Source organism: Salmo trutta, chromosome 1 (genome assembly GCF_901001165.1).
Source record: "Salmo trutta chromosome 1, fSalTru1.1, whole genome shotgun sequence".
Taxonomy (NCBI): Eukaryota; Metazoa; Chordata; class Actinopteri; order Salmoniformes; family Salmonidae; genus Salmo; species Salmo trutta.
In genome coordinates this window covers 40,145,430-40,217,518 of record NC_042957.1, presented here as the reverse complement: position 1 = coordinate 40,217,518, position 72,089 = coordinate 40,145,430, and the positions used below count along the sequence as shown (strand labels likewise).

General features: G+C 40.9%; 1 protein-coding gene and 1 non-coding gene across 2 annotated transcripts; both read right to left on the bottom strand.

Moving 5' to 3' along the window:
- Positions 1–32,718: 32,718 nt before the first annotated feature.
- Positions 32,719–70,750, bottom strand: LOC115195799 (nuclear receptor-binding protein-like). The gene is made up of 17 exons (XM_029756058.1): positions 70,401–70,750; positions 69,604–69,851; positions 69,344–69,465; positions 54,257–54,346; positions 53,440–53,480; positions 53,205–53,299; positions 51,889–51,963; positions 51,725–51,783; positions 51,471–51,569; positions 43,940–44,072; positions 43,625–43,715; positions 43,350–43,400; positions 38,503–38,638; positions 33,925–33,978; positions 33,536–33,599; positions 33,189–33,244; positions 32,719–32,961 (listed from the first exon to the last, which is right to left on the bottom strand). Exons 3-17 carry the CDS (start codon positions 69,419–69,421, stop codon positions 32,866–32,868), a joined length of 1,218 nt encoding a protein of 405 aa, XP_029611918.1. The 5' UTR covers positions 69,422–69,465; positions 69,604–69,851; positions 70,401–70,750; the 3' UTR covers positions 32,719–32,865.
- trnat-cgu (transfer RNA threonine (anticodon CGU)) lies at positions 68,812–68,906 on the bottom strand. Its single transcript has 2 exons — positions 68,868–68,906; positions 68,812–68,847 (listed from the first exon to the last, which is right to left on the bottom strand). It is a non-coding gene; the product is annotated as a tRNA-Thr (tRNA).
- Positions 70,751–72,089: the final 1,339 nt, after the last annotated feature.

The window sequence follows — 72,089 nt, the reverse complement described above, 5'->3', positions numbered from 1 at the left end:
GTGTACAATGTATAGAGGAAGAACCACACCATTTAAATAACACATTAATGACTCAATTTAGTTTTCCTTGAAATCATTGTAACTTCTTTTAAAAAATTCAAACAAGTTCACCTTGTACAATATTGACCTCTCTGGGCCAATGAACAACATTGCACCTCTTTATTAAAAAAAAGGCACAATCTGGGATATTTACTGCTGTCCAATGGTATTTTCAATGAATACCTGTTTTCTTGGAGAATGTAACTTTTAAAATGTGTCATGAGCTTAGTATCACATCATACCCCAAAGGTTGTATTATGATATCATTTGAGTCTTGGTAAACAAACATTGTATTGCCTCCAAATATGTTAAACTATCAGGTTGATCTTATGGACTGTCAGTTGCGAAGGGTTACATTCCTCCATCCCCTTCCCTCAGCTTGATATCAAAGCAAGTCGTTTTATCAACTCATAGCTCAGTGTCCTTGTAAAGTGGCTGCATTTGTGTCTTTTCATAACCTTACAAACGAATAATGTCCTTGATATAGTTTTTTTCCTTCTCATGAATGAAGTTGTAAAAACAAAGTGTACTTTTAGTTTGACGCTTGAGTCAACATGTATGTATTTGCCAAGTCAGTATGATGCACAGTGCTGTTCACCAAGAGAATCCCTCAACCCAATCACACAAGAATCAAACTAAAACGTTTCTAGTCTAATTTGAGAACAGAACAAGATGTTTGCCAATGGTAAGTGTTATGTAGAGAGGATAGACATGGCATGTATACAGCCTTGCTTACAGCTATATTGATGAAAGTGAAATGATCATGATTTAATTCATAAAGTTGACAGGTGAGTGTATCTCATGGTGTCTCATGTAAGGCGATCAGTTGTTGCACTTGCAAGAGGCAGGACATAACTTGGCAACTTGAGGGTGTTTGAAGCTGTACTTCTCTGCCCACATTGGGCAGTAGTGCTTATTCGTAAGCGCCGGAAGTGGCAGACGAGACTAGAGACACTTAGGACAGTGTACACTGCTGTTATTGGTTTAATTTACTAGTTCAATTTTAATGAACAGGCAAAAACTGCACACTGTCTTTATGTACAGTAAATCAAATTTCAATAGCACATGCAAAACATTTAACTGTGTAGATGAGGTAGAAACTTATCAATTCCCAGTTCACATGCACTTTTCCAGCTGCCTTAGAGAAACCCCTTAAGAAAATCACACTAGATCCTTCAGTTCAACAATTAGACCAATTTCTAAACCTCCTTTTGTAGGCACAATTCTTAAATTGTTTAAACAATGACTTCCTTTGTAATTTCCCCCCAAAAATGCTATTTTTACTATCTGGTCTTTGGGCCCACCACAGCCGAGACTGCACTAGTCAAGGTGGTAAACGACCATAGAATGAACAAAAAATAAAATAATTAAAATGCATACTTCGACACAGTAGATCACGTTATCCTCCTGAACAGACTCCAGAATTGGGTTGGCCTGTCAGGCTCAGTACTGAACTGGGTTAGGACAAATAGATAATATTTTGTTGCTCTAGGTGATATTGTGTCTGAAATTACTGCGCTCATGTGGTGTGCCTCAAAGTTAACACGTTACCCCTTGGTATTATCATTTGGAAACGTGTACATTTTCATTTCTATGCCGATGACATTTAAATAGCTTTATGTCGCTATAGCACTAGACAAAGTCAGCCCAATTAACACTTGAAGGTACACTTAGTACACTTAGAAAAAAAAGAAGTGATGCTAAGTAGAACCATACAGGAAACCCTTTTTGGTGTTAGGTGGAACCCTCTGCAAAGGGTTCTAATTAGAACCCCCTAGGGTTTTTCATAGAAACCCCTGTAAATGGTTCTACCTAGAACCCTTCTCTCTTTAAAGAGTTCTTCCCAAAATCCTCTATGAATGATTCTACCAAGAACTCTTATCTTTGAAGGGTTCTGGCCACAACCTTCTATGAACGGTTCTACAAAAGAACCCCTTAATCTTTGAAGGGTTTTTCCTAGAAGCCTTTAAAATTAACCTCTGACAATACATTACATGTCAAAATTATTTTATTTCTGAGGGCCTAGTTAAACCCTAACACAGTGGTGTTAGGAAACTCCTGGTTTACAGGCCACATCAGGCCTGCACATGTAAATCTGGTATTGGAACTGACTTGAAATATTTTCTGTATATACAGTACCAGTCAAAAGTTTGGACACACCTACTCATTTGCGGGTTTCTTTAATTTTACTATTGCAGCAGAGGTAACTCTGGGTCTTCCTTTCCTGTGGCGGTCCTCATGAGAGCCAGTTTCATCATAGTGCTTGATGTTTTTTGTGACTGCACTTGAAGAAACTTTCAAAGTTCTTGAAATGTTCCGGATTGACTGACCTTCATGTCTTAAAGTAATGATGGACTGTCGTTTCTCTTTGCTTATTTGAGCTGTTCTTGCCATAATATGGACTTGGTCTTTTACCAAATAGGGCTATCTTCTGTATACACCCCTACCTTGTCACAACACAACTGATTGGCTCAAACGCATTAAGACAAAAAGCAATTCCACAAATTAACTTATAACAAGGCACACCTGTAAAATGAAATGCATTGCACCTCATGAAGCTGGTTGAGAATGCCAGGAGTGTGCAAAGCTGTCATGAAGGCAAAGGGTGGTTATTTGAAGAATCTCAAATATATTTTGATTTGTTTAACACTTTGTTACTACATGATTCATGTGTTCTTTCATAGTTTTGATTTCTTCACTATTATACCATGTAGAAAATAGAATAAAAAAAGATCTATCTTGAATGAGTAGGTGTCCAAACTTTTGACTGGTACTGTATATACCAGGGGAACCACAAGCCAATTTTTTTCTGGAAAGAATGGTCAGGGGGACATTACTTAATTACAAACAATTTGTAGGCTGGTGTTTACAGTCTTATGTCCAAAATAATATAACCCGCTGGTTGACAGTTGGGGAACCCTGACCTAAATCTAAACTGGAACAATCTCAGTAACAGAGTCCAACTGCTAACTGATTGGATTTTTATATATGTGTTATCTTTGTGTAGCATACTTTTAAAATTCAGCCAATCAATGTACATGCAAAAACAGATATTAAAACAAACAATTCTGAAAATGAACCTGCAATAGAGCATGCTGTGAAAAATGATGAAGGGCATGGTTTAGAGTTACTCTACACAGTAAAAATTACACAATCAACTCTGGTTATTAACACCAACACAGGGGTTCTTTTACACCACTGAATGTTAAGTTAATTTAACTCCTGAATCAACACTAGACATTTAATGCTGAAAAATCAACTGTAGGTAAAACAGGACAATTTGCTGTGTACAATACATTGCTGGTTCCCATTCCCTTGTATTCTCCTACACGCAGCTCAAGGACAGAAATCATGGCAAAGAGATGAACTATGTCAGTACTGTATATGTAAAATGATTAAGGGAATACCAGATGCATACATTGTATATGGGAATATTTGTGCATTCGGAAAGTATTCAGACCCCTTCCCTTTTTGCACATTATGTTAAAGCCGTAGTTATTTTTAAATCAAATCTACACAATGCCCCATAATGACAAAGTAAAACCAAGTTGGCATTTTGCAAATGTATTACAAAACCCCCCCTGAAATATCACATATACATAAGTATTCAGACCCTTTATGCAGTACTTTGTTGAAGCACCTTTGGAAGCGATTACAGCCGCGAGTCTTCTTGGACATGACACTACAAGCTGGGCACACCTGTATTTGGGGAGTTTTCCCCATTCTTCTCTCAAGCGCTGTCAGGTTGGATGGGGAGTGTCACTGAGATGTTCAATCGGGTTGAAGTCCGGGCTCTGGTTGGGCCACTCAAGGACATTCAGAGACTTGTTCCGAAGCCACTCCTTCATTGTGCTTAGGGTCATTGTTCTGCTGGAAAGTGAACTGTCATCCCAGTCTGAGGTCCTGAGCGCTCTGAAGCAGGTTATCAAGGATCTCTGTACTTTGCTCCATTCATCTTTCCAACGATCCTGACTAGTCTCCCAGTCCCTGCCACTAAAAAACACAGCATGAGGCTGCCACCACCATGCTTCACCGTAGGGATGGTGCCAGGTTTCCTCCAGACGTGACGCTTGGCATTTCATCAGACCAGAGAATCTCATGGTCAGAGTCTTTAAGAGCCTTTTGGCAAACTCCAAGCGGGCTGCCATGTGCCTTTTACTGAGTGGCTTACGTCTGGCCACTACCATAAAAGCCTGATTTGTGGAGTGCTGCAGAGATGGTTGTCCTTCTGGAAGGTTCTCCCATCTCCACATAGGAACTCTTGAGCTCTGTCAGAGTGACCATCGGGTTCTTGGTTACCTCCCTGACCAAAGCCCTTCTCCCCCGATTGCTCAGTTTGGCCGGGTGGCCAGCTCTAGGAAGAGTCTTGGTGGTTCCAAAACTTCTTCCATTTAAGAATGATGGAGGCTACTGTTCTTGGGGAACTTCAATGCTACAGAATTTGTTTTTGGTACCCTTCCCCAGATCTGTGCATCCACACGGTCCTGTCTGTTGACCGCATGGCTTGGTTTTTGCTCTGACATGCACTGTCTACTGGTGGCCCTCATGTAGACAGGTATGCGCCTTTCCAAATCAAGTCTAATTAGTTGAATTGACCACAGGTGGACTCCAGTCAAGTTGTAAAAACATCAAGGATGATCAATGGAAACAGGATACAACTGAGCTCAATTTCGAGTCTCATAGCAAAGGGTCTGAATACATTTACTAAAATGTCAAAACCGGGTATAATGTGTAGATTGATAAGAAAAAAATGGTATTCATTTTAGATACAGGCTGTAATGTAACAAAATGTGGAAAAAAACCAAGGGGTCTGAATACTTTCCGAATGCACCGTAGGTATATGCTGAGACAGCCAATGGAACACGACACCTTGTCATGTCCTGACGAATTGAGACTGTTCCGAGGGCAAAAGGGGTGCAACTCAATATAAGGAAGGTGTTCCTAATATTTTGTACACAAAGTTAGAGGACATTTTGGCAACTTTGAAAAAAAGATGACTTCATAGAGTTGCACCTGTTATCATAAAGATAGAGGGTCTCATCATGGATATAACCCGTTTCAGCATTGACATTGCTTTAAAATGGTGGAAGCCCTCAATGGCGGTCAAGTGGGTGGGGATTCCTAGGAGTTGAGCAGTCAGCCAATAAGAAAATTGACTACTTTAAAATGGAGATAGCCTTAATGGCACTGCCCATGCTGTCAGATGCTATAAATGGCACCAATACAAAGATGAGTCCTCCATCGATCTCTACGGCCTGTTGTTCACACGTGCATCTTTCCTCGCATTTGCTAGAATGGTCCCACCTGACTACCATCTTTGAGGACATGTATTTCTATTGTTACACCAGTCACTTGAACATCTTGTCAATATAGACAATCTCTGCCCTTGTCTTCCAAAAAGGGTTCAGATGAAATTGGTTCTTGGTAGAACAATCACTCCGCAAATAAACCTTTTTTACAAGAGTGAATCACTGACAACTATTCAGATGGCAGAAATTTTCCTACAGCTAAACAAAGATAAGAAGTTCTGGTTCTTGGTGCCAAGGCCCATAGAAAGAAGCTGGAGGTAAATGTCCAGCCTTTGGCATTAGATGCAACCAATCAGGTTAAAAACCATAGGTGTGATTTTAGACAACTCAATTGAAGCCCACATCTGAAATGTTACTAAATCAGCTTTATATCATCACCTAAGAAATATTGCCAAAGTGTGTCTGTTTCTCTGCCAAGCAAACAGAGACTAATGCATGCTTTGATTACTAGCAGGCTTGATTATTGCAAGGCTCTGTCTGTTCTCCCCCCCCAAAATAATAGCCAACTCCAATTAATGAAGACCAGAAGGAATGCATACATAACCCCTTTTTTAAAGTCCCTGCATTGGTTGCCTGTTAGATTTATTGCTTTTAAAATCACTACTTGGCCTTGCACCCATGTGTGATATGCTTTTAAGATATGTGCCTGGTCGGTCCCTCAGATCCTCATGCACTGGCATTTTAGTTGTTCCTAAAGGTCAGAACCACAACATTTGGTGAGGCTGCCTTCAGCCACTATGGTCCTTGCCTTTGGATCTCAGACTCCTGAGGGTGTCAGAAAAAGAAGAAAAAAAAGTGAGACAACTTTTATTTAGGGTGTGTTTTAGTCATTCCATCTGTTTTATCTATTTATCCATACATCTTATTTATTGGATGCATTAGTTTCTCAGGTCCACTGTTATTTTGTTTTACTATTTTATTGCTCTTTGAAATGCATCACATTGATTGGAATGGAATGAGTGACATAGATACTGTACATTGAGAACAGCTCAAGGTTAATAATCAGTTACTTTTCAATCAGAATGTAGATTTTTCTTTGTTGCACTTGCAGGTGACAAGACACCTGGCAGCAACTTGACTGTTGCAGCAGAACTTCTTTGCAAGGCAAGTTGGAGTACTGTAAATATTGATTAAGATGCTTAATACTGCCATTATTACTGGGGACATTGGATTTATTCATTTAACGTACTAGTTGAATTTTAATGAACAATCTAATTCCTTTTTGTCTTTACATATAGTATCAATTTCCAAAGCATACACAAAAATAAATGAATGAGTGGCATAAATATTTTATATCAGTTAGCATACATTTTGTGCAAGGGCTGTTGTGATAGTCATTGGGACAGTCAGCACAGCTCCTTCCTCTCTTGTAGGGCTTTTCCCTTATGTAGTTCCCACTTAAAACACACAAATATCAATGCACAGAGATGGATTACATTTGCATACATTCATATTGTTTGTATTTGAGCCAGTGCATTCGAGATATATATATATATATAACCACACCTGTTGGCATTCTCACATATATATATATATATATAGCTCGGGTTTGTAATTGTTTTGTTGGTCAAAGTTAGTAAGAGAGAAAGTATCTGAAAAAGAGTCACTAATGCAGTGATGAGGAACATTAGCATTAAGTGAATAGTCCAAAGAGGACTTACAGGGGACACTGACAGACATAGGACTTCTACTTGTTGGGGCACAGACAATTTTATGTTGCCCACTACCTGTGAGAGGAGAAGACATGCAGAGTAGCAGTGACTACATTATCTTGAAGTGTTTCTAACATTTACACCATTTGATTGACTGAATATTAAGCTCACTTAATTTATCAATTGTACAAAAGGTCCAACTTAAATTTGACTTCTGCTTTGTCCCAACCCCTCCGAAAGACACACCGTAGAGGTTGGGCAGGTGGCTGCCAAATTGGGCGCCGGTGGAAGAGTTGTGGGTGGTTAAGTGCCTTGCTCAAGGGCACAACGGCATCTAGGATTTGATACCAGCAACCCTCTGATTGCCAGCTTACTTCCCACCGTTTTTCTCACGTCAGACTTGGGATTCGAACGGGCAACCCTCCGGTTGCTGGCCCGCCTCTAACTGCCGCCCCACACTGACCAACTACTTTTCCATTAATGGATTCATATTTATAATCCTTGATCCTGTCGTACCAGGCTTGGATTGCGTTAGTCCAGGACCTCTCGTTGGTGGACATGTACATGTTCTCTTTACATCGAGGCTGTGAACACAAACTCAGTACGATTTCCTTCTACTTTGTGAAGGTTTTACATATTCAGTATTCATCAATACGTGTATGAGTTGAAGGGAACGTACAGCTGATCTTTTAAAGCTAGAATCCTTAGTTGCTATACTGAACAAAAACATAACATGCAATGATTTCACCGAGTTAGTTCATGTAAGGAAATCAGTCAAATGAAATGAATTCATTAGGCCCTAATCTATGGATTTCACAACTGCGAATACAGATATGCATCTGTTGGTCATTGTTACTTTTAACCCTGCTGCGGTGTTCCGGTCGAATTGGACCGATTCACAAGTTCTCTGAAAAATGTAGTTCATTTAATCTGATTGTTTAAGGTTCCATGACTTTGTCCACACAGGGCATCTGAACACAAAAGACATTGATGATTTATTACATTTTGGGTGTTTTATTTATTTATTTTCAAAAATGACCGGTCATTAGAAGTGAATGGGTGAGACTACAATTAGTGTATAAAATTTAGTTCAGGCACATGCCCATTGATCAGATGGACATACTTCCTCTCCCAGACCCCCACATGCACATGTGTTTGAGCACACACACACGCACACACACACACACACACACACACACACACACACACACACACACACACACACACACACACACACACACACACACACACACACACACACACACACACACACACACACACCTCACTCCTCTTCTTGGCTTCCATGGCAACCCCCACAGGAACCCTTTCCCCCAATAGAATATTGGGAACCACACCTGTTGGCATTCTCACAAACAATCGCAACATTGTTTCAACAATATATAGAACTTTTCTTGCAGCTCTGGTATATAAAACTTTGAGGCCTTGCTCACAATTCATTCTGTGGCAGCACAATGACCAACGATATACTGTATGTGAGGCTCTTGATCATATGTTTTATCATGACACTGGTGAGGAGAGAAAGTCCCTGTTAAACTTTGACACAAAGTAGTCTTTGATAAATAGCACAAGATGTTTCATCTGAGTATTTGTTATAGTCAAAATAATCCATACATTATGCTTTTTTTAAGTCAAAAACGAGTTGTATGAGCTCAGGTCAATGAGGCCTATAGGCCATAGATAGCAAATAGAAGTTCAAAGCTTGTAATGTTCACAATAACTTAAGTTGATAAAAAGATCTAACACAACATTAGGTGATAATACATATATTATGGATTTATAAATCAGCTATAATGGGGCGGTCATTTTGGACCTCGAACACAGAATTAATTAACATGAAACGAAAACAACAGGAGGGTTAAATAAAATGTAATTAAAAAAGTAGGGGCATTGATCAGAAAACCAGTCAGTATCTGGTGTGACCACCATTTTCTTCATGACACATCTCCTTTGTATAGAGTTGATCAGGCTGTTGACTAACCTTTGGAATGTTTTTCCACTCCTCTTCAATGGCTGTGCAAAGTTGCTAGATATTGGCGGGAACTAGAACACGCTGTCGTACATGTCGATTCAGAGCATCCCAAACGTGCTCAATGTGTGACGTGTCTGGTGAGTATGCAGGCCATGAAAGAACTGGGACATTTTCAGCTTCCAGGAATTGTGTACAGATCCTTGTGACATGGGACTGTGCATTATCATGCTGAAACATGAAGTGATGGCGGCGGATGAGTGGCACGACAATGGGCCTCAGGAGCTCATCACGGGATCTGTGCATTGAAATTGCCATTGATAAAATGAAGTTGTGTTTGTTGTCTGTAGCTTATGGCTGCCCATATCATAGCCCCACCGCCACCATGGAGCACTGTTCACAAAGTTGACGTCAGCAAACTGCTTGCCCACACGAAGTCATACACACTGTCTGCCATCTTCCCGGTACAGTTGGAACCAGGATTCATCTGTGAAGAGCACTTCCATAGCTCTGTGTAGGAATGAGAGAGTCATTTACATTTCTGTAGCACCATCCCTTAGAATTTTAGCAAAACAGGGCCGGGGAGTCGGTTTTGTTATTGCTTCAATTAAGGATTCTAGCTTAAAGCATATTTACTAAGTTACCTAGGTGCTTCCCCTTTCAAAAATAAACAGACTGGTTTAAGCTACTTACCTGACATTGACTGAAACATGGTACCTCACCTAGATTTGAGTTAAAGAGAGGAATTAGGCAAGGTTGTGCTATCTCTCCGTATCTGTTTTTATTAATCACCCAACTTCTTACAATTAAAAAAAAATAATAGTGCTGTACAAGGTATTTCCATAGCTGGTAAAGAAATATTATAAGCCAGCTGGCTCACGATACTACACTTTTTCTGAAAGACGCTAACCAAATTCCCATATTGATCAATGTGATACGATCCTTTTCCAAAGCATCTGGTCTATATCTTAACATTAATAAATGTGAACTCATGGCTGTCAAAGATTGTGTGACATCCTCATATTATGGTATTCCAGTGAAAGAAGAACTTACATATTTATGCATAACCATTACTAAGGATCAGAAGTCTAGAGGCTTACTACATTTTAACCCTCTTATAAAAAAACAGAAGAAGCTAAATCAAATAAAATAGACACAATTAAAGTGATAAATGGTAAGGTAATACAGAATGTTCTTCATAATCAAATACATAATACAGGTTGACTTGTTGGCTACATTCACAGTACACTTTGAAAAAATAACATCGAACAGATGTGTTTTGAATATAGTGTCTGGACTGAAACACCTCATCCATTGTATAGTGTGGTAAATAGGTTTACACACATTTACCACATTTCTAATTCTGAACATATATTGTACAGCTCTTTCTACACCAGCATAGATTCTGGTCATTGACTACAATTACTCTTATCTTATACTCTTATTATGCAGTATACGTTTGCAGTGCAAAGTCAGGTGCAGTGAGTGCACTGTTGTTTATCTGGAATAGAGTACTGAACTAAGCCAAGCATCATTCATAACATAAATATTGTAGCTACATAACATACAAATACACTGAGTGTACACAACATTAGGAACACCTAACTAATATTGAGTTGCACACCCTTTTGCCCTCAGAACAGCCTAGATTTGTTGGGGTATGGACTCTACAAGGTGTTGAAAGCGTTCAACAGGGATGCTGGCCCATGTTACTCCAATTCTTCCCACAGTTTTGTGAAGTTGGTTGGATGTCCTTTGGGTGGTGGACCATTCTTGATACACACAGGAAACTGTTGAGTTTCCTGTGTGTATCAAAACACAGTGTGAAAAACACAGCAGCATTGCAGTTCTTGTCACAAACTGGTGCGCCTGGCACTTACTACCATACCCCATTCAAAGGACCTTAAATATTTTGTCTTGCCCATTCACACTCTGAATGGCACATACACAATCCATGTCTCAATTATATCAAGGCTAAAAAACCTTCTTTAACCTGTCTCCTCCCCCTCAACTACACTGATTGAAGTGGATTCAACAAGTGACATCAATAAGGGATCATAACTTTCACCTGGACAGTCTATGTCATGAGAACAGCAGGTGCCCTTAATGTTTTGTACACTCAGTGTACATGCATATATTACACACAGGTCCTGGTGCAGCCCAACCTCCAGTTCCAGCCTCAGCCCAATCTCCAACTCCAGCTCCAGCATCAGCCCAATCTCCAGCTCTAGCCTCAGCCCAACCTCCAGCTCTAGCATCAATCTAACCTCCAGCCTCAGCCCAACTTCCAGCTCCAGCCCAACTTCCAGCTCCAGCCTAACCTCCAGCTCCAGCCTCAGCCCAACCTCCAGCTCCAACCTCAGTTCCAGCTCCAACCCTAGCTCCTCCCCTAACCCTAGCTTCTCTCCTAACCAAACCTCCAGCCCCAGTTCTAAGCCCAGCACCAGCTCAACCTCCAGTTAAAGGCCCAGGCCCAACACCAACTACAGGCCCCACTCCCGCTCCAGTTACTGGCCCATATCCATGCCCAGCTCCTGCTCCCTGCCCAGCTCCACGCCCTGCTCCAGTGCTTCCCCCAGCTCCAGTGCCATTCCCAGTTCACACTCCATACCCAGCTCCACTTCCATGCCCAGTTCCCGCTCCAAGCCCATCCCCAGCTCCAGAGAGCAATAGTCACAATGGTTATCTGTTCAAAGGGAATGTACTGATTGTCTAAAGTAATGGGTCCAGTCACTGCCTTTACTGTACATCTCAATGACCAAGACATTACCATTCTGCATTGAAACATTGTAGAGAGCATTGCATCTTACTTATTGTTAACTTGATGCCACGGCCTACCTCCAAAATGGCAGATAGTTGGTCCATGCCATAGTGGGATTTTTTTTTTACTCCAATCCACATGGCATGCCCTCTACTTCAATAATCACCTTCTTGGCAGCCATAGCCATTTATGAAACTTTGCCCTGTCCACCTGCTTCATCTAAACAGAAAGAAGGCTTTAGTAAAGGACGATCTAGAGAACACATTATTCCAAGCTTCTACCAGTGATCCAGAAATCTGCTTATTTAAATATCAACAATGTAAACCAACAACGCACCACTACCACGTACAGTACCAGTCAAACGTTTTGACACACCTACTCATTCAAGGGTTTTTCTTTATTTTTACTATTTTCTACATTGTAGAATAATTGTGAAGACATCAAAACTATGAAATAACACATATGGAATCATGTAGTAACCAAAAAAGTGTCATGCACATCAAAATGTATTTTCTATTTGAGATTCTTCAAAGTAGCCACCTTTTGCCTTTATGTCAGCTTTGCACACTCCTGGCATTCTCTCAACCAGCTTCACCTGGAATGCTTTTACAACACTCACTTTTTGGCTGCTTTTCCTTCACTCCGCGGTCCAACTCATTCCAAACCCTCTCAATTGGGTTAAGGTCAGGTGATTGTGGAGGCTAGGTCATCTGATGTAGCACTCTCCTTCTTGCTCAAATAGCCCTTACACAGCCTGGAGGTGTGTTGGGTCCTTGTCCTGTTGAAAATCAAATGATCGTCCTACTAAGCCCAAACCAGATGGGATGGCATATCGCAGCAGAATGCTGTGGTAGCAATGCTTATTAAGTGTGCCTTGAATTCTAAATAAATCATGACAGTGTCACCAGCAAAGCACCCCCACACCTCCATGCTTCACGGTTGGAACCACGCACGCGGAGGTCATCCATTCACCTACTCTGTGTCTCACAAAGACATGGTGATTGGAAACTAAAATCTCAAATTTGGACTCATCGGACCAAAGGACAGATTTCCACCAGTCTAAAGTCCATTGTTCCTGTTTCTTGGCCCAAGCAAGTCTCTTCTTCTTCTTGGTGTCCTTTAGTAGTGGTTTCTTTGCAGCAATTCGACTATGAAGGCCTGATTTCACGCAGCCTCCTCTAAACAGTTGTTGAGATGTGTCTGTTACTTGAACTCTGTGAAAAATGTATTTGGGCTGCAATCTGATGAAACTCTAATGAACTTATCCTCTGCAGCAGAGCTAACTCTGGGTCTTCCTTTCCTGTGGCGGTCCTCATGAGAGCCAGTTTCATCATAGTGCTTGATGGTTGTTGCGACTGCATTTTAAGAAATGTTCAAAGTTCTTGAAATGTTCCAGATTGACTGACCTTCATATCTTAAAGTAATGATGGACTGTCGTTTTTCTTTGCTTATTTGAGCTGTTTTTGGCATAATATGGACTTGGTCTTTTACCAAATAGGGCTATATTCTGTATACCAACCCTACCCTGTCACAACACAACTGATTGGCTCAAACACATTAAGAAGGAAAGATATTTCACAAATGAACTTAACAAGGCACACCTGTTAATTGAAACGCATTCCAGGTGACTACCTCATGAAGCCGGTTGAGAGAATGCCAAGCGAGTGCAACTCTGTCATCAAGGCAGAGTGGCTACTTTGAAGAAACTGAAATATAAATATTTTTTGATTTGTTTAACACTTTTTTGGTTGCTACATGATTCTATGTGTGTTATTTCATAGTTTTGATGTCTTCACAATTATTCTACAATGTAGAAAATAGTAAAACTAAAGAAAAACCCTTGAATGAGTAGGTGTGTCCAAAGTTTTGACTGGTACTGTATAAATGTAGATTTTCTTTGGTACATGTGTGTCAATTTACTTTCACCGAATGTTTTGTACACTGAAATTCTGAATTCTGGTGTGTGGAATAGAGAGTACTGTGTGTTTGGGCGGTTCTGCCTGTCACTGACTGCCTGTTGAAAGCAAGTCACGCAAGGGGGACTCGAAGATGGAGACTGCAAAGTCCAGCTGTGGCTCCTGTCCGTACAGCAGGCTATAGGGTGAGTACTCTGGAGGTCTGGACGCTGCTGTTGTGTGCAAAGATAATTACCTTCAGATTGTCCTCCCACCATTCCTGGTACTTGTCAAGGGACTTGCCCATGGCAGTCCTGTTGGTCCGATCATCCAAACCTGGAGTCACCATACATCTACACATTATATATAACTCACTGTACTATCAGTGTCAAAAATAAAATAAAAATGACTGGAGGCCTATGCGAAACAATGCTACAACCATTACATTACTAACCACTAACATGTAAGCTAACATTGACTGAAATCAACTAGCCCAGCGCTAACTAACACTTAGCCAAGCTAAATTTGGTTAGCATCAAGCTAGCAAACTGTTAAATGCTATTTTTGTACAAATATTAACACTAACACATTATATCGTGACATCACATATTAACATATATTACCTAAAGTAAACTGAGCCTTTGTTCATTTAAAATAAAACAAAATTGGATCTAAAACATTGTTGAAAAGAAGTACAGAAAGTTTGGACGCCTCTAAATCCCTTCTCTTACATGTAAACCATTAGCAACCTAGCCAAAGTCCATTACTTACAATGGGGAAAATACCAACCAGTTTTTCACTCGGTTAAAACTCCCTTCAAACATCACCAAACTCTGAGAGTCATATTGCACTTTTGCACATTACATACCTGAATGAATAGTGTAAAATTATGAGATGTTAGTTTTTAGTAGAAGTCATTCTCCAAGATTGAAGAAGAAACCTCCAAGATCTCACAGCTTCCCCCTAGCGGCAGTAATCATATATTTGTGAGTGAGCCCACTCCCTTGGCTGAGAAGCAACCCCACACATGAATGGTCTCAGGATGCTTTACAGTTGGCATGACACAGGACTGATGGTAGCGCTCACCTTGTCTTCTCCGGAAAAGCTTTTTTCCAGATGCCCCAAGTTCCCTGGGGCGGCAGGGTAGCCTAGTGGTTAGAGCGTTGGGCTAGTAACCGCAAGGTTGCAAGTTCAAATCCCTGAGCTGACAAGGTACAAATCTGTCGTTCTGCCCCTGAACAAGGCAGTTCACCCACTGTTCCTAGGCTGTCATTGAAAATAAGAATTTGTTCTTAACTGACTTGCCTAGTTAAATAAAGGTAAAATTGGAAAGGGGATTCATCAGAGAAAATTACTTGACCGCAGTCCAATCTCTGTACCTTTTGCAGAATATCAGTCTGTCCCTTATGTTTTTCCTGGAGAGAAGTGGCTTCTTTGCTGCCCTTCTTGACTCCAAAAGTCTTTGCCTCACTGTGCGTGCAGATGCACTCACACCTGCCTGCTGCCATTCCTGAGCAAGCTCAGTACTGATGGTGACCCGATCCCGCAGCTTAATCAACTTTAGGATTAAGCTGGACTTTCTTGGGCGCCCTGAAGACTTCTCACAACAATTGAAACGCTCTCCTTGAAGTTCTTGATGATCCGATAAATGGTTGATTTAGGTGCAATCTTACTGGCAGCAATATCCTTGCCCGTGAAGCCCTTTTTGTGCAAAGCAATGATGACGGCACATGTTTCCTTGCAGGTAACCATGATTGACAGAGGAAGAACAATGATTCCAAGCACCACCCTCCTTTTGAAGTTTCCAGTCTGTTATTCGAACTCAATCAGCATAACAGAGTGATCTACAGCATTGTCCTCGTCAACACTCACACCTGTGTTAACGAGAGAATCCTTGACATGATGTCAGCTGGTCCTTTTGTGGCAGGGCTGAAATGCAGTGGAAATGTTTTTGGGGCATTCAGTTCATTTGCATGGCAAAGAGGGACTTTGCAATTAATTGCAATTCATCTGATCACTCTTCATAACATTCTGGGAGTATATGCAAATTGCCATCATGCAAACTAAGTCGCTCTGGATAACAGCGTCTGCTAAATGACGTAAATGTAAATGTAAATCTCAAAACTTTTGGCCACGACTGTACATTGCATGCGAGGTCAATGGAAACTCTACATTTTCACTTTGTCACACCAGCTTGCAAATGTGTGCTAAAAGTTGGAATGTTTCATAGAATTTCTGATTATCTTAACACGCAGACGTCACGCAGACGTTAGTAAAGCGTTGTTATGACGACATGTTAGTTACACGCAGGCGTCACGCAGAGGTTAGTGAGGCGTTGGTATCATGCCATGTCAAATCAAATCAAAAATCGAATCAAACTTTATTTGTCACATGCGCTGAATACAAGTGTAGACCTTACCAAGAAATGCTTACTTACAAGCCCTTAACAAAAAGTTCAAGAAGAGTTAAGAAAATATTTACCATATAAACCAAAGTAAAAAATAATTAAAAGTAACATAATAAGGTTACAGGTTAGTTGAGGAAATGTGTACATGTAGGTAGGGGGGAAGTGACTATGCATAGATAATGCAGTAGGGGTAAATAGTCTGGTGGCCATTTGATATTAATTGTTCAGCAGTTTTATGGCTTGGGGGTAGAAGCTGTTAAGGAGGCTTTTGGTCCGGGACTTGGAGCTCCGGTACCGCTTGCCGTGCGATAGCAGAGAAAACAGTCTATGACTTGGGTGACTGGATTCTGACAATTTTTTGGGCTTTCCTCTGACCGCCTATTATATAAGTCTTGGATGGCAGGAAGCTTGGCCCCAGTGATGTACTGGGCCTTATGCACTATCCTCTGTAGCGCCTTATAGGTCAGATGCAGAGCAGTTGCCATACCTCTGCGGTGATGCAACCAGTCAGGATGCTCTGATGTCAGTCAGACATTCAATGGTAGGCGACAGCCACACGGTGGTACGTTGCCTATGCTTAGTTGTGGCATATATCACCCTCTATACCCCATAATTCTCCCCTCAGAGCTATAGCGGGTAGCCACAGCAAGGCCTACGCTCCTGTGCGTGCTGTCTCCATCGCGCTCTGAAGACGTAGAAATACAGTAGCATCTGCGGTGGAGTTTCATTCATACACATAGACTCAAAATATGAGGTTGTTGTTGTCAAATAAGGCCATCCATATTAGTTTTTTCCTACATTGATTGCCTCTTATTGCGGGTTATGAGGTTACAAGGAATAGAAGCCATACAGTGAAGAAACGTTATGTGGACGCTAGCAGTCTACGGAAAATGAAAAATATAAAAATGACGGAGAATATTTCTGAAAGGTATAGTGAGGTGACAGTTCGACCAGATGCCGTTGCTTTTGTTGTTGCTGTGTATAGTCTAATGCACATCTTCGTCATTCTCAAATGTGTCTATTTTTATCACAATAATAAGAATACTCTTGAACGCTGTTAGGATATGGAAAATTGCATTGTGGTTGCTAAATATAGGCCTATAAACATTATAGCGGAGTCAATTTGAAAGAGAAGCCCAGGCTAGCGTTACTTAATGTGGATAGTTCTTAAGAATCTTACAATAGACTAGGCTACCATAAACGAGCTAATCGATTATTTTATCACCTAGGCCTACCATTGGATCCATTTTTGCACCTTGTGCGAACAATAACCTACATGATTTGGGCTATTTTCTCAGAATTGAAACCATTAAATTAATGAAAATCGAAATTGTGTAGGCAATTATTGTTATTTTTTATATGCTCTCACTTTAATAGACAAGCCTAACGTCATCTGTGCAACCTAGCCTATACGTACAATATTGGATTAGCCTAGACTAGCTAAATTAGGTAGCTATAGCCATTTGAAGCACTTATAGACCGCATGTCTCTAAACCAATAGAGAATTCGATGTCCACATTGTGTGATGAGACAAAGCGCTCAGGAATGTTAGAGAATTTTGCATTATTTATAGTAAATAATTACTATGCCTATTAATAGTGTAACAATTAATGGACGTTTAGCTTTTAGTACTCAGTATCGCGGATGAAACGTTGTCATGGTTACCAACCAAAAAGGGGTCGATGTAATATTAGTTTATGGATGTGGAGAGCGCACGAACAAATCAGTTGTTGAAAACAAGACATCAGTGTAGCCGACAACGAGAGAATGGAGCAGCCATTATGTTATCCATTTTGAAGTGTCTATTCTTTTTCCCAAGACGATAGAACTAGGCTATGTTTTTAAATGTAAAATAATGTCTCTCGATTTAGTTATTACAATATTTGCCTATTTCAGAGGAATCACAATATGATTGAGTGATCATTGCATAAGCCTGTTTAATATATTAAAGCAAGACTTCATTGTTGTGCACATCTTTCACATAACTTATTTGTCTCACAATTGTGTGGTTTTCTGTTAGCAAGAGAAACTTTGACAGTTTGCAACTATTCCTGCCAAGTGCATTTTAATAACGGGCTTAGGCCTATTATACAGTATCATGAGAAATAAGTTAAATTTAGCTCTTCCCAGTAAATCAAGATTTTTTTTTCTCTCACTTTCATTCAATCACAGATCACCAGCATGACATTTTGACCATTATTTCGATACAATTATAACACACACATTTGAATTATCCTCCTCTAATGCATGTTTTGCAGCGCTTACACCTTTCTGAAGTTTATGATTGTGTGGACTCTGGTGCTCCTAGCAGATTTTATACTGGAGTTTTGATTGGAGTACCTGTGGCCCTGTTGGCTATTCTTCAGGAGCATCTGCACCACTTTCCACTGCCATGGGCTGGTGAGGACTTTATCAGTCCGTCTGTGTCCAAATGTCACCCTATTCCCAATAATATAATGCACTATGTTTGACCAGAACCCTACTGTCGACCATAGGGCTCTGGTCATATGCAGTGCACTATACTATATGGAATAAGGTGCCATTTGGGACACAGACCTACTCTTTAATGGTCTTCTAGACAAGAGTCAATAACAATAAGGTACTGAGATCAAGATATTGTTGAAAATAGTGATAGGCCTTGCAACCTGTTATAAGTGTTATAAACCTGTTATATACCACAGATAATTGTTTTCTTGTTCGAAAATCAATCAATGAAACCAGACAGAATAAAATGTAGCTTTCCAATATAGCACCAACGTAATTCACTGTCTCTCTGTTGCAGATGATTTGTGTGCTGATTGTGTGTGCGGCGTTCACCCTGGACATGTTTTGTTTCATTTTTGTTCCCCTCCACTGGTTGTTCTTCTCAGCCAGCACCTATGTATTAATCAATTGCATTTGGCACACAGGTAGGTGTGTCAATCCTGTTTCACAGTAAAATTGTATTGCCTAGTTGTGGAATTCCTTAGATAAGGAGAATGTGGCATGTTATTTAATTGTTGTCTAGCAAGTCACATTTTCTGTAACGGATTGAAACAAACCATTCCGGTAATGGTGGTGAAACGTTCCGTTACGTACATTTTCGAAATTTTGAAATCTGCCATATATAAATTATGAAAATTGACCTAATTGAAGGTTTTAACCAGTTACAGAGGAATGTAAGCATATTATGCTGTTAGCTTGTGAAAGCACTGTTTTGGTGGTAGCTACAGTATAATCATATGCTTTGTATTTTCTCTTGGTAATACAATATTTTTTGGGAATAATAAATAATTTCTTCTAAGGCATCAGTATGTCGAAGGTGTCCATGTGGGTGCTGCTGGTGTACACAGAGGTTTCGCTCAGGCTCAAAGACCTGAAGAACTCCCACGCCAACCTGTCTCATCTCTTCGCCGCGCACTGGTAGGTCGATTGAACACAAACACTTCTCACCGAATAGTCTCCCTCGAGCAGAATCTTCCAAACACACCCGGTTTATACACTGTAGATCCCTTCTAAATGCCTGCTCACGATGCAAGGATCTTCACACCACTTGAATTGAGTGGGTTTAAGAGAGTGTCTCGTGTTGAATTGAATCACAAATCGTAAATCTCGTTGTGTACTTTGGTCGTGCCAGTGTTTGTCATGACACACTACTCACAAAGCATTTTGAAATAAATGTAGGTCGTTATTTATAACAATAATCGTTTAAATGGGAAACTGCCAAAGAGATGCTGTATTACACATTTGTTTGATTGATTGGAGACTAGGGAATCATGCACTTGCATTGTGAATATTTAGCCCACATCTCTCACACTTGATTCTCTCTCTCCGCTCACCCCCTCTCTCTCTCTCTCTCCCTTCCTATATCTCTCTCCTCCTCTCCCCCTTTCTATATCTCCCTCCTCCTCTCCCCCTTCCTATATCTCTCTCCTCCTCTCCCCCTATCTCCCTTCCTATATCTCTCTCTTCCTCTGCCCCTCCCCTCTCTCTCGCTCACCCCCTCAGCATTGGCTACCCTGTTGTCTATCTGGGGTTCGATGCCACCTGCTACTTCACCAGCATCTTCAAGCTGCGCACGCAGAAATCCGTGCAGAGCGAGAACGACTTCCAGATGCACCTCCTGCAATTGTCCCTACATTCGGGCCTGCAGCTTTACCCCAAGAGCATCACAGACGGCAACTGCAGTAAGTACAGGGAAGGTTGTGCCTACTACTTATTCACTTCCGCACTGTTTTACACTAACTGTTATGAGATGATTCCCGATCGATAGTAGTACTTTGTTGGGTTGATTGAATGGGTAAGGCAGTTGGTTTTAGGTGAGACCCTTTAGATATAGGTAAATGGAGAACCTCAGGGCCCGAATTCACAAACCCTACTGGCGCTTTTGCAACTATGGGGCAAAACAGACAGGGTTGGCTTAGATTGTTGACAACATGTAAACTATATTTTGTCTGCAAATGTTTTTTGAAAACATAAATACATTTGCACAATGAGCACTTGTTGTCACTCAAATACATTGCTACTGTTGTTGGTTTGCTAGCTAGTGAATTTGAGCCATATTAGCAATCACATGAAATCAGTCAAAACGCCTCACAACAGGACATGGTATCAAGAACAAAATAAAACTATCTTAAACGATCCACCTATTATTCCCCACATTCCCCACTTGTCATTGTTGCTAGCTATCTGACTGTTCAGAATCACAAACTAGCACTGCTTTCGGCCACATCAATGCGTGCACATAATTTTCGTGATGTCAGTCAACCCATCTGTACTCTATAGCAAGATATTGTCTTTGAAATATAGCCCTTTTTCCCCCTGCAGACTCAAAGTGGAGGCCCACACCTGAGTCTAGCCAGTACCAGTGTCAGAAAGGTGCTGTGGCGTCTGATGAGAGACTCACCGTGGACTGCCTCCAGATCCACAGCGGGGAGGAGCAGGGAGGTGTGGAGGAGACAATGCTGGGACACTCAAACCAGCAGCCGCCTCTGTCTTCCAAATCCAGAGACCCCCCCCCACTGACAAGGGGGCAGGAGGAGGGTCGATGGAGTCCTCAGCTTCCCCTGAAAATCTGCCTCAGGAGGAGCAAGGCGGGAAAGTCCCCCGGGCCACCATAGGTTCCTCCTCCTCCCTCAAAGTATGCAGGACTTCCCCCAGCACCGCCAACATCCTTTCGCCTCCTCCTCCCACTGGCAGAGCTGACAGGAAGCAGAAGAACGGCTCCAAAACAGTCTGCCTCAATCGGGACGCCACAGACTAGGGCCCCGCCACGCCCAATCCGAATCCTCACGCTGACCAGATCACTAAGTAGAGACACTCCAACACCGTTCACTTTGGTTTCATTGGCTTTGGAGCCATACAGAGAGTATGAGTGTATTACTTAATCAGCTCTCTTTCTCTCTTCTCGCTATCTCTTTCCCCCTCTCTCCCACTCTCTCTTCTACCTCTCTAAACTACCCCCTTCTCTCTCCCCCTCTCTCTGTCCCCCAGGCTGGAGCAGGAGATGAAAATGCCGAATGGCGAGCTGCAGGCCAGCAGACAGAGTGAGCAGGAATCTGGGGTACACGCAATTCCGTCAGGGGTACGCCAAAAAAACACGTGATTGTCACGTCCTGACCAGTATAAGGGGTTATTGGTTATTGTAGTTTGGTCAGGACGTGGCAGGGGGTATTTGTTTTATATGGTTCGGGGTGTGTGTGTATGTAGAGGGGTGTTGGATTTATGTGTTCCGGGGTTTTTGGTTTATGTTCTTGTTTTGTATTCTAGGGTTTCTATGTTGTGTATTTCTGTGTTGGCCTGGTGTGGCTCTCAATCAGGAACAGCTGTACATCGTTGTTGCTGATTGAGAGTCATACTTAGGTCGCCTGTTTTCACCTGTTAGTTTGTGGGAGATTGTGCTGTGTATAGCTTTGTGCCTTACCTGCCTGTTATTCGTCGTTGTGTTTTGTATACGTGTTTGTTTTGGGTTTTTCCTTCTTTGTCCGTAATAAAGAAGATGAGTGTACATATTCCCGCTGCGTTTTGGTCCTCTCCTTACGACACCCGTGACAGTGATTCACTTTTTTTTAAAGAACAAAAAAATAACTATATATATATATATATATATTATATAGTTCTTCACATTTTCAAACAGTCCATTTATATTTTCCACCGGGGTTATACATTTGGGTGATGTTTTTTTCTCGCCTGAGTAGCCTCGCTTCACTGCCAAAAATAAAATTAAACCATCTGGTGTTCAGCGAAATAACAACACAACATCAAATACAGATAGCCTAGTCAAATAATTAACATCCAATCACATTAACCATTACTCTCTCGTGGGAATTCCACTAACGGCCCCATATGTAGCTGCTGCTCATTCCGTTTGCTTAAAAATTGATAAATGGTTCAAAAAGTAAGCCCCGCATCCATAGAGACACATACCAGCTCTACTGGTAGTACTGCTACTACCAGCAGACCTGCACCTGTTGATGACACAAGTTGTTCTGCTTCCACTAGCACATCTAATGCTAGCATCAGTAATTCTACATTTGTTGTTAGCCCAGCTAGCATCGACACTGACAGTTGTGAATCTGATGCAGCCGAAGAGCTACTGCCACCTTACCCGGGAAAGCACCAAACAACAGACAGGTACGTTGGACCATCGAAGAGGCGCTAATATGATGAGAACCTCATTGATTTGGGGTTCACTTATATTGGGAGTAGTGCCTTTCCTCAGCCAGTGTGTTATATGAGCAAAACTACTATCTCACAACTCGGTGAAACCTTCACTCTTGCGCAGACATTTAGAAACAAAACATGCCAATTTGAAAAATAAGCCACAATAGTTTTTTGAGTGAGAATTAAGACGACTTTCGAGTAGTAAGACATGTATAAAAGCAACAGATACCATTAATAAGAAGGGGCTGGAAGCGTCTTATATGGTGAGCTACTGAGTGGCTAGGACAAGCAAGCCCCATACTATTGTGGAGGACTTAATTCTTTCTGCTACTGCGTATATGGCTGGGGGAAAAGGCCCAAAAAACGATACAGACAATGCCTTCATCAAACAACACTGTTTCACGACACATCAGTGACATGGCAGGAGATGTTTTGAAACACTTATTGCTTCGCATACAAGCCAGTGAATTCTATGCGTTACAGCTGGATGAGTCAACAGACGTGGTGGGCCTTGCACAGCTCCTGGTATCTGTCCGTTACATTCATGGGGGGTAAATTAAGGAAGACGTCCTCTTCTGCAAACCATTGGAAACCAGGACAACAGGAGAGGATATTTTTAAAGTACTGGACAGTTTTGTGACATCAAATGGACTTTGGTGGTCAAGATGTGTTGGAATCTCTACTGATGGTGCAAAAGCCATGACAGGGAGACATAGTGGAATGGTAATGCGCCACTTGGGTACACTGCAGCATCCACCGAGAGGCTCTTGCTGCTAAAGGAATGCCTGACAGCTTGAAAGACGTTTTGGACACTACAGTGCAAATTGTTAACTTTGTTAAAGCAAGGCCCCTGAACTCTTGTGTATTTTCTGCACTACGCAATGATATGGGCAGCGACCATGTAACGCTTTTACAACATACAGAAGTGCGCTGGTTATCAAGGGGCAAAGTATTGACACGTTTTTCTTATTGAGAGACGAGCTTAAAGTTTTCTTTACTGACCATCATTTTCACTTGTCTGACCGCTTGCATGATGAGAAGATTCTCACACGACTGGCCTATTTGGGTGATGTTTTTTCCTCGCCTGAATGATCTGAATCTAGGATTACACGGACTCTCTGCAACTATATTCAATGTGCAGGACAAAATTGAGGCTATGATTAAGAAGTTGGAGCTCTTCTCTGCATTGACAAGGACAACACACAGGTCTTTCCATCATTGTATGAATTTTTGTGTGCAAATTAATTCCAGTTTACGGACAATATCAAATATGATATAGTGAAGCACCTGAGTGAGTTGGATGCGCAATTACACAGGTACTTTCCCGAAACGGATGACACAAACAACTGGATTCATTATCCCTTTCATGCCCTGCCTCCAGTCCACTTACCGATATCTGAACAAGAGAGCCTCATCAAAATTGCAACAAGCGGTTCTGTAAAAATGTTATTTAATCAGAAGCCACTGCAATATTTCTGGATTGGGCTGCGCTCAGAGTATCCTGCCTTGGCAAATTGCGCTGTTTAGACACTTTGCAACCACGTACCTATGTGAGAGTGGATTCTCGGCCCTCACTAGCATGAAACGAAATACAGGCACAGACTGTGTGTGAAAAATGATTTAAGACAGACTCTCTCCAATACAACCCAACATTGCAGAGTTATGTTCATCCTTTCAAGCATACCCTTCTCATTAACCTGTGGTGAGTTATTCACAATTTTCGATGAACAAAAAGTTTTATATGTAAGATGGCTAAATAAAGAGCAAAATGATTGCTTATTATTATATTATTATGTGTGCTCTGGTCCTATAGGAGCTCTTTGTCACTTCCCACAAGCCGGGTTGTGACAAACTCATACTCCTTCTTATGTTTAATGATGGCAACAAAAAAAAACATTTGAGAGTGCAGTGACCCTGATGCTAGAGGGGGTTCGCAGCCGGAGGTTGAATGTTTGAAGGGGTACGGGACTATAAAAAGTTTGGGAACTACTGGTCTAGAACATTTTGGTTGGATTCTGTTTCAGGATCTTGTGCCAGGCAGAAAGACAAGCAGACTAGAGCTGTGCTGGAGAAGAAGACCAAAGTAGAGACAGAGGCCAGGCTCTTTATAGAGATAAAGCTGGCTGAACTCCAGGCTCACAAACTAGAGGAGGCGGCCATCTTAGCATGTAGTAGTTTATCAAACAGGTATGGCACTCACTTTCTCACCTTCAGCCATTTTGTATTAAAATGTATGACTTGTATGTTACATAACAACATTTACCCTCAGAGTCTATTGAGGCTGCATCTGAAATGGCACCCTATTCCCTATGTAGTTCACTACTCTTGCTCGGGGCTCATAGGACTCGGTCAAAAGTATTTCACAATATATACATCTAAATATGAGTATATACTCCAGATCATGCCTAATTTCAGCAACACTTGTTTTCTTTATTTGCTGTACTATTAACTTGCTTTTCATTGCAGCCAGTAGCAACAGTCATTTAAGTAAAAAAAATAAAAAATAATTGGTGAACAAAAATATTTGGTTCAAGCCAACAAAAATAGAGATGCCCCCTTGCTGTTGATGATGTGTCATGTTTCTTACTGTGTGGACTACCCCTCCCAACCCCCCCAAATAAGTGGCACCTCTCTGACCACCTGCTCAAAACAAGCCTGTACTATTCTCTGTATCTCCCAACACACTAGACAGGAACACTCTGAAACCCTAATGTTAAGGAAAAAAGCAAAATATCTAGAGACAGAGTACAAACAACTGCAGCTGGAGAGTCAAGGGAAAGAAGGGTGTGAAATAGCTCTAGAGAATCAAGTGGAGGTAAAAAAAGAAATACTAAAGAATAAGAAATACCACATGAGTGGGTTCCATTCAAATGTACATGTCGAGTTTGTAAGTTTTCACTTCTTGTACTTGGGTACGGTGCTCTTTGTTGAAGTGATACTCCGTTGTCTTGTTTTGGATATGTCATTTTGTAGACGTGTGGTTTGTTGCGTGTGACAATGTGTGCAATTTATTGTGTTTGTGGATTTAAATAGCAGGAAATTGTTTGGTCCAGTGATTCGAGGACTTTTGGCTCATTCGTTTGTTTTGTGTGTTGGCCTGAACTCAACGTACTGTAATGTGGGTACTTTGTCATTGCATTCATCGATATTGTATTCATTTTACATATATTTTATACTCCATGAAGCATGTATAGACATTGCAGAGGCAGAAGCCAAGTCTTTCATAAAACATTGTTTTGTGGTGCATTGGTTCCCTAACTGGGGAAATGGTGTTTCTAATCAGGGCGTTACAATTCTTCAGCACACAAAAAGCAGTATAACTATAAAACAACAAAAAAAATGCTTGTTTGGGGAGTGCCAGTAGGGCACACGTTTTAAAATAGAAAAAAAAACAATTTATTGGAAAACTCCAGGTAGAACCACTCTGTTTCACTCAGTTCCAAACCATTTTTCTCCTGTTTAGTGCCTACTGAACATGTCACCCTCCCGAGGAGAGGGGGTGACCTTGATAATTTATTGTTAAAACGAGAGGCTGCCTGGATCTTTAATTTAAAGACACTTGCTCCCTTCGGTCTCAACATAGACTTTGATCTGAAGCCATTCTTGTGATTATTGTGATTTTGCCATTGTAATTGTTTGTTAGATACTTTTTAGACTACAAATGCTATGATCATATGTTATCCATTTGTTTGTCTTTTTGTATGTTCCTTGTATACCATTTTTTTAATATTTCAGTTAACCAATGATATTAGGCCATACTTGGCCATGATTACAAACACCTGTGTGTCTCTTGACACTATATAAATGACTCATCTCTCAGTGTTTGTGATGATACCCTGATGAAGACAGCTTAGCTGTCGAAACGTTGGTTATTAAAATTTTTGCATCTGAGCTCTTAGAGTGTGCGGCTTTCCTTTATTTTCTAGTGTTCTGCTCCGCTAGCCAGCACCTCGCCTTTATATATATCTGGAGTACAACCTGAGTGCCAAGACGTGGATCAAACTGGACCTGTTCTCAGCCCTGGGAGGCACCCGCAGGCAGCTGGAGATAGCTCAAGGTCCCCTTTCCCCTCCCCACACTCACCGTTTACTGGGACAGTGACAATTTGTTGTTGTTTTGGCTCTGTACTCCCGCACTTTGGATGATATGATACAATGACGATGAGGATAAAGTGCAGACTGTCAGCTTTAATTTGATGGTATTTCTATCATGTTGGGTGAACTGTTTAGAAATTACAGCACTTTTTGTACATAGTCCCCCAATTTCAGGGGACCAAAAATTATTGGGACAAATTCACTTGGATTTTTTGTTTTTTTAACCTTTATTTAACTAGGTAAGTCAGTTAAGAACAAATTCTTATTTACTATGATGGCCTAGGAACAGTGGGTTAACTGTCTTGTTCAGGGGTAGAATAACATATTTTTACCTTGTCAGCTCGGGGATTTGATGAAGCAACCTTTCGGTTACTGGCCCAATGCTCTAACCACTAGGCTACCTGCTGCCCCATATGTGTATTAGAGTGGTCAAAAGTTTAGTATTTGGTCCCATATTCCTAGTACACAAGGATTACATCAAGCTTGTGATTCTACAAACTTGTTGGGTGCATTTGCTGTTTGTGTTGTGTTTATTTACCATTAATTTCTATTGGGCACAAAATAATCTGAAACAACCTAAACAAACAACAAACGCATCCAACAAGTTTATAGCGTCACAAGCTTGATGTAATCATTGTGTGCTAGGAACATGGGACCAACTACTAAACTTTTGACTACTTTAATACACATAAGTGAATTTGTCCCAATACTTTTGGTCCACTAAGATGGGGTGACTATGTGCAAAGTGCTGTCACTGTCCCAATACTTTTGGAGCTCACTGTAGCTCTATAGAAATGTGTTATAGCTCTAGCATTGTGTTAAAGGTCTATATAGCATTGATTTAGCCGTTTGCCAACTTGAGATCTGTCCGTGTAAGTTGAACTTTCGCGTAAATCGTGTATTAATATCAATGGGAGATTTGCGTGAATGTTCCAGTTATGTGCCCGGTTCTTATGTGAGGATTCGGCACTGTGTGCAGTAGGGAGAGTTCTGGCACAATAATTCAGTGACTACATAAATAATTTGGGTTCTTTTTTATATCTATGACTCATCTGTTGCTTATCGTACCCCGGCATCTATCTCTGTCCCGCAGGAAAAGAAATGAAGCAGAAAAAGGAGATCAGCGAGATGAAACAAGATTGCCGAGGTCATGGCCGTCAGTCCCGGCATGTCCTACATGATGCTGCGGCCCACTACTTCACCAAGTTCCTCATCTCGGAGCGCTACGTGCTCAACCGACGGGCGCCGATGTACCAGTGTCTTAAGAAATGAGTCTTTATCACAGTCTGTCGAAAAACATACAGTAGACCATATTTGGCCTTCTCTTGAGCAGTGCTCGGTCTGTGCGGACACTTGTAAAATACGTTTGTGTCCAAGAGGGACGGAGTTCAGCCAAGAGGCTTCCTGGATGTGGCGATGTCAGTGCTCAAAGACATTCTCAGTCTCAAGGCTTTGTATACAGTAGTTCTCAAAAAACATGAACTGTCTGACAATTACCCTCTCATTTAGCCTCCATAAATCATTGCCGAGATGAGAAACAAAATGCCTTTGGATGCTTTGCAGGTGCTAAATTCACAAGGCAAATATTCCTTATTCTTTCCTCTTGGAAGTATTTGAGTTCAGAGGACTTGTGAGGTTTCTGATGCCGCCGTTGATGTAACATTGAGCTTCCTTTGCTACAGTAAATATGACATTTCATAGGTGCTTGACTGTTAGGACACTTTTGACCATGTAACGTGACTTGGGTCGAGCATGATTATGTTGGAAGAGACTGGGCTGTTTGAGCTCACTTTTCCTTATGTCGTTGTTTTCGGTTTCTCCCCTATTCATTTGCCTTATGTTGACAGGCAATATATCAAAGACTATGAAATAATTTCAAATACTTTATCTGGGCTTGATTGAGCTTGCCTGGCACAATGGAACCAATATACTAGTCACAAGAGTTCAAACCCATACCATCTAGCATTTCAGACAGACTAAAGGAAACGCTGAAGAATTTCAAAAATGTCAAATATTGGTTGAAACCCCAACCATTTACCAGTCATGTTGAGTAATCTATAAGAGGTATTTTTCTGTGTTTTTCAGAGTGAAAATGTATATTGTCTATTAAATGACTGTAGCTTGTAAGTTGGGCAGCTTGTGCATAACATGGAATTTTGTGGACCAAAAATTGTGGGGCGGATGTGCAAAAACACCCACAAATTGAATTGCGTTCAAAATAGGTGAAACACTATTTGTGAGACGGTAATGTGTTTACATTTAAGTGCTATGTATATTTTACAACACAATGTAAAGAAATGAAAACACATTACCGTCTCACAAAATGATGAACACTAATGAAGTAGATGTTACCGTTTTTTGGTCTCTTTTTGTTCGATTTAGTGTTTACATGGTGTTTTCTATCAAAACAATATTTTTTAGGCTTGATGTACTTTTTACATGAAAGTTGACTGCTTTATTTTGGGAAGTCAAAGTACAGTACTATTTATTTGGGCACAATGTCATTTGTGACTAAAGATTGTGCTGTACATTACATAAATACTAGTTTTACAATTCTGATGAAACGGCTAATAAAAAAAATGTTACCACTGAACTTGCTTTTACTTAAGTTGTTCTCATGAATGAATTGAGCTTTGCAGAAAAACCTGAATGAAGGCCTATTGAGACTGAAACAGTTATAAGATGCATTCCATCATGATCACCAGTTTAGTTTCATGTAATTTAATAGGAAAGTTGTGAGAGCAGTGTTGGGGTCAATTCCATTTAAATTCAGGATGTACTCCTACAATTTCAATACCGAATTTTATGAGAACAATTTGGAATTTCAGTTTACTTCCTGAACTGACTGGATTTATTTGGAATTGACCCTAAGCCTGTTCGCAAGTCATACACTACAGAAATACACAGAATCTAAGTCTACAGAAACCAAACGGGAAACAAAAAAGCAGAAATATTGAAGTGCTGGGTGTCGTATTTATTTCAGGAAGGGGAATTAAAAAAACAAGAAAGGTTTTGCAGAAGTGGATACAGCATTATGTCCAGCATGACATACACTATATAAGATGGATACCAACCCACGTATCAGAGAACCTTACTCCTGTAAAGGAATACAGATAGACTGATTCCTACAACCCACCACTTACTGGAACAGTCTACGACCGCTTACCAGAACCACACCCCTCCCCTAACACACACAAATCGGTCCGTTGCTGGTCTAAACCATACAGAAGCTGTGGTAGCTACAGTATTTAAAAGTTTAGTTAAAACAACAACAAAAAGTACAGTAGTGTAAACTAGCAGCAAGTTGGCTTTCTGGACAGATACTAGAAAAAGTGGTCGCGTTCGGTGTATTCTAAGCCTGTTCTGTGGCACCTATGATTTCAAGCAGAATGTGTGCTTTCAGCAGAGCAGAGGATCAATGAGACTAAGTCCCGTAAATCCAACGCTGATATATGTTATGACAATAAGATAACATACTAGCCTTCCGCCACCTGTCGTTTTAGTTTCTGTATGATGGGTTATGTGATAGGAATGCACTATCGTCAATTAGCGAGTGATATAATTTTCAACTTTTGCAGCCAGTTTAGTTTAAGGTATACAGAGTGCATGCATGTTTTCACTTCACGTTATGAGTCAATAAAATGTGTTAAGGAATGTAGAGAGACTATAGGCTTAACAAACAAAAACCTCAGTCTTAAAGTGTAAAACAGAGGACCTTACACAGAAACGGTTTCACTGTACGTGAAATGGCAACAAAACATGATTGGTCAAAATGTACCGCTACTTCCCAACATTTGCTAAATAAAACATTACAGTAAGAAACAGATCACAATCAAGTGACAAAGTTCATTTTCTTAGAATGATTGAAAGTGATAAAGCAACTAAAATTGCACATTTTTTACCCCACGAAGACTAGCTGTTAAAACCTGTTTGGGATAGGGGGCAGTATTTTCACAGCCGGATAAAAAACGTACCCGATTTAATCTGGTTACTACTCCTGCCCAGAAACTAGAATATGCATATAATTAGTAGATTTGGATAGAAAACACTCTAGTTTCTAAAACTGTTTGAATGGTGTCTGTGAGTATAACAGAACTCAAATGGCAGGCCAAAACCTGAGAAGATTCCATACAGGAAGTGCCCTATCTGACAATTTGTTGTCCTTCTGTAGCATCTCTATCGAAAATACAGCATCTGTGCTGTAACGTGACATTTTCTAAGGCTTCCATTGGCTCTCAGAAGGCGCCAGAAAGTGTAATGGGGTGTCTGCTGTCTCTGGGCGAAGAACAGCAGGAGAATTTGTTAGTGGTCAGCCTGGGAACAATGAGACTGAGAGGCGCGGTCACGAGAAATCTCAATTTTTTTCTTTCAGCCTTTGAATGAATACAACGTCGCCCGGTTGGAATATTATCGCTATTTTACGAGAAAAATTGCATAAACATTTATTTTAAACAGCGTTTGACATGCTTCGAAGTACGGTAATGGAATATTTAGAATTTTTTTGTCACGAAATACACCCTTCGGATAGTGACCTGAACGCACAAACAAAACGGAGCTATTTGAATATAACTATGGATTATTTGGAACCAAAAAAACATTTGTTGTTGAAGTAGAAGTCCTGGGAGTGCATTCTGATGAAGAACAGCAAAGGTAATCCAATTTTTCTAATAGTAATTCTGAGTTTAGTGAGCACCAAACTTGGTGGGTGTCAAATTAGCTAGCCTGTGACGGCCGAGCTATCTACTCAGAATATTGCAAAATGTGCTTTTGCCGAAAAGCTATTTTAAAATCTGACACCGCGATTGCATAAAGGAGTTCTGTATCTATAATTGTTTAAAAAATTATGTTTTTTGTGAATGTTTATCGTGAGTAATTCAGTAAATTCACCGGAAGTTTGCAGTGGGTATGCTAGTTCTGAACATCACATGCTAATGTAAAAAGCTGGTTTTTGATATAAATATGAACTTGATTGAACAAAACATGCATGTATTGTATAACATAATGTCCTAGGAGTGTCATCTGATGAAGATCATTAAAGGTTAGTGCTGCATTTAGCTGTGGTTTTGGTTTTTGTGACATATATGCTTGCTTTGAAAATGGCTGTGTGATTATTTTTGGCAGGGTACTCTCCTGACATAATCTAATGTTTTGCTTTCGCTGTAAAGCCTATTTGAAATCGGACAATGTGGTTAGATTAACGAGAGTCTTGTCTTTAAAATGGTGTAAAATAGTCATATGTTTGAGAAATTGAAGTTATAGCATTTTTGAGGTATTTGTATTTCGCGCCACGCTCCACCATTGGATATTGGTGAGGCGTTCCGCTAGCGGAACGTCTGTCCCTAATTAAGAGTAAAGCAACAGCTCATGAGCATTCTAATAAACGAAATATTCCCTAAAAAGAACCAAACAGTTTCGTGCTGAAAGTGAAATATACACTCATGATAGACCGTACCAATAAATAAAACTTATTATAGTCACAACATTCGGAGCGCAAACGTCTCTCCCTCTCACCATCTGAGCTCAAGTGGATTGGGTAAAGGTGTCTTAACTACAGCCACAGTTACATATTCTGATGATACAAAAGAAAGCCTAGGGGGGAAAAAAACGCTTGTCACTGCATCTTTTGACGCATCAAAGAGTGATGTCCGGAGGAAGACGCCACATTCGCCCTACATACAGCACCATGTACAGTATATGTACACCAGAGTAAGCCAGAAGACATTTTTGATGGCATACCGACTGACTTTGCGTTAACTTTCAAAATACAGCTTGTAATACACTGACTTAAGTGACAACCAAGTCGTTTTTTCTTCTTTTAAAACAGAGAAGCAGATGTCTACACATAAGCAAAATTGAACAGAAGTACAAAAAGACAAAACCACCTAGTGGCAGCTATGTCCACCATAAGGTGTGAAGAGAGGCTGTGGGAAGATTTTTTTTTTGGGGGGGGGGGAGCAGGCAAAGGCTTCCCCTATCTGTCCCTGCAAAACTTTCCCATAACACTATGGGGTGAGCGACAGTGAAGTCCTGTCGGAGAGGATGAGGGAGGGGAGGGGAGAGGGAGGGTGAGGCTCCTCTGTTATGAAGAGACGGTGACTGGATTCAGGAAGCCATTCCAGTTGTAGATCTTGGAGAAGGCCTCCTCCAGAACCGAAGCGAGTCGTGGCTGGTCACCCTGGACGAGAAAAAATAATTCAGGAGCCCATTTGAAAGGCAAAGCAATTAGCAAATCGTCAGAATGCCTCATGTACTGCTATCCACTACATAGCACATCCCAACTAGTCATTGTGCATGTGAACTGGTCAAACTTATGGTAGCTTTGCCCTCTTCAGCCTGCTGGTGCTGGAGTGTTTTGAGCCTGGGGCTGCAGGTGTGCTATGAGGTCGTGACCCCTTGTCTTACCTCGCTGATGAATCCCAGCTGAACAAGCTCCACAGCCAGCTCCTGCACATTCTCATCTGTACACAAAACACACAGGTCAGTCAAAAAGCATTCAGAAAGTAGAACATCCCTGTGACCTGGCTGGTCTAGTGGTAATGCCACAGCCTCCGGCACACACATCTAGTGTCGGCAAAAGTTTGAATCCAGCTTACTTTCTACACAACCTCCATCTTTCCCCACTGTCATTCTCCTTCTACCCATTCAATAAAATAAAAAAATACAACAGCCCTCTCTACATTTATATAAACACAGCATGCAAAATATAGCTCTGTATACCACCAAATCAACTTTAGTGTGTGGATACTTACTTGCTAATAAATCACAACTTAAGTGCCTATTCAACTTGTCCTCAAATTTCAGCAATAGTGTAAGCTGGAAAAAGAAACGAAAGAGAAAAATCAGAATTTTTAAAACAGGTTTGGGATGTTTGTCAGAAAATAGCGCTCTTAACCAAACAAAGACAGGCCTCATGTCTTACCCCTGGTCGGATTCACAAAGCATCTCAAGAGGAGGGCTGATCTAGAATCAGTTTAGCCTTATAATGAATAAGATTACCCTTCTACTCTGAGACGCTTTGTGAATAAGGGCCATTGAGAGCAGTGTCACGTTTTCCAAACAATCAGTGTAAAACAATCCGATTTTATGGTGGGCTATAAGGTCCTTGCCCAGACAGCAACAAATTTAACATGAGACTTACGTGATGTTTGGCCCCCTCGTCAACAGGCTCAATGTTGCACTGCATCTGTAGGACCTGAGCAGAAATGAGAGATTTATTGTCCAAAGCTAGCAAACTCAAAACAGTAGACAACATACACGGAGTACACAAAACATTTCCATGCTCTTTCCATGGCATAGACTGACCAGGAGAATCCAGGGGTCACTATCCCTTTACGCCTTGAGACAACTGAGACATGGATTGTGTAATGTGTGCCATTCAGAGGTTGAATGGGCAAGGAAATATTTAAGGGCCTTTTAACACAGTATTGTAGCAGCTGTTTGTGTCAAGGACTGCAACGCCGATGGGTTTTTCACACTCAACAATTTCCTGTGTGTATCAAAAATGGTCCACCACCCAAAGGATACCCAGCATTAGGAGTCAACATGGGCCAGCATCCCTGTGGAACGCTTTCGACACCTTGTAGAGACCATGCCCCGACGACGAATTGAGGCTGTTTTGAGGACCAAAAAGGTGGTGGTGGGGGTGCAACTCAATATTAGAACCATGTTCTTAATGTTTGGTATACTCAGTATTTGGACACAAATATTTATTTAGCTCTTTATCACCTCACCCATTGATCCATTTATTTAAAATGTACCAAGTTTTATTTACTGTACCTCTTACAATAAAAAATAGAATATTGTAAATCTCTCTCTCTCATTAAATACCCATGTAATGACTATGGATTTCAGCCTGTATTGACTGCTATGTGGGTACCAATAATACTTTAACTCATCTAGGGCTTGACATTAATCCTTGTCCGCTTGTCCAGCGCATGTAAAAATAAATAAATAAAATAAACACACTATTTAGGACAAGTAGAATATAGATAAAACCATTTCAAACAATTACTCCGATCAAAGTTGTATCAAAGCATCAGTGTCTCCTACATGCGATGTGTTGTGCACAATCGCTGCACAGCGCATCGGAGTACAAATGTGTATTGTATTGACAGGCACTGCTTTGGTCAGTGAAAGAAATATGTTATTATGTAGTCTATATAATTGTTTAAAAAACAGATTAATTCCCAAAGCTGTTATTGAGCTATGTAAGCTACTTTATTCATAACACACACACACACACACACACACACACACACACACCCTACTTTGAGGATAATATCAACTGTCGGGTGGCAAGAGGTTGCAACTCATACAGCTGATTTGTGTGGAAAGAACAGTGCCTTCGTCAAGTATTCAGACTCTTTGACATTTTCCACATTTTGTTACGTTACAGACTTATTCTAAAATGTATTAAATAGTTTCCCCCTTCAATCTACACACAATACCCCATAATGATGAAGCAAAAACAGGTTTAGAAATGTTTGCTAATTTATAAAAACTGTAATATCACATTTACATAGAGTACCAGTCAAAAGTTGACACCCACTCTTTCCAGGGTTCTTCTTCATGTTTACTATTTTCTACATTGTAGAATAATAGTGAAGACATAAAACCATTAAATAACATATGGAATCATGTAGTAACCAAAAGTGTTAAACAAATCAAAATATATTTTATATTTGAGATTATTCAAAGTAGCCACCCTTTGTCTTGATGACAGCTTTGCACTCCTGGAATTCTCTCAACCAGCTTCATGAGGTGGTTGAGAGAATGGAATGCATTTCAATTAATAAATCCTCTTGGGGCTAGGGGGCAGTATTTTCACGGCCGGATGAAAAACGTACCCAATTTAAACAGGTTACTACTCTGGCCCAGAAAATAGAATATACATATTATTTGGATAGAAAACACTCTGAGGTGTCTGTGAGTATAACAGAACTCATATGGCAGGCAAAAACATAAGAAAAATTGAATCAGGAAGTGGGAGAAATTAGAAATGTAGTTTTTCTTTTGAATCCCTTGAAAAACTACAGTGACATAGGAGGTGCAACGTAAATCCTAACTCTTCCATTGGCTGTCAACAATCTTTAGGAACTGGTTTCATCCGTCACCTGTTACCGGGCAGAAAATTGTGGCTCAGTTAATCAGTACCCAGTCTGAGGACAGGTGTCTCGTGACGCACACGCACGTGACTTCGTTGTTTTTTTATTTTTCTTCTGGGATGAATACCTATTGCCCGGTTGTAAAATTATTGCAATTTTACGTAAAAAAATACCCTAAAGGATTGATTGTAAACATCGTTTGACGTGTTTCTACAAACGGTAATGGATTATTTGAACATTTCGTCTATGGATTTGCATCCACGCCACATGGCATTGTAAAGTGTTCTGGATGGGTTAACAAAACGGACGTATTTGGACATAAATGATGGACTTTGCAGAACAAATGAACATTTCTTGTGGAAGTGGGTGCCCTTCCGAGTGCATTCCGCCGAAGATCAGCAAAGGTAAGAAAATATTTCGAACATATTTTTAGAGATTTGTCGACGCCGTGGTTGTAGGCTAACTGTATAGCTTAGCATTGAAGGCTAAGTTCTGTACTCAGAATATTGAACAATGTGCTTTTTCCGTAAAGTTATTTTGAAATCTGACAAAGTGGTTGCATAAAGGAGTAGATTATCTCTAATTCTTTAAATAATTGTTATAAATTTTGTCAATGTTTATGAGTTATTCTGTAAATGAATGTGCCTATTCACCGGTAGTTATGGAGAGAAAACATTTTCTGAAAGTCACGCGCCAATGTAAAAATTGGGTTTTTGGATATAAATATGAATTTGATCAAACAAAAAATGCATGTATTGTCTAATATGATGTCCTAGGAGTGTCATCTAATGAAGATTGTCAAAGGTTAGTGCTTCATTTTAGCTGTATATCTGGTTTTGTGACGGCTATCCGTGCTTGGAAAATTGCTTTTTTTTGCTAATGTGCTATCCTAAAATAATCTAATGTTTTGCTTTCACCGTAAAGCCTTTTTGAAATCGGACAATGTGATTGGATTAACGAGTAGAGTATCTTTAAAATGCCGTATAATACTTGAATTTTAATTTTGAGATTATTATTTTTTTTATTTTGCGCCGTGCTATCTCACTGGTTGTTGTCCAACCAATCCCGTTAACAGGATTTTATCTCGAAGGGGTCCTCAATTAACAGGTATGCCTTGTTAAAAGTTAATTTGTGGAATTTCTTTCCTTCTTAATGCATTTGAGCCAATCAGTTGTGTTGTGACAAGGTAGGGATGGTATTCAGAAGATGGCCCTATTTGGTAAAATACCAAGTCCATATGGCAAGAACAGCTCAAATAAGCAAAGAAAAATGACAGTCCATCATTACTTTAGGACATGAAGGTCAGTTAATCTGCATAATTTCAAGAACTTTGAAACTTTCTTCAAGTGCAGTCGCAAAAACAATCAAGTGCTATGATGAAACTGGCTCTCATGAGGACCGCCACAGGAAAGGAAGACCGAGTTACCTCTGCTGCAGAGGATGCGTTCATTAGAGTTAACTGCACCTAGATTGTAGCCTAAATAAATGCTTCACAGAGTTCAAGTAACAGACATCAACGGTTCAGAGGAGACTGTGAATTTCTGCAAAGAAACCACTACTAAAGGACACCAATAATAATAAGAGACTTGCTTGGGCCAAGAAAACTCTGTCCTTTGGTCTGATGAGTCCAAATTTGTGATTTTTGGTTCCAACCGCTGTGACTTTGTGAGACTTGTCATTCATTCCAGTGGATAAACAGTAGACCTATAATCACTAAAAAAAGTACAAAATTACACTATTTATAAATACACACAACCACATGATTTTATTAGTGCCAGTGGGAGTTTTTAGAATATTAAACAAGCTCATATTTAGAGTCTGATCTAGCTAATGATTAGCCCATTGGGGTAAACAATAGAGATGCGCAACCCCATGCTTCAGCCATGTAGCCGTTATGCTGCATCAGGCGATAATACTGATTGCTAAAATAGCACACCTGCCTGATAATATGGACCATGTATCAATGTTATTGGGCTAATTTATGGAGGAGTATATAACATTTTAAACTTTCATATGTTAATTAGGCTACACATCATTGAGAGGGGGGACTTGCTTTGAAGTATACTACCTTAGCTCTTTGATCCTTGAGACATTGAATGAGGGATATATTTTGTAAAGACAGAGTATTTGGCTGGTCATTGTAATCTTGCAATATTTTACATCCTCGAGGGGAGCTATTGGGTGTGCAGTAGCTCACCAGATGGAGTGTTGACCACATGCGTTTTATATAGTAGGTAGCCTACCAGTGCAACCATTTTACTTTGTGGGGGGGGGGTTAAGTGCCTTGCTCAAGGGCACAACGGCAGGAGACTGTACATGGGATCAAAGATCAGTAGTGGTTCCTTGTATCGTACAACATAATTTTCAGTCACCTTTTAGGCCTATGGTGTTGCAGACCATTTTTTTTGGGGGGGGGGACAAGTGACTTGAGCTTTCGGACATGTATAAAAAATAATAATAATGAAATAGTCCTATAAGTGGCAATTTTTTTTTATGTCAAGTCCTGTCCTCAATTCCTCCATCTATTCCCTCTTTTTCCTTGTCCAGTGTGCCTTAAAATCCATCCCTTTACGCCTACCACCCATCTCCTGCCCTCCTCCTTTAGGTCTTACCTTCCTGATCTCCAGCTCTACAGGCTCAGGGGTGGGGGTTTTGACTGAGGGGGGGTACAATGGGGACTTCACTGCTTCCTGCTCGGGCTGCTTGGGGCCAGGCACCCCAAATGCTGTCAGAGGGTAGATCCCATTCCTGACACATCAGAGAAGGGGGCTGAGTTAGACTTCTCTCTCTCACACACACACACACACCTCTACAGATACACCCACACAAATGAGCACTGACTGCTTACGTGAGCACCAGGGTTTCCTTTAGGAAAATGTGACACCGGACATTTGACCAGCAGCATTTTAAATTTACAGGACTTAAGACTTATGCACCGGTTGCGTAACCTGATTAGGGCGTCCACACACAGTTCTCAGAAAGAGAGAAAGCACATTTAGTTTGTCATTCATCTTAATTGAACATGCAACTCAGATGCAATGGTGTGCATCATTCTTACCAAATTCCAATGAGCAATTTGAATAGAATACATAGGCGCCACCTCCATAAGGTTAGGGAAAACTTTCCCTAAATTATATTAAATAGCCTAATTCACTTAGTACTGTCTAGACAGAAATACAATTATAATAAAACAGAAAGCATGATTTGGCCACAGAGGATCATTAGCTTCTAAAAATTATAAAGCTGTGGATTGTTTTAAAAATAGCATAGCCTATAGTCAGAATGGGCCGCAATTTTGGCAGAGCACATGGCAAATTCCAAATAGATGATTGTTGAGTTGCTACTGCTAGTAAAAAGCAGAGACCCAGCTATGAATAAGGCAATATTTAAAAATACAAATTGCACAAAAACAATTTGGGGAAGCAAATGGCTATTTCTGTAAAGAGAAGACAATGAAAAGACTCCAATCTGTCTTTTAGTTATGCAAATTCTCAACTTAAGAGCGAAAAGTAACCTCTCTTATTGGCACCAGCGGAGAACGTTGGCCTTATCCCCCGGTGAGTGTGCATATTCACTGTCTTTATCACTGGGTCAGTGCCATTTTTGTTTGTTTTTGGACAATAATTTCCTCCTCCAGGTTAGATGGACGTCATATTGTATTTACGTCTCCCCTTTTTGTAGGCCTAATATATGGATCAGACGTTTTCATTTTTATTGATCTGTATGTCAGTGTCGGCAGAATAAGCAAACTACCCTGTAATTTTTGCCGTATTAAAAAGATAGTATCTATAGTATTCAATTAAATTTAAACATACATGTTGATCAATTATTGCGTCAACGTTACCAAGGGCTAAAACAGAGGTCAGCTCTATTTGTGACACAGATCGCGCTGCAAGTCCTACCTCTCCCATCTCCTCATTGGTTTATAGAAGCAGGTACCCACGTGCCATCTCCTCATTGGTTATACCTATGTGGGTGATTGAAATACGAACTGTGTTGTTGGTCATCGTGGTAACACTATGAAAGTTTAGATGACAATCACCATATAAACTCAAAGAAGAAAAACATTTGATGACTAGAAACGATTTGGTTGACCGTTTTGTGTGTGGATTAATTGTCGGAGTAGAGGACCTTGTGCATTTCAGGTAAAATAACTCAACGTTTATATCCCAGGACAAATTAGCTATCAACAGCAAGCTAGCTAAATAGGACAAATTAGCTAGCAACTACAAGCTAGCTAGCTAAATTTCCATAAATGTTTAATGCTTTTCGACCTGTCCCAAAATGAATATAATTGGTTCAGAGTTTGTTTTTATATTTCAACCTGTGTGTCGTTATCGCGTTTGGTGTGGGGGGACAAAATCAATTTGTGCATGATGGCGCACGCACACGCGCACAACCAGTTTGAGTACGGTGTAAGCAACTACGTGCTGCACTGAACAGTATTTTTTGCAAACAGTGATTGAGTTATATTATTAGCCCAAATTATGACTATCCAATCTAATCATCATATTAGAAACAGAAGACTCTCTTACGTAAGTCTGCAAATGCAAGGATGCATGGAATGCTTTATTATAAAGGTGCATTTTTAGGGTGAAGATTAGCTTCCCCAAACTGGAAAAACCCACTCGGTGCCTATGTTAGAATTACTGCCCACATTTACTTTCTCAGCCAAGAGTAACAAACAGAAATGAACAAAAATAAACAAAAACATGTAAAGTGTTTGTCCCATGTTTCATGAACAGAAATAATATCCTAGAAATGTTCCATACGCGCAAAAAGCTAATTTATAAAATGTTGATAAACTATTATTTCTTCATATAAGCGCAGCAATGCACACAAGGCAGTAGGCTGCGTGCAAATATTTGTTCCATAAGGCAAATAGCGGGGAAAAACCATTGTGAGCAGTTTCATGTGAGAGAAATTTTGAAAGAGGGAAAATCTAAAGACTAGCATGGGTTGCTAATATGACTATTGTGCCTTTGACTACTGGACAATGAAAGTGGATTTGAAAACCAATAGAACATGAGAGAAAAAGGCTACTGGTTTCAATAGCATATGGAAGTCTTTCTAAAATAATTGCCTGCACGTTTGGTTGGATATTGGCTATACTACTTTGAAGCAAGTAAGACATGCCTCAATATGTAGTCAAATGTTAAGGTTTCAAACAATTATTTATATTTAGAGAAAGAGATATATATTTTTTTATTTTCAAAATGCATATTGCCTCCAATTCATTGCAAAGTGGTATGTGACACGCTGAAGCCTGCCTAGTATGCATTTAAATGGCGAATGGGAAGCACGCTTCAATTATCAGTTAATAAAAATAACTCTTTAAAATCGTGGCCATTGTTAGTTTTTTTAATACACGATTGCCTTTAGAATTGTTGTGGAATGATTGGGCTTATTAAAGCATGTTTCACTACAGCATCAACAAACAGATGTTAAAGCTGTATGAGCAGCGTTCGTGCTACATCCACTGGTATTTCAATCAATTAATAGGCTAAAATGCATTATTCCACAATGGGATTTTTCTTCTACTGGACAATTGACCGGCGCCAATTTTATAGCTGTTTAAAACCTGTTGGGGCTAGGGGGCAGTATTGACAATTTCAGAAAAAATATGTGCCCATATTAAACTGCCTCCAACTCAAACTCAGAAGCTAGGATATGCATATTATTAGTAGATTTGGATAGAAAACACTCGGAAGTTTCTAAAACCGTTTGAATGGTGTCTGTGAGTATAACAGAACTCATATGGCAAGCAAAAACCTGAGAGAAACCCTACCAGGAAGTGGAAATCTGGATGCATGGGCTCTCTTCAAGTCGTTTCCTATTGAATACACAGTGACGTAGTAATAATTGTGCACTTCCTACGGCTTCCACTAGATGTTGACAGTCTTTACAAAGTTGTTTGAAGCTTCTACGATGAACAGAGCCTGAATGACAAGGAGGGGAAGTTGTTGAGGCAGGAGGTGACATCACTTTTTGGGGCGCGTTCACGAGGGAGGATCCTCCCGTTCCAAAACCTTTATCAAGACACAGGAACCGTCCGGTTGAAATATTATTGAATCCTCACGTTCTGAAGGCCCTAAATATTGATGTTTTACAACGTTTGACATGTTTGAACGAACGTAAATACAACTTTTTTTAACTTTTCGTCGCAACATCGTCCGTGCGCTTCCTACACTTGGAGTAGCTTACTGGACGCACGAACAACAAGGAGTTATTTGGACATAAATTATGGACTTTATCGAACAAAACAACATTTGTTGTGGACCTGGGATTCCTGGAAGTGCCTTCTGATGAAGATGATCAAAGCTAAGGGAATATTTCTAATGCAATGTATGATTTTAGATGTCCCCAAGATGGCGGCTATCTGTATAGCCTAGTGTATTTTTCTGAGCTCAGTACTCAGATTATTGCAAAGAGTGCTTTCCTCGTGAAGCTTTTTTGAAATCTTTCATAGCGTTTGCATAAAGGAGATGTTCATCTATAATTCTTTGAATGACAGTTTAATTTTGTATCAATGTTTATGACAAGTATTTTTGTAAATTGTGGCGCTGATTCACCGGCAGTATTTGAGGGAAAATATTTTCTGAACGTCACACGCCGATGTAAAATGCTGTTTTTATATATAAATATGAACTTTATCGAACAAAAAATGCATGTATTGTGTAACATGATGTCCTAGGAGTGTCATCTGATGAAGATCGTCAAAGGTTAGTGCTGCATTTAGCTGTGTTTTGGGTATTTGTGATGCATGCTAGTTGCTAGGAAAATGGCTGTGTGGTTGTTTTTGTCGATGGACTCTCCTAACATAATCGAATGTTTTGCTTTCGCTGTAAAGCCTTTTTGAAATCGGACAACGTGGTTCGATTCAGGAGAAGTGTATCTATAAAATGGTGTAAAATAGTCATATGTTTGAGAAATTGAAGTTATAGCATTTATGAGGTATTTGTATTTCGCGTCACGCGATTCCACTGGCTGTTGACTAGGGAGGTTAAATTGAAAAAAGCTGGCTGTCAAACTCATTCCACGGAGGTCCTAGTGTCTGCTGGTTTATAGTTTTTCCTTTCAATTAAGACCGGCTTTCCAAACTCGGTCCTCAGGACCCGAAGGGGCGCACATTTTGGTTTTTGCCCTTGTAATATACAGCTGATTCAAATAATTAACTAATCACCAAGCTTTGATAATTTGAATCAGCTGTGTAGTGTTAGGGGGAAAAACGTAAACGTGCACCCCTTGGGGTACCGAGGACCGAATATGGGAAACGTTGAATTAAGACCTAGACAACCAGTTGATGGGAGTTCCTTACTAATCAGTGACTTTACTTAATCAATCAAGTCCAAGGGAGGAGCAAAAACCTGCAGACACTCGGCTCTCCGTGGAATGAGATTGACACGTGGGCTAACGGAAACGCTGGTGGGCACACTTACACACATCCACATTCCCTTACCTCACATCTTCCAGGAACTTGTCCAGCTCAAGAGCAGGGAACTGGGAAAGCCTGTGGACATCAACAGATTGTTCACACAATGTCAAAACACTTCAACATCAAGTGTCTAAACAAAAGACTAAACAGCAGTTGGGGAGCATGAGTTGCTTCCATTCTCAGTTATGTGCTAGTGTGCTAACATCAGTTATGTGCTAACATCAGAGGATTTTAACAGGATAATTTCAACCCTTTTTTGATTCCAAGAGATCAAATAGAGAGGTAGATCTATGACTCACTTCATCTGAACGCCGTCCTTGAACTCCACAATCACCAGGTTTGGGTCCATGTTCTTCGTCATCTCCTCGAGAGCATTTTCTGGAATCATGTCTACATGACAGACGGGGAGAATCTCAATTCCATACCCCTCGCATCCTCTCTCCTTCTCAAAACCCATTGGAGGAGAAGGTTAGAGGGGAGGGATTTTGAGAAGGAGACGAGAAGACACGAGGAGTATGTAATTGAGACCTTCCCAGGGATAGCCCAATGAGAGCACACACACACACATTCATTTTTTTGTGTCAGTGTCAATTTGTGTGGGTCTTGTTACTCACGCTGGTGGCTTATGATGCTGTGCGCTGACAGCAACTTCAGTAAGGTTACGTCAAACAGGGCCTGGTGGAACAGCAGCTCTTTGGCCGTGGGGCGCTTACTAGGGTCCTGCTCTAAACACTTCTGGATAAACTCCTGCCACAGGCAAACATCACCGGTATTAAAAGAGACTGTTAACATCTATTAAAGACATGCTCCGGAACTTTGGCAACTACTAAGTATTTTTTAAAACCTCCCACTTTGGGCTGGATGTAACAATGTGTAGTTCATACGTTCATAATCTATGAGCAGAATTACTGTCTTACCTCAATTAGCCATGAAATTCCTAGTTTGAAAGTTTTTCTGGAAGATGTGCTGCGCCATTTTCCCCCACGTGGGCTAAGCCCCCTAGCAATTCGACCTCTAGCCAATGAACTTCAGCCTCATCATTTGAGTGACAGCTAGCAAGACGTACACACACAGCGCGAGAGAGAGAGTAATGACATGGTGCACGTGACATAGTACGCTATTTTTGGGGCCCACTTTTGGCTTGTGAGCACTACTTTCAGAACTTCTGGCTAAAAAGTAGACAAAATAACCTGAGAATTTCTTTAAAGAGACTGTTTACTCCTGGATGAACTCATGCTAAGCTACAGGACTGTTTTGCTAGCACAGACCGGAATATGTTCCGGGGTTCTTCCGATGGCATTGAGTACACCACATCAGTCACTGGCTTCATCGATAAGTGCATCGATGACGTCGTCCCCACAGTAACCGTACGTACATACCCCAACCAGAAGCCATGGATTACAAGCAACATCCGCACTGAGCTTAAGGGTAGAGCTTCCACTTTCAAGGAGCGGGGCTCTAACCCGGAAGCTTATAAGAAATCCTGCTATGCCCTACGACGAACCATCAAACAGGCAAAGCATCAATACTGGACTAAGACTGAATCGTATTACACCGGCTCCGACGCGCATCGGATGAAGCAGGGCTTGCAAACTATTACAGACTACAAAGGGAAACACAGTCACGAGCTGCCTAGTGACACAAACCAACCAGACTAGCTAAATTACTTCTATGCACGTTTCGAAGTAAGTAACACTAAAACATGCATGAGAGAACCAGCTGTTCCGGACGACTGCGTGATCAGGTATTCCACAGCCGATATGAGAAAGACCTTTAAATCAACAGGTCAACATTCACAAGGCCGCTGGGTCAAACGAATTACGTAGGACGCGTACTCCGAACATGCCATGACCAACTGGCAAGTGTCTTCACTGACATTTTCAACCTGTCCGTGACTGAGTGTGTAATACAAACATGTTTCAAGCAGACCATCATAGTCCCTTAGCCCAAAAACACTAAGGTACATTTCCTAAATGACTACCGACCCGTAGCATGTCTGTATCCATGAAGTGCTTTGAAAGGCTGGCAATGGCTCACATCAACACCATTATCCCAGAAACCCTAGACCCACTCCAATTTGCAACAGATGATGCAATCTCTATTGCACTCCACACTGCCCTTTCCCACCTGGACAAAAGGAACACCTATGTGAGAATGCTATTCACTGACTACAGCTCAGCATTCAACACCATAGTGCCCTCAAAGCTCATCACTAAGCTAAGGACCCTGGGACTAAACACCTCCCTCTGCAACTGGATCCTGGACTTCCTGACAGGCCGCCCCCAGGTGGTAAGGGTAGGGAACAACACATCCGCCATACTGATCCTGCCATTATTGAAAGAGATTGTGATACTTCACATCTCAAAATTGGGTTACTTAATGTTAGATCCCTCACTTCCAAGGCAGTTATAGTCAATGAACTAATCACTGATCATAATCTTGATGTGATTGGCCTGACTGAAACATGGCTTAAGCCTGATGAATTTACTGTGTTAAATGAGGCCTCACCCCCTGGTTACACTAGTGACCATACCCCCCGTGCATCCGGCAAAGGCGGAGGTGTTGCTAACATCTACGATAGCAAATTTCAATTTACAAAAAAAAAACAATGACGTTTTCGTCTTTTGAGCTTCTAGTCATGAAATCTATGCAGCCTACTCAATCACTTTTTATAGCTACTGTTTACAGGCCTCCTGGGCCATATGCAGTGTTCCTCACTGAGTTCCCTGAATTCCTATCGGATCTTGTAGTCATAGCAGATAATATTCAAATTTTTGGTGACTTTAACATTCACATGGAAAAGTCCACAGACCCACTCCAAAAGGCTTTCGGAGCCATCATCGACTCAGTGGGTTTTGTCCAACATGTCTCTGGACCTACTCACTGCCACAGTCATACTCTGGACCTAGTTTTGTCCCATGGAATAAATGTTGTGGATCTTAATGTTTTTCCTCATAATCCTGGATTATCGGACCACCATTTTATTGCGTTTACAATTGCAACAAATAATCTGCTCAGACCCCAACCAAGGAGCATTAAAAGTCGTGCTATAAATTCTCAGACAACCCAAAGATTCCTTGATGCCCTTCCAGACTCCCTCTGCCTACCCAAGGACGTCAGAGGACAAAAATCAGTTAACCACCTAACCGAGGAACTCAATTTAACCTTGCGCAATACCCTAGATGCAGTTGCACCCCTAAAAATTAAAAACATCTGTCATAAGAAACTAGCTCCCTGGTATACAGAAAATACACGAGCTCTGAAGCAAGCTTCCAGAAAATTGGAACGGAAATGGCGCCACACCAAACTGGAAGTCTTCCGACTAGCTTGGAAAGACAGTACCGTGCAGTATCGAAGAGCCCTCACTGCTGCTCGATCATCCTATTTTTCCAACTTAATTGAGGAAAATAAGAACAATCCGAAATTTCTTTTTGATACTGTCGCAAAGCTAACTAAAAAGCAGCATTCGCAAATGGAGGATGGCTTTCACTTCAGCAGTAATACATTTATGAACTTCTTTGAGGAAAAGATCATGATCATTAGAAAGCAAATTACGGACTCCTCTTTAAATCTGGGTATTCCTCCAAAGCTTCATTGTCCTGAGTCTGCACAACTCTGCCAGGACCTAGGATCAAGGGAGATACTAAAGTGTTTTAGTACTATATCTCTTGACACAATGATGAAAATAATCATGGCCTCCAAACCCTCAAGCTGCATACTGGACCCTATTCCAACTAAACTACTGAAAGAGCTGCTTCCTGTGCTTGGCCCTCCTATGTTGAACATAATAAACGGCTCTCTATCCACCGGATGTGTACCAAGCTCACTAAAAGTGGCAGTAATAAAGCCTCTCTTGAAAAAGCCGAATCTTGACCCAGAAATTATAAAAAACTATCGGCCTATATCGAATCTTCCATTCCTCTCAAAATTTTTGAAAAAGCTGTTGCACAGCAACTCACTGCCTTCCTGAAGACAAACAATGTATACGAAACGCTTCAGTCTGGTTTTAGACCCCATCATAGCACTGAGACTGCACTTGTGAAGGTGGTAAATGACCTTTTAATGACGTCAGACCGAGGCTCTGCATCTGTCCTCGTGCTCCTAGATCTTAGTGCCGCTTTTGATACCATCGATCACCACATTCTTTTGGAGAGATTGGAAACCCAAATTGGTCTACATGGACAAGTTCTGGCCTGGTTTAGATCTTATCTGTCGGAAAGATATCAGTTTGTCTCTGTGAATGGTTTGTCCTCTGACAAATCAATTGTAAATTTCGGTGTTCCTCAAGGTTCCGTTTTAGGACCACTATTGTTTTCACTATATATTTTACCTCTTGGGGATGTCATTCGAAAACATAATGTTAAATTTCACTGCTATGCGGACGACACACAGCTGTACATTTCAATGAAACATGGTGAAGCCCCAAAATTGCCCTCGCTAGAAGCCCGTGTTTCAGACATAAGGAAGTGGATGGCTGCAAACTTTCTACTTTTAAACTCGGACAAAACAGAGATGCTTGTTCTAGGTCCCAAGAAACAAAGAGATCTTCTGTTGAATCTGACAATTAATCTGGATGGTTGTACAGTCGTCTCAAATAAAACTGTGAAGGACCTCGGCGTTACTCTGGACCCTGATCTCTCTTTTGAAGAACATATCAAGACTGTTTCAAGGACAGCTTTTTTCCATCTACGTAACATTGCAAAAATCAGAAACTTTCTGTCCAAAAATGACGCAGAAAAATGTATCCATGCTTTTGTTACTTCTAGGCTGGACTACTGCAATGCTCTACTTTCCGGTTACCCGGATAAAGCACTAAACAAACTTCAGTTAGTGCTAAATACGGCTGCTAGAATCCTGACTAGAACCAAAAAATGATCATATTACTCCAGTGCTAGCCTCCCTACACTGGCTTCCTGTTAAGGCAAGGGCTGATTTCAAGGTTTTACTGCTAACCTACAAAGCATTACATGGGCTTGCTCCTACCTATCTTTCCGATTTGGTCCTGCCGTACATACCTACTCGTACGCTACGGTCACAAGACGCAGGCCTCCTAATTGTCCCTAGAATTTCTAAGCAAACGGCTGGAGGTAGGGCTTTCTCCTATAGAGCTCAATTTTTATGGAATGGTCTGCCTACCCATGTGAGAGACGCAGACTCAGTCTCAACCTTTAAGTCTTTACTGAAGACTTATCTCTTCAGTAGGTCCTATGATTAAGTATAGTCTGGCCCAGGAGTGTGAAGGTGAACGGAAAGGCTGGAGCAACGAACCGCCCTTGCTGTTTCTGCCTTGCCGGTTCCCCTCTTTCCACTGGGATTCTCTGCCTCTAACCCTATTACAGGGGCTGAGTCACTGACTTACTGGTGTTCTTCCATGCCGTCCATGGGAGGGGTGCGTCACTTGAGTGGGTTGAGTCACTGACGTGGTCTTCCTGTCTGGGTTGGCGCCCCCCCTTGGGTTGTGCCGTGGCGGAGATTTTTGTGGGCTATTCTCGGCCTTGTCTTCGGACGGTAAGTTGGTGGTTGTAGACATCCCTCTAGTGGTGTGGGGGCTGTGCTTTGGCAAAGTGGGTGGGGTTATATCCTGCCTGTTTGGCCCTGTCCGGGGCTATCATCGGATGGGGCCACAGTGTCTTCTGATCCCTCCTGTCTCAGCCTCCAGTATTTATGCTGCAGTAGTTTATGTGTCGGGGGGCTAGGGTCAATCTGTTACATCTGGAGTATTCTCTTGTCTTATCCGGTGTCCTGTGTGAATTTAAATATGCTCTCTCTAATTCTCTCTTTCTTTCTCTCGGAGGACCTGAGCCCTAGGACCATGCCTCGGGACTACCTGGCATGATGACTCCTTGCTGTCCCCAGTCCACCTGGCCATGCTGCTGCTCCAGTTTCAACTGTTCTGCCTGCGGCTACGGAACCCTGACCTGTTCACCGGACGTGCTTGTTGCACCCTCGACAACTACTATGATTATTATTATTTGACCATGCTGGTCATTTATGAACATTTTAACATCTTGACCATGTTCTGTTATAATATCCACCCGGCACAGCCAGAAGAGGACTGGCCACCCCTCATAGCCTGGTTCCTCTCTAGGTTTCTTCCTAGGTTTTTGGCCTTTCTAGGGAGTTTTTCCTAGGGAATTTTTCCTAGCCACCGTGCTTCTTTCACATGCATTGCTTGCTGTTTGGGGTTTTAGGCTGGGTTTCTGTACAGCACTTTGAGATTTCAGCTGATATACGAAGGGCTATATAAATAAATTTGATTTGATCCTCAACACAGGAGCCCCTCAGGGGTGCGTGCTCAGTCCCCTCCTGTACTCCCTGTTCACTCATGACTGCATGGCCAGGCATGACTCCAACACCATCATCAAGTTTGCTTATGACAACAGTGGTAGGCCTGATCACCTCTAGGGAGATCAGAGACCTGGTTGTGTGGTGCCAGGACAACCTCTTCCTCAACGTGATCAAGAGAAAGGAGATGATTGTGGACTACAGGAAAAGGAGGACCGAGCACGCCCCCATTCTCATCGACAGGGCTTTAGTGGAACAGGTTGAGAGCTTCAAGTTCCTTGGTGTCCACATCACCAACAAACTAGAATGGTCCAAACACACTAAGACAGTCGTGAAGAGGGCATGACAAAGCCTATCCCCACTCAGGAGACTGAAAAGATTTGGCATGGGTCCTCAGATCCTGAAAAGGTTTTACAGCTGCACCATCAACAGCATCCTGACTAGTTGCATCACTGCCTGGTATGGCATCTGCTCGGCCTCCGACCGCAAGGCACCACAGAGGGTAGTGTGTACGGCCAAGTACATCACTGGGGCCAAGCTTCCTGCCATCCTGTAACAGGCGGTGTCAGAGGAAGGCCCTAAAAATTGTCAAAGACTCCAGCCACCCTTGTCATAGACTGTTCTCTCTGCTACCGCACGGCAAGCAGTACCGGAGCGCCACATCGAGGTCCAAAAGGTTTCTTAACAGCTTCTACCCCCAAGCCATAAGACTCCTGAACAGCTAATGAAAGGGCCACCCAGACCCAGTCTTCTACACTGCTGCTATTCTCTGGTTATAATCAGTGCATAGTCACTTTAACTCTACCTACATGTACATATTATCTCCATTACCTCAACTAACCGGTTCTCCCGCACATTGACTCTGTACCGGTACCCCATGTAGCCTCACTTGTTATTTAACTGCTGCTGTTTAATTATTTGTTACTTTTTATTTGCGATTACCTATTTTTTTTTCTTAACTTCTTAATGCATTGTTGGTTAAGGGCTTGTAAGTAAGCATTTCACTACCTGTTATATTCGGCGTATGTGACAAATACAATTTAATGCCACAAGCAAAAAGACATACAGCTGTTAAGAGAAGCAGTTTACACAAAACAAATGAATTGGTGTTTTGTTCTGAACGGTAGTCGAGTCAAACTATGGACTATAGTTTTCTTAAAGGGATAGTTCTCTCCTAAGTCTAAGTTTGTCAAAATGTTTTCAGAGTTAGAATGTTCAAGTAACATTCGAGGGAGTTGGATTTGAGTGAACTATCCCTTTAAGATACAATATGCACTATATAGACCAGGGTTACTCCTGAGTGGCGCTGCGGTCTAAGGCACAGCATCACAGTGCATCACTACAGACCCTTGTTCGATTCCAGGCTGTATCACAACCGGCCGTGATTGGGAGTCACATAGGGCGGCGCACAACTGACCCAGCGTCATCTGGGTTAGGGTTTGGCCGGGGTAGGCCGTCATTGTAAATAAGAATTTGTTCTTAACTGACTTACCTAGTTAAATAAAAATAAAAATAAACTCTTATCCCACGAGGTCCAGAGCCTGCTGGTTCTCTGTTCTACCTAAATTAATTGCACACACCTGATGTCCCAGATCTAAATCGGTCCCTGATTAGCGGGGAACAATGAAAACATGCAGTGGAACTGGTTTCGAGGTCCAGAGTTGAGTTAGAGGGATATAGACTATAGTTATGTTCAGGCTGGACTGGGATTGGTTTATGCCCTTCAGGACAACCCCGGACAATTCTGTATTTCCATGCAACTCATCTCTTTGTTGCAGTGTGTATAATGTAGTGTCTAAGGAATCACCAAGACAAACAAAACAGTTGGATGTGTACTGCTAGGCCAGGACCCTGATTCACCCTCTGCAGCGGGTCCTCCAAGGACTGAATGGCACTGTTGATGGCTTCTTGGGACACGTACGATGACTCACTGTTACTCTGTATCGCCAGGACAGCCATCTGAGGATGTGTGGGGAATAGAAGATCAGAAACAGGACCAGAAAAAACAGTATTGGGCTCTAAACTTCATCAAGTTGCCATGGAGCAAGACCACAGTCATCCACTTCCACTACAGAACATGATCATTTAGTCAACCTCAAACGGTCCTCACTCACCTCTAAGACGCACATTCCAAAGGAATAAATATCCACGGCAGTGGTGACATCCGCAATAGCTGTGAGAAGAAAAATACCCATGTCAATCAATGTTAGTGACATTTCTACAGACAAAAAAACAACTCCATTACATGGTTTCTCAAAAGGTCAAAAAGGTTACCTACCTCCATACTCGGGAGCAAAGAAGTGCAGGCTCTTCTGCTCCTCCCGACAGGTTTTGACGTGGTTGTTGATAGTGTCTGGGGCCACCGTAATAGACATAGGGTTTGCAAAGGGAGGGTATATTACTGGAAACGTTTCTAGTGGCTTTTTTTGGGGTACTTCAGATTATCACAGGTGTCTCATTATCCCTGGCTCTCTGTGGCATTATCAAGTGTAAAATATATAAAATAATCAAATAAGAGGATTTAAATATATGAAATAGAATGTCAAAGCTGTAAAACATTACCCTAAATATAAATCAATTTAGGGGTTCTGCATGAAAAATAATTTATATTGTTTTTACACATTTATTTATTTTACTATGTAGGGCTGTGACCGTCATGGACTTTTGGATGACATTAATTGGCCAGCCAAATGACCACGGTCTCTGTAATAACCGTTCAAATAGACAAAACATTTTCTCCTCTGCTTCTGACTACATGTGCTGCCAAAGATTATATTTCGGTGTGCTGCTGCATCTTTCTTGTGCCTTTATGAGTGTTTGTTCGTTACAACAGTTTGCTTGTTTAAGCAAGGAGCAACATTTTCATCACGTTGTTAAGAGTACACGTTACCGCAGAAACGGACTCAACCACACAAATGCCTGGCCGTCCCGTCTTAGTTTTTTTTTACAGTTATGACGGTTATTTTATTTTCATGATGTCTCCATCCATAACCGTCAGTTCCACGGTTATACGTAAATGTGCCAGCCCTATTACTATGTCAATATGTCTTTGTTGTAAATGCTTTGGCACAAAACTGGTAGCAGTTGTTAAAAAAAAGCAAATAGTTGGAAGAGTTGCAGAGCCATTGTTGATTAGATGCTTTTTTCATTAATTAGGCTATTTTGTCTTGATCCATATGGTCTATCCACTAGAAACTCATGGACACCAATATAAAAATATATACTATACGAAAACTTTTTTAAAAAGTTCAAGTATAAATTACCAAAATTGCAATAGACTGCTATAAATTACCTGTTTATTACTCAAATTATAGTAATTTACTGGTAGCTTTGCAAGCATAAATAGACAAGTGACAAATTAGCCCAAAGGGAATGGGGAACTTTCAGCGTGGGACAGGCCTGGGATCTATTCAGTAGGGCCCATCGTCACAAAACGTTTTGTAACAGATAATGACAAATCTGTGTTCAGCCAATACTTCCCCCGGTTTCTAAATGTTTCCTCCCTACAGACCATGGTCTTGGTTTTGAAGATACAAGAAAGTCCCTTTTCTGAGAAGGTTGACATTTAGTGTGATTGATGGATCGGAGGCCCACCTGAGCCAATCTTGATGAGGCCATTGTGCTGGATGAAGATTGTGTCACAGGTCAGGTTGCCATGGATGATGGGAGGGTCACAGGAGTACAGGTAACTGGGTAGGAGAGAAAGGTTACCGGACACTTCAAGAGAAGTGTGTGTGAGTTTTTAGAGCACAGAACTGACTCCAGGGGCCTCAGTCTGGAAAGAGAAATCCAATAAAAGTAACCTGCTGGATATGTGCATGTGATTGACCTGAGAGCAGACAGTATCTGTGTACACCAGCGCTTCCAGGCCTGACAAAAGTGAAGGACAACAGAGAGCACAGAGATTAATAAAGCTTCGGACTACAATGTCTGACTTTCAAACCTACTTGAAATGTGATTATCGTATGCATGCTGTTCTGTGTTAATTCTCTAAATCACCATTTCCCAAATCCGGTCTTGGGGCCCCTCCTGGGTTGGGGCCCCTCCTAGCACTACACAGCTGATTCCAATATCCAACTCATCATCAAGCTTGGATTTATTTGACTCAGCTGTGCAGTTCTAGGGAAAACAGAAGGTGCACCTAGGTAGGCCCCAGGACCGTGTTTGGGGAAACCCTGCTCTAAATGACCAGATTAGGCTGCAATTAATCCCCTCCTCCCTCTACAGCCAACAGAAAAGGGGTATTTTTTTAACTGAACCATGGGAAACCAAGGCAGTACATACAGATGACAGACATTCTGCTTATAGCTTCACTTGGGTGGGTCTAGTTTCAGCCTGTCCTGGTTGTATTGTAAATTTCATTTTTTTTATCAGTTCTTGAAAAGGGGCAATCTGCAGTTCAAACAAAGCGTACATCCTGCCACTGTTTCGGTAAACAGCTGAGGGATGGGGCTGTTGTAAAACAAGCTTATATTTGGGGTTCTGATGGGGTATGACAGTTGAACTAAGATCATTAGGCATTTATACGTTATATTCTTAAAGAATCAATGGGTATTTATCATTAATTTTAGTCTAAAAATGTATGTAGCACCGCTGATTGCTCCTTTAATATCAATACTAAAACAGACTAGCAATCCATCCCGTACTTTTTCGTTCATCGTCTTGTGTTTTTTTGTGGTCTTTTTCAGAAACTGCTTCAGGCTTCCCGAAGACATGTATTCTGTGATGAAAATGACCTGCGAAGGTAAAAAATACAAAAATAATTAATTTCCTGAATAATACATTCAGTTTATTTCTTATTATTAATATGTAGTTATGTTACTGCATTGAGAAGATCTCTTAGCCTGGCCCTATTTTCCTTCACGTCAGCCTAGTACTTGTGAAACTTGACAATGTTCAAGTGCTCCAACTGGATCAAGTTGTCAAACACCGCTTTGACTTTCTCCTGATGGACAGACATGAGTGAGAATGCAAATACGGTATTTCTATTTTATTTTTTACAATCAATCATACCTCAACCATCAACTAATAACGTGTGTAAATGAGTTCAACCATTGTACATTTGGACATTCTCCCTCTTGTAATCGAGAGGTATTACCAGATGCAGTTTAACAATTAACCCCAATTAAGCTCATTATTACAAACTAAAGCCCTTAGCCTAGGTTAATGTAATCTGCTTCAGTGTTTCTTTTCCAATGGGTTTTAGTTACGTTTTTGGCTAACCAGGTCTAGATTTACTTGATTGTGGCCATATTTGTGATCACCTGGTGCTCAGGAGATGTTTAATAACTAGGGCCTAGGTGTCTGACAACTGATGAAAATCCTGACTTTCTAAGGAATGCCAAGAATGTTCTTTCACATATTATGTTGGAAAGCACTACAACACAAAGCTCCAACTACAGACCTGCCAACCTTGACCAATTTTTTATGAGTACCACTTCAGCACGGCGGCAGCACCCCATCCCCGCAGACCCCATGACAGCACACGTGCGACACCCACACTGCTCAAATCACAGGCAATAGTAAAAAAAAATGTATGCCTAATAATGTTGACAGAAGACTGTCTCAGTAGGAACGATAGCCTAAGACACTAATGAGTGCTTGGTAATTGACTATGAATAAGTGGGTGATAATGCAACGTCGGGCACTTTGACCGTGCAAACTTTAAGTAATTAAAACTTATTCAAACACCATTTTACCAGTATTGTACTTGTCTTTGATTTGTCTAGAAACTATATCTGATAATGGCTGCGATCGTACTATTCAGGAATGTATATATTTTTGTCATTTTTCCCCAGACAGCCATAGACAAATGTCATTTCCATCACGTCATTAAACATCCATTTTAGTTGAAAATGAAATATCATACAATTGATTTATAACGGATTTCTTATACATTTGTACATGAACTTGTATTGAATATTAAAGTGATCTTTAAGGTTTTCCTAATATTAATAATTCAACACGATGCCTGAATGTATAAACTTGCCTTGGTGACAGCTAAAAACATTTATTTATCATGAAAAATTTGATATTTCCACCCAACCTTTTTGTGAGATTACAGCAGTTACAGCAGTAGCCGATGGGCAGAGCTCAAGGAAGTAGGCCAGTGTTTTTGAGAGATGGGCCCAGATAGCAGAGGGGTCATGCCGCATAGAAGAGCTCAGTGAGCAAAGTGAAACTATATCATTTGTGGTATATCCAACACATGTGTGGAGGGTCACCTGCTTGTGAGAATCACCAACGTGAACTGCCTGGATTTCACTGGTATATTTACACAGGTAGTTCTCTGCAAAGTCAATATGCACAATGACCTCCTCTTTCCCCAGAATCTCTTAATTCTCTCAGTTTGGAGTATTGGTGTCGAATGTTGAACACGTGTTTCCCCAACTTCTCTTTCAATCCTTTGGAGAAGTCCTCCAATAGAATCTGCAGTGAGCATACCTTTTCTTTTACTATCAAATGTACAGTGAACTTTATTTTTCTTCTCTCTCTCCTCAGCTTTGTTTTTCCACTCAAACCACCATGTCTGCTCACCAGCATCAAAGTCAGATGTTTTAAGCTCTTTTGCTTGGCAAAGGGAGCACTCTCTATACATGCACTCTTCAAGTTCTCACAGCACAAAGACTCAAAAATGTTCTCAATGTTGCTGCAGCTGATCACTTTGTGATACTGTAGTTTGTCCGCCATGAACTGGAGGTTGGCGTGGGTTTTGCAGAGACATGTGTCCCTATCCTGGACTGTTGGCTTAACAACCCAAAAACGATGTCTTTTGCAGAATTCATAGTAGGAAATTAGAATATTCCCTCTTAAACTTCTGATAAAGGTTCTGAATTGTGCTATTCAAGAAGCGCTTCTGCTTTTTCTTCTTGTTCCTCGTTAGTGTGTCCTTTTTCCCTGTTGTTGCTCTGCTGTTGTCATGTTCATAGAATATAGTGATTTTCTCTTCTGTGGCAGTGCTAATTCTGTTACACAGATTTTTCCTGGAGCATTGAAGACTTGATGGCCTGTTTTCATTTGCCCTCATTGCTTTTGCTGAAAATCCAAATTCTCTGTTTGCGGCTTTGACCAGGCCATACTTTCTCAGGATGTTGCCTCTGAGCATTTTTGAAGCCACTTGTTTGTCTTTGGCACTACACATTTTTTTTTTATACTTTTGTTTTAACTCTGCAATGATGGCATTTTGAAACAAAATCCTAAAGTTCTCGGAGTTCCCTTCATTTGCTGTTTTGTCTTTGTGGAATCTTGTCTCTTCATTTTGTTCATCAGTCGATCATACCTTTTTTTGTATTTCTCGGCTTTCCGTAAAGCATTATCAAGTTTGACATTTGTCATACTAAGATCTCTGTATGCTTTTGAGCGACCTCTTCCAACCTTTTTCCTTCCAGCAAGTATTCGACTTCTCATTCCTGTTGCAGATGATGAGGAAGGGGTATCAGGGTGTGCATCAGGTGGCAGGTAAGTTAGGGGCAGGTATGTTAGCCTCATGTTCTGGCTGCAAGTCATCTGGTGACTGAGGTGGCGTGTTGCCTGATAGGTAGGTCTCCATTGTAACTGTTCTCTTTAAAGTCTGTCTTCTATTCCGTTGGTTACATTTCCATTGCCATCTCTTGTTTCTTTGTTCTCGTTTTGTAAGCTCAGAGATAGATTTCACTTCTTTCTTCTCTTTTTTCTTCCAGTATCTCTCCCTGTCTTTTTGCAGATGTTCCTGGTATTGTATAGGATCATTTCTTTTTTTGTTTCTATATGTCTGTGACCTCTGTGCTGTTTTATGCGGCATCTTCTAAAAATAAAGACAAATACTACTTAGTTTTCAACTTGTGCACACCTTGGAGCATTTTCTAGATTCAATTAATTTAAAACATGACTAAATAAGCCTAAAGTAAAAAGAAAAAAAAAGTAAAGTAAAAACGAATAAGAATGGATTTGTGTCATTTCCACCACACTTAAGTTTGTGATGGAAATGACATTTCTACAGTTTCTGGAGAAAATTGACAGACAGCTTAGCATGCTTTGATTAGTATTACAGCTAGCATATCGTTTACATTAAAAATTCAAAAGTTCTACCACAAATTAAAGAAATTATAGCCTGTTTGGAAATGACTGACAATTAAAATATTCTCTACACAAGCAATATTTACCTCAATTTTTCGTAAACTTCTGGACATCACATCTGGAACAACTGTCCACTGCAGACATGTGCTTCAGTGTCACAATATGTTTCCATTGTAACTAAATTGACATTCTCTTGAAAAAACTTTATTAAAACCTTTTGGGATAGGGGGCAGTATTGAGAATTTTGGAAAAAATATGTGCCCATTTTTAACTGCCTCCTACACCAACTCAGAAGCTAGAATATGCATATTATTGTTCAGGTTTGGATAGAAAACACTGAATTTTCTAAAACTGTTTGAATGGTGTCTGTGAGTATAACAGAACTCCTATGGCAGGCAAAAACCTGACAAGGTTTCAAGCAGGAAGTACCCTGTCTGACAAGGAGTCGTGCGTCTTGCATCTGTTTATTGAAAAGTAAGGATCTTAGCTGTAACGTGACAATTCCCAGGGCTCCGATAGGCTCTCAGAACCCGCGAAATACCTGAAGGTTGACGAGGCAGCCTCAGGCTGAAACACATTATCGGCTTTGGCAAGTGGCAGCTCAGAGGACCTTTGAATGAGGCGCATGCACGATTCGCTCCTGAGGAGAAATTTTATTCGGCTGTTTAGGCTCAATGCATATTCCGGTCGGAATATTATCACTTTTCTACGAGGTAAATGGCATAAAAATTGGTTTTAAACAGCGGTTGACATGCTTCGAAGTACGGTAATGGAATATTTAGACATTTTTTGTCACGCCAATGCGCCATGCGCGACACCGTGATGAAGCATTCTGATAGTGTCTAGAACTCACGAACAAAACGTCGCTGTTTGGATATAACGATGGATTATTTGGGACCAAACCAACATTTGTTATTGAAGTAGAAGTCCTGGCAGTGTATTCTGACGAAGAACAAGCAAGGTAAGAACATTTTTCTTATAGGAAATGTGATTTTGGTGGAGGCTGACCTGGGTGTGTGTCTAAATAGCTAGCCCTGTGATGCCGGGCTATGTACTTAGATTATTGCAAAATGTGCTTCATCCGAAAAGCTATTTTAAAATCGGACATAGAGTGCATAGAGCAGTAATGTATCTATAATTCTTAAAATAATTGTTATGCTTTTTGTGAACGTTTATCGTGAGTAATTTAGCAAACTGTTAGTAAATTCCCCGGAAGTTTGCGGGGGTTATGCTTTTTCTGAACGTCACATGCTAATGTAAAAAGCTGTTTTTTGATATAAATATGAACTTGATTGAACAGACATGCATGTATTGTATAACACAATGTCCTAGGTGTGTCATCTGATGAAGATCATAAAAGGTTAGTGCTGCATTTAGCTGTGGTTTGGGTTTATGTGACATGATATGCTAGCTTGAAAAATGGGTGTCTGATTATTTCTGGCTGGGCACTCTGCTGACATAATCTAATGTTTTGCTTTCGTTGTAAAGCCTTTTTGAAATCGGACAGTGGGGTTAGATTAACGAGATTCTTGTCTTTAAATAGCTGTAAAATAGTCATATGTTTGAGAAATTGAAGTAATAGTATTTCTAACGATTCAAAAATCGCGCCACTGGATTTCAGTGGCTGTTACGTAGGTGGGACGAGTTCGTCCCACATGCGCCAGAGAGGTTAATGGAGAAATTTGTCCTCAGTGGTGGAAATGACAACACTCCCAAAGGACAGGTATATTTTCTGTAAAAAAACAATATAAAGGCATACTCACAATAAATATTGATACAGATTTTATTTAATTGACTCTTTCTGTAGTACATAACATGATATAATGTGTAATTAATGTCCTCATAGAAAAACATAGAAGCTTAAAAGTCTGGGTCAGGGACAAGGGCAAAATAGTGAAATTGAGGAATAAAATGCATCTGAAAAGTAGCTAAAATACTTGATAGAGAGTTGTTTAAAAAAGTATGGGGTGATTCCAGTATGAACTTAACATACAAGTATTTGTTTTATTTTTTATAAAATCCCCAAAATTGACCCGAGGACATGGAAGTGCCCGTAGTTGCAGAATCACCCAAATATAGAAATCAGGGCTCTTCCTAGGAATTTCTGACAAGGTGGTGCTGATGTAGGCCTAAGGTTGGGTAGTGGGAAGATAAAAATAAACCTGTGACAGCTATTTCCTGAAACCTAGAGGGCTCTAATTGAACAAACCTAACGCAATGGTAAATCTAAGTACAGGCGGTATAGCTAAAAGGTTCAGGGTAGAGGTTGACCGATTATGATTTTTCAACGCTGGTACCGATTCCGATTATTGGAGGCCCAAAAAACGCCGATACCGATTAATCGGACATTTTTTAAAATGTATTATTTGTAATAATGACAATTACAACAATACTGAATGAACACTTATTTTAACTTAATATAATACATTAATAAAATCAATTTAGCCTCAAAAAAATTATGAAACGTGCAATTTGGTTTAAATAATGCAAAAACGAAGTGTTAGAAGAAAGTAGAAGTGCATTATGTGCCATGTAAGAAAGCTAACGTTTAAGTTCCTTGCTCAGAACATGAGAACATATGAAAGCTGGTGGTTCCTTTTAACATGAGTCTTCAATATTCCCAGGTAAGAAGTTTTAGGTTGTAGTTATTATAGGAATTATAGGACTATTTCTCTCTATACAATTTGTATTTCATATACCTTTGACTATTGGATGTTCTTATAGGCACTTTAGTATTGCCAGTGTAACAGTATAGCTTCCGTCCCTCTCCTCGCTCCTACCTGGGCTCGAACCAGGTACACATCGACAACAGCCACCCTCGAAGCAGCGTTACCCATGTAGAGCAAGGGAAACAACTACTCCAAGTCTCAGAGCGAGTGACGTTTGAAACGCAATTAGCGCGCACCCGGCTAACTAGCTAGCCATTTCACATCGGTTACACCAGTCTAATCTTGGGAGTTGATAGGCTTGAAGTCATAAACAGCGCCTGCTGCTGCCTACCATCGCTCAGTCAGACTGCTCTATCAAATCATAGACATAATAACACACAGAAACATGAGCCTTAGGTCATTAATATGGTTGAATCCGGAAACTCACGTTTATTCTTTCAGTGAAATACGGAACCGTTCCGTATTTTACCTAACGGGTGGCTTCCATAAGTCTAAATGTTCCTGTTACATTGCACAACCTTCAATGTTATGTCATAATTACGTAAAATTCTGGCAAATTAGTTCGCAACGAGCCAGGAGGCCCAAACTGTTGCATATACCCTGACTCTGCGTGCAATGAACGGAAGAGAAGTGACAATTTCACCTGGTTAATATTGCCTGCTAACCTGGATTTCTTTTAGCTAAATATGCAGGTTTAAAAATATATATTTCTGTGTATTGATTTTAAGAAAATGCATTGATGTTTATGGTTAGGTATAGTCGTGCAACGATTGTGCTTTTTTCGCAAATGCGCTTTTGTTAAATCATCCCCCGTTTGGTGAAGTCAGCTGTCTTTGTTAGGAAGAAATAGTCTTCACAGTTCGCAACGAGCCAGGCGGCCCAAACTGCTGCATATACCCTGACTCTGTTTGCAAGAGAAGTGACACATTTTCCCTAGTTAACCTCTACGGGCCACGGGGGCAGTATTGAGAATTTTGAAAAAAATATGTGCCCATTTTTAACTGCCTCCTACACCAACTCAGAAGCTAGGATATGCATATTATTAACACATTCGGATAGAAAACACTCTGAATTTTCTAAAACAGTTTGAATGGTGTCTGTAAGTATAACAAAACTCATATTGCAGGCAAAAACCTGTGAAAAATAGATTAAAAAAAATGAGAATTTTGTGACTGTACTATTTAGTGTCATTGTTTTACAGATACCACAGTGAGAAAGGATTCAGTTCGCAACTCCTACTGCTTCCACTAGATGTCAACGATCTTTAGAAAGTTGTTGGAAGCATCTGTGATGAATACAGACCGAATTAGAAAGCTTACAAGTTGACACGTCATCAGTTCATTTTTTGCGCCTGCGCATGAATCTGAGAAGAGTGTCTTTGTCATAATAGTTTATTCTAGACACTTGATAGGTTGTGTGAAAATATTACTGATGTTTACTGATGTTTCACGTTAAAAATGGACCAAAAGATTAATGCTAAACAACGTTTGACATGTTTGAACAAACATAAATAGATTATTTACTAGGTTTTTTTTAGCTTTTCGGCGTGACTTTACACTGCCCACCTCATTTTGTGGGAGCCTACTGAACGCTAACTATTTGGACATAAATTATGAACTTTGTCAAAAGAAACCACATTTGTTCTGGACCTGGGATCGCTGGCAGCGCCTTCTGATGGAGATAATCAAAGGTAAGGGGATATTTAGAATGTTATTATCGATATTAGATGATGCTAATGCTAACGGTTTAGCTTAGCTTAGCTTATAGCTTAGCTTATGTTGTTAGCATAGTACCCAGTTTATAGCAAAATGTGATTTCCCAGTAAAGTTATTTTGAGATCTGGCCATTCGGTAGCAATTACGAGATGATAATATATTATTCTTTGAATGACAATATTATAATTTACCAATGTTTTCGAATAGTAATTCCGTGATTTGTAATGCTGGATTCACTGGGAGCATTCGAGCCGAAAAAAAATCTGAATTTCACCGCGACTGTAAATGCTGTTTTTGGATATAAATATGAACTTGATGGAACTAAAAATGCATGTATTGTCTAACATAATGTCCTATGAGTGTCATCTGATGCAGATTGTCAAAGGTAAGTGCATAATTCTAGCTAGTTTTCTGTCTGTTGATGCCCTTCTTTGAATTGGCTAAACATTACACGCAGCTATTGTCAATGTACTCTCCTCACATAACCTAACTTTATGCATTCTCCGTAAAGCCTCTGAAAATCGGACAGCGTGGTTAGATTTAGGAGATATATCTTTCAAATGGAGGAAAATAGTTGATTATTTGATTATTTGAAATGATTACTCTTGCAGTTTTGAATTCCCCGCCATGGTCACATGACAATGAATCCCAATACCGGGATAAGATCCTGCCCCCTGGCCTCTTGGCGTTCCCCTAGGATAGGGGGCGCTACAGCGATTTTTGAAAAAAATTTGTGCCCATTTTAAACGGCCTCCTATTCAAACTCAGAAGCTAGGATATGCATATAATTAATACTTGTGGATAGAAAACACCCTAAAGTTTCTAAAACTGTTTGAATGGTGTCTGTGAGTATAACAGAACTCATATGGCAGTCAAAACCCCGAGACCGATCGTAACAGGATGTGGAATTCTGAATTGTGGACTCAACTTCACATCTTTGCCTGTAATTCACACAGTCAGCAATGGTTCATTGAGCACTTCCTATTGCTTCCACTAGATGTCCCCAGTCTTTACAAAGTCGTTTGAGTCTCCTACTGTTTAAACTGAATGAATGAGACGCTGTTGAAATTGGTCACATGAGGAGGGCCATCACCATTATGACGCCGGCGGCCCTGGCTTCCCTCCCCTTTCGAAACGTTTTGAAACACAATGCAATCGTCCCCCTCGAATCTTATTGGCTCTCTTGTTGAAAAAGGCCCTGAAGATTTATGTTATACAACGTTTGACATGTTTGAAAGAACCTAAATGGAAAAAAATGCATTTTCTTGAAATAGCTGTCCCGCGGCCAACGGAGCATTTGGATCAGCCTTCAGACGCGCTAACAAGAACAAGCTCTTGGAACATAAAGGAGTAATTTTTTCGAACGAAAATACATTTGTTGTGGACCTGGTGCTTTCTGATGAAGACAACCAAAGGTAAGGGATTATTGACAATAGTATACAAGACTAGATGTGATATGCGATTGTTCCAAGATGGCGCAGACCTATATTTACTAGGTAATTTATCGCATCCCCTTTTATCGCAAAGTGTGATTACCCAGTAGTTATTTTTAAATCTGGCATTACAGGTGCTTTCAAGAGATATTCATCTATAAATCTTAGAATGACAATATTACATTTTAAAAATGTTTTCGAATAGTAATTTAGTAAATTGTAGCACTGTTTCACCGGATGCATTTGAGGGAAAATAGTTAGTCAACGTTACGTGCCGATGTAAAATGCTGTTTTTATATATAAATATGAACTTTATCAAACAAAAGAATGCATGCATTGTGTAACATGATGTCCTAGGTGTGTCATCTGATGAAGTTTGTAAAAGGTTAGTGCTGCATTTAGCTGTTTTTTGATTATTTGTGATGCATGTGGTTGGTCGGAAAATGGCTATGTGGCTACTTTTACGATATACTCCTCTAACATAATCTAATGTTTTGCTTTTGCTGTAAAGCCTTTTTGAAATCGGACAACGTGGTTCGATTCAGGAGAGGTGTATCTATAAAACGATATAATTTGAAAAAAAAATTATTACATTTTGTTATGCTAATGGCGATAGGATTTTTCGCTGGATGTCAGGCCGCACAGGGGTTAAATCTAGGGGTAATGATTATTCTAATTAATAGGTGTCTATGTGGATAGTCTTGTGAAAATGTAACTGGCTTCTTAAAATTTTGTTTAGGGAGAAAATTCAGAATAAATCAATTACTGGATGCAATGTAGTAGTCTAGTAGGCTATTTGGAATATGAAACTGAACTAGGCCTATTTGAGCTACTGTTGAGATACAGCTATACCAAGAAGACAGATCAAGAACTGATCAATTGACATAGTCCTACTAATCTTTAACAGTCTAACATACATTTCTGTGAAGGACGGTATTAGCAGAACAGCTCTTCCTGCCATGTCTGTTTCCATCCACACAGCGGTGCGCACTGAATTACCGTAACATGCTGACTAGACCGGGCATGGTCTAGTTGATTTTGTCCATCCACACCAGAAGCGATCAGGACACGCATGTTGAAATACCAAAACAAACTCCGAACCAACTATATTCATTTGGGGACAGGTCGAAATGCTCAACACTCACTGCCATTTAGCTAGCATGCTGTTGCTAGCTAATTTGTCCTGGGATATAAACATTGGGTTATTTTACCTGAAATGCACAAGATCCTCTACTCCGACACTTAGTCCACCTAGTTAGTTTCTAGTAATCTCACCTGCTTCAGACTTTATATGGTGGTTGGCAACTAACTGTAAGGTGCATTTATTTTGCAACGTGAGCGGTGTGGTCAGCATGTCACTGCACGTTTCCTTGCTCTTCAATGTGCTCGCACCTACTACCGTTGAGGAGATGAAGGCATATGCGGGAAAGTGTTCTCGGCTATGAAAAGCCAACTGACATTTACTCCTGTGCTGACCTGCTGCACCCTCGACAACTACTGTGATTATTATTATTTGACCATGCTGGTCATTTATGAACATTTGAACATCTCCACCCGGCACAGCCAGAAGAGGACTGGCCACCCCTCATATCCTGGTTCCTCTCTAGGTTTTGGCCTTTCTAGGGAGTTTTTCCTAGCCACCGTGCTTCTACACCTGCATTGCTTGCTGTTTGGGGTTTTAGGCTGGGTTTCTGTGCAGCACTGAGATATCAGCTGAAGTAAGAAGGGCTTTATAAATACATTTGATTTGTTCTCGATTAGGAGCCAACTACAAAATAGTGGTAATGTGCTAGACAAACACATAGAATTTTGGAAAATGTATTTGGTAAACATTTTCCCTCCCTTTTTTCCTTAAACATCAGTGGTATCAAACGGATGAAGTAGAGAGCTGCAATCCAGAAAATAGTGCCATAGATGGAAGAGGATGCGAGACACCCCACTTAGTTCATTGACTTAAATTGAACCAAAAAGAACCAGGAAAATACTAAGTAGACCCGACCCAGCTGGTTTCACACTGGTATTTATGGGAGAGCCACCCCCTTCAGTAGACAGGAACTGACTTTTTTTCCCCAATGGTAAAGGGCCTGAGTGAATTGTCTTAATTTATCCACCATCGTTGATAGTACTACGCAAATGGGGTGCTGGCCGAGGAGGAGAGCTAAATATTTTTTTCTCCTTGCCCAAGTCCTCTGATTGGCTCAGCTCCAACTTCAGACAATTGAGTCAATAACCACAATATGCCAACTATAAGTCTATGTTATGTTAGTTCTTCATACCAGTGTACTTTGACCCCAACGTTGCGAGTACAAGGCAAAATGTGTGCAGGTTGGCAGGTCTGCAACTACTCAGAATGTGATGAGGCCTTGCCCTTGCAAAGCCAAAGGTTAGTTCAGCATCTCTGCAAGTCATGCTTTGTCTCTGCTTTTTGATCCAGCTTTGTCCTCGACAATTGCTAAGCACATGTTAGCTCAGCATTTCTGCCAGTCATGCTCTCTCGCTTTTTAAAAAGGAGAGTAAAAAACTATTCTAACTAAAGAGATCTCATCCTACTCAAAGCTCAGCCTGTGTTCAACAGATGTCGACACAGCACGTTAACGCGAAGAACAGAAGGCAGACTACACGGTCTGAGCCAGCACACTGGCACAAGCTCCAAACAGACTGCTCAGTGCTTAGAGACAGTCACACAGGGTGAAACACAGCCAAGAACAAGGTCTTTTTCATTTGGCACTAAACAGAGGAAGACCGAAACCACCACCTGTTGTCCATTAAGAAACGCAACATTTAGTTTCCTGTCTGGTAGTTGTTTTCTGTAGTGTGCCCTTATGAACGACACAGTCCACAGAAAAGGGTTTCAACACCTTGGCTCCATGGTAAATGTAAGCATTGGCAAGAGTGCTATAGGTCCAGGGGTGTGTCAGAACATTAGGTCCAGGGGTGTGTCAGACATTGTGGAGACAAGTAATTGGTTCCCCATTAATCACGCCATCCCTTCACATGGTTTAACAGATATATTCACATATGAAGACAATGTTCCACCCTGTCCTCTTCCCTTTCCGATATTCTGCATAGCACCAGGGATATGTGAAAGACAAGCCTGACCTCTCCCCTCTCTGGGCCCTAAGTGACTGAGCCCCAGCTGAGGGAAGAAGTCAGGCTTCCAACGCCAGAGTCCAAAGGGATACATTCTGATTCATCCGCCACAAAGGGCTTTGGGATGGAGATACAATATGGCAGTCGTGCCACCATATCTCATCAGCCACCTGGTAGAAGGGACTTTGTGAATCTGAGGCTCTTTCCCCTGTTGCCGCCATCATCCTCCAAATCCCACCAACATCAGCCACCTCAGAGCGCAACTGGTCCTTGTTTGGGAACACACACACACACACACACACACACACACACACACAAAAGGGCTGACCAATCCGGGCAAATTGTAGGCCTTTTGAGCCTGACAACGAGCCATCCTCAATAAGGTTGAAAAGTGACAGTGAAGATGAGGCCTCAGTCTGATGTTCAAGAGGTGGATATTGAGGAGGTCCAGGGAGAAGACATGGAAGCTTGAGAGGAAGACAACCAAAGCTTTAGTTTCTAGACTATGATTTTACAGATTTGGGAGATGGGAGATGCGATGGATCATTGGGGATCATTCAATATTCCCTTTTTGTTGTTCAGTGAAATCATCCCATGTGAAGAGTCAACTCAAATAATTAAAATTCAATTTGTAACTAAATTGTTTTTATTTCTATTGAAAGTATTGAATCATTTGCAATTATGTCTACTTATGATAAGGTAAAAGGTTTATGTTTCTGTCTCCATATGACTTGGTAAATATAGTCAATGCAAAAAAACATCTATATTTAAATAGTATTAATATTAATTTGCATATATTTCCATTAATTCCCATATATTCCTGTTAATTCCCACAGAAAATCTCCACCTCTGAATATTCCCCAAAATGTGCAACCCTACTCACATAGCTCTCTCAGATCTTAATTCTTATTAGCCAATGCCCATCATGTGATCGGGTCCTCACAGGCTACAAGTGAAGACAGACACGTCGGGGACGCAACTGCGCGTGTCCTTATCAAATTCCGAGCCACATACTGAAGATGTTGGAAGAACTATCCACATTTACTTTTTGTCAGCCAACAAGATGAGTAGGCCTAACGAACAGCAAAAGCACTAGCCTATGTGAATCTACTATTTTTTTATTTAACCAAGCAAGTCACTTCTTATTTACAATGATGGCCTACCCCAGACATCACTAGGCCAATTGTGCGCCGCCCTATGGGACTCCCAATCACGGCCAGGTGTGAAGCAGCCTAGATTCGAACCAGGTACTGCAGTGACACCTCTTGCACTGAGATGCAGTGTCTTAGACCACTGTGCCACTCGGGATAAAGGTTAAATTTAAAAAATTAAATAGCGAATAGAGGACGCTATTCCCATGGTTCATTTTCATGCCAGCCAGGTAGCCTATACTCCTTTTATAAAGAGAAGCAATGTGCTTAATATTAGGAAAGTTAATAAATATAGTAGGCCTAGTCTATAAAAAGTTGATGGGATCCTCCTCTTTTTAATAGAGGCTCTCTCACGCAATTGCATAGCCTATAGAAATGTTGCGCGACATGAGCTCATGGGCTCTCATTAAGTGTGATTAGATTTTCAAACATTTGCATAGATGTCAAAGTGATCAGAGGGACAATGGAGTGGTGAGTACCAGGCGGTTAGAAAGTTTGGTAGGCTACCAATGACCATCAGCAGCATCAGAGCTTGAACTAGCCTAATTACATGACTCAACAGTCACATGGAATTTGAATGCAGTCATGACTTGTGGCAGACGGTGTGGCGGTAATACAGTCACCGTAACAGCCCTAGTCAGAAGCACGGTATTATAAATTGATTATCTCGTTCCATGGCACCGTGTACATACGTAGGCTTAATTGTGTTTACGCATAACATTCACATTCGTTAAATGTATCATTGCCTAGGTGCGAGGCAAATTCTCCCATAAATCTGCTGTTATGGCATTATAGGATAATTTAATAGTTTGGCGGAATGGGTCTCTGGTAATCAGGGGCACAATCTTTTTTTATGAATCTAAATACAAGATTCACAGGCACATCTCTCATTCAACGGGAACTATTAGTCATGGCTGGATAGGTGTGTTTCTGCACTCAAAATCCTTACCATTATCAACTGCGTTACCGTTAAGACCTTTTTGTGAGTCTTAACATTTACATTTACATTTTAGTCATTTAGCAGACGCTCTTATCCAGAATGACTTACAGTAGTGAATACATGCATTTCATTTCATGCATTTTGTACTGGCCCCCCGTGGGAATCGAACCCACAACCCTGGCGTTGCACACACCATGCTGGCGTTACGAACACCAAGCTCTACCAACTGAGCCACAGGGAGGCCCAAACATCCCATTAGCTCTGCATGAGTCACTTCTGCGCATGTGTTTAAGGACAAGCCTCAAATATTGCCACCCTTCTCAACTTAGCGCAAGTTGAGAAGGGCTGGAAAATGCCAGTGTGTCAGTTTGAGAAGGGCTGGAAAATGCCAGTGTGTCAGTTTTTACATAGCAAACTATCATAATGGCCTGCAATTATACATCACATAATGCCCTACCATTGTGAGCTGTCAAACTGTGAGGACCGATCATTATGACATCACAAAGAGCATAATTTCCATTGTGAGCTGTTAAACTGTGACGATCAATCATTATGTAATCCCAAACAGCATCCTTTCCATTGTGAGCTGTCAATGTGTCCATTGTGAGGGGTCAAGGTGTCTAACTAATGACATCATAAGGTTCTGTTGCAGCTCAGCCCTGGCTGAGAACACAACCCACCTCCTGCAGTTTGAAGTTCTTCCGCTCTGAGAACATGACCTCATTCCACACCACCTCCACGCCCTCCTCGGTGTCCATGGCCAAGTAGGCTTAGTCAATTCCAGGGACATTATGCTGGTCACCTAAAACGAGAAAGAAAGTGTTGAATTAAACAAATAATCTCCATCGAATTCAAAATACTTAGATATGTAAAACAACAAGTAAAATATTTTTGGGGCAGTAAGCAATTTTCCTGTCTCCAGCTTGTGTTCATTGCATACCTCCTCTCTCCGTTTCTGCCAGCGTCCGCAGGGCTCTCCTCCAGAATCTCAGACTCATCTTCACTCTCCTCTTCCTCATCCTCTGTTGGCGTTGTGGCAGGGGGGTGTGTCACAGTTGATACTGGAGGGGACACACTCTGCTCGGTGGAGGCAGAGACCATAGACTCTGGTTTCCTCTCCTGGACAGGGTTAAATGCCTGCTTCCCCTCTCCCTCTGACATCATAGACTTGGCTGCCTGCTGCAAAGACTGACAAATTGTAGACTCAAAGGCTTCATGCTTTATTGCCAGATGACTAAAATGTATTGTACACACAACACAGTATTTCATTGCCACCATGGATATTTATACATTCAATGACTGAGGTTCTCTCTCAAATCAAGTTGAATTTAGCTAGCTATGTTGCTTCAACAGGGCTGAACCTGATATGGCTCACACACTTGATAGGACTTGCTAGCTGACCACTTATTTTAGACATTAATTCAGAATAAACTAGCTAATTAGTGCTCCTTTCCAGGCAGAGCTAGTGTACCGAGGCCCAGTCATTGGTTTATAATTTAGTCAAAGAAGGAAGAGGAAGCGAGACACCCCACTCGCTGTTTTTTTCTGGTTCAATTAAAGTCAATAAACTAAGTAGACCAGACCCCGCTGCTGTTGCATTAGTCTATACGCCCTGTTAAGTAGACCGGAACTGACCATTGTTTTTCAATAGTAAAATACCTGATTTAATTATCACTTATCCACTATCTTTGGTTTAGTTTGCCATCTAAAATGGCTATTATAGTTAGGTAACGCTACCTAGTTAACTTGAGTGATGTTGCCAGCTCCGTATTAGTAGACTTCTTTTGAATCCTGGTGGAAATACGAGTTGCTAGCAAGCACTGCACTTCAACAGACGCACATCCCTGGCTCCCACTCCCAGCTAGCTTACATGGCTCGTTTAGTTAACGTTATATCCGCTGTGTAGCCACCAGTTAGCTATTGTCAGGATCACACGGATTAATAAATCCTACATTGAACAAAAACATAATCCACATGAAATCGTTTTTTTACATCACAATTATACAGCAATAGGTCAATATGAACCGACGTCTACACGGTTGATAAAATAATGACAACATACACGCAGCCACTACAAAAATAATCAAAACGAGACGGCAGTAGGCGTGTATTGCCTAGCACGTTGTCTTATTCGATGAGAGTCTAGGTTGACATTTCATAGGACGAATCATGGTACCAATCATTAATATATGCTACTTGATTGGCCAGAGATAACGTTGTCGTTCTAGTAGATCACTCTTACGTTCGGAGACGAAACAAAATATTGGCTATACAAGCATTCCTTTTCATCTCCAAGAGAGGTCAGAGTAGTGCTCATTGTGGGTGAGGCCAGAAACAGATAAGAGGTCCAGTGGTTGAAGTATGTGACATTTCGTTCAAACGGAAGAGTGTCCTCCCCACCTCGACAGGCACCTTTCATCGAGGACACGCATGTGTAACCTGCCGTGGAAGAGTTTTGAATTCAAAACTGTAGGAGCAGTCAAAACAGTGTTCCTCGACCGGAACCCTGGTCCCTTGGTTCACTCTCGTCGCCGACCCTCCTCGATTACCTTTGACCTTTTTCAAAAGGAGGCGAGCAATATCTAATTGATAAAAGGCCAATGATGTCCTGCAGTGGCTCAGGGGAGTAGCGCTCCCTAATTTTTTTTACATTTCATAATACACTGGGCTCCCGAGTTGCGCAGTGGTCTTTAAGACACTGCATCTCAGTGCAAAAGGCTGCAGTACCTGGTTCGAATCCAGACCGCATCACATCTTGCTGTGATTGGGAGTCCCATAGGGCGGCCCGGGTTTGGCGGTCATTGTAAATAAGAATTAGTCTTAACTGGCTTTTCTCGTTAAATTAAAAAAATATTAAAAACATGGAGCTGGTATTCTCAAATTGATAAATTCTAAATAAATTGTATTTAATTACCACTATAATTCAATGAAAACAATAGAATGACAAATTAAATAAATATGTAGGCTATAACAGCCTATAGGTAGGTAAATTGTGGTTTGAAATCAAATCAATTTGTATTTGTCACATGCGCTGAATATAACAGGTGTAGACCTAACAGTGAAATGCTTACTTACAAGCCATTAACCAACAATGCCGTTTTAAGAAAAATAAGTGTTAAATTAAAAAAATAAAAGTAACAAATAATTAAAGAGTAGCAGTAAAATAACAATAGCGATATAGCTATATAGAGGCGATACCGATACAGAGTCAATGTCTGGGGGCACTGGTTAGTCGAGGTAATTGAAGTAATATGTACATAGGTAGAGTTAAAGTGACTACGCATAGATAATAAACAGAGAGTAGCAGCAGTGTAAAAGGGGGGGGGGCAATGCATATAGTCTTGGTAGCCATTCAGGAGTCTTATGGCTTGGGGTAGAAGCTTTTAAGAAGTCTTTTGGACCTTGACTTGGCACTCCGGTACTGCT

Coding starts and splice junctions, on each gene's coding strand:
- LOC115195799 (XM_029756058.1), bottom strand. CDS start 69,421: ATGGACACCGAGGAGGGCGTGGAGGTGGTGTGGAATGAGGTCATGTTC. Junction 51,570..51,724: donor TTGGAATGTGCGTCTTAGAG/GTGAGTGAGGAC, acceptor ACACATCCTCAG/ATGGCTGTCCTGGCGATACA. Junction 38,639..43,349: donor AAGTTCCTGGAAGATGTGAG/GTAAGGGAATGT, acceptor CTGATGTGTCAG/GAATGGGATCTACCCTCTGA.